The sequence below is a fragment of the Ochotona curzoniae genome, unplaced genomic scaffold, assembly GCF_017591425.1.
Source record: "Ochotona curzoniae isolate NIBS_2020 unplaced genomic scaffold, NIBS_Ocur_1.0 patch78, whole genome shotgun sequence".
Taxonomy (NCBI): Eukaryota; Metazoa; Chordata; class Mammalia; order Lagomorpha; family Ochotonidae; genus Ochotona; species Ochotona curzoniae.
In genome coordinates, this window is record NW_024467059.1 from 329,632 (window position 1) to 400,903 (window position 71,272).

The 71,272-nt window shown below is 46.3% G+C and overlaps 1 protein-coding gene across 2 annotated transcripts; it reads left to right on the forward strand.

Moving 5' to 3' along the window:
- Positions 1-6,922: 6,922 nt before the first annotated feature.
- LOC121168223 (protein FAM81A) lies at positions 6,923-57,093 on the forward strand. Of its 2 annotated transcripts, none has more exons than XM_040998125.1 (8): positions 6,923-7,005; positions 7,954-8,227; positions 30,491-30,609; positions 40,654-40,783; positions 42,104-42,210; positions 49,588-49,723; positions 51,228-51,423; positions 55,591-57,093. In XM_040998125.1, the coding sequence occupies exons 1-8, from the start codon at positions 6,986-6,988 to the stop codon at positions 55,713-55,715; spliced, it is 1,107 nt and encodes a 368-aa protein (XP_040854059.1). In that variant the 5' UTR covers positions 6,923-6,985; the 3' UTR covers positions 55,716-57,093. The 2 variants fall into 2 exon arrangements, with proteins under 2 accessions (XP_040854059.1, XP_040854060.1); XM_040998126.1 differs by having other exon boundaries at positions 49,588-49,727; positions 55,591-55,677.
- Positions 57,094-71,272: the final 14,179 nt, after the last annotated feature.

A 71,272-nucleotide genomic window follows, 5' to 3' on the forward strand; every position in this document is an offset into this window, starting at 1 on the left:
TGGCCAATACTTAATCTCATCAAACTATCTTTATACCAGTCTGATGGACATCAACAATATCTTTTGTGATTTTGCTCCTAGGACAAATTAGGTTTGCTTTATAATTTGCCTTCACAGACCAAAACAGGGTCAATGTTATATATAAAAAAAAACCTTTTGAAGTTCTTATGCTTCCTTCAATATCCTTTTGAGATTTTCTAACCAAAACAACCACTTGGAAATTTGTTCAGTGACTTAAAAGTTATATTAACAAATAAATGTTCAGTTCCCAGTGAAAACAGCTGGTGCTGGTGTGGCGTGGTGTCAGTATGCCAGCTGACTACAGCTACCTGCTGAGTATAGGTGACAGGTGGTAGGTCGATCTCTGGTGCTGTGGTCTGATGGCTAAGGGCACATCCCAGGTCACAGCCTTACCTGGGGGAGAGCAGCACGTGAAGTGTGTACACTAGGAGTTGGGGGTCATGGGGACCATCTTACAAGTCTGCCTTTCCGCAACAGGTACCATGTTGTGACCCTCATGTGGGTCTAGGTACATTGTCAGGGCAGTCAGAGATGGCCAGGCTTCGGAGGGCTGACTTGCCCAAGTCCAGTTCCCCTGAGAGGACTATTTCCAGTGTATTAGCTTGAAACATGCAAAGAGGCTGGCAGATGGAGTGCCTGTGTTTGTTGATTCCTTCATGACCTTCCTTTCTATATATCCACATAAGCAGGTAAACGACAGCCAAGCTGATGATATACCCAGGGCAAGAGGGATGGGCAAGGGCATCTGAATGGCTAGTGTTGGGGGCATGAGTGCCACCACCTCCATCTCTCTGCTTCTCCCAAAACTTGGGTTCTTGGAAATACATTTGTGTCTTCATAATCTGTTGTATCTAGATGAACCATGTGGACCATCCCCCCCTCATTCTGCGATCAGAATCTAATCTGGTTGATTAAATGCAACATTGGGAAATGACTTTAATTCATTCATTTAGCCTTGACATTCACTCATCCAGCAAACACGTTGATCAGCCAGTGCGCTCCAGGTGTTCGGGATACAGAATGAGCTTAAACCAATGCAGTGATGCCGTGCTCCATGTCACTTCTAGGAGCACTATTTTTGTCTTCTTACAGTTCAATTGGTTTTAACCTTTAAAAAAAAAGATTTGTTTATTTGAAAGGCAGAGCAGCAGAGAGGGAGGGACACAGAGAGCTCTTCCATCTGCTGGCTCACTTCCTACATGCTTGCTGCATTGGGGTTGGCCCTAGAACCTGAACTCTCTGGGGGTCTCCTTTAGGATTGGCTGGCGACCACATACTTGGGCAGTTCTCTGTTGCGTTCCCAGGCTCACTAGCTGGGAGCTGGATCAGAAGCAGAGCACCAGGGACTTGGAACCAGCATTCTAATCTAGGTTAGGGAACATCTCACATGCAAGCTCAACGTGCTGTGCCACAGCACGGGTCTCTCAATCCTTCATGAGTCCTTGTATTTCAGTGTTAGGGGTTTTACCTAAACTTGAGTTTTGAATGCATTTGGCAGTCCACACCATCTGCTCTCTGTACTACATGAATGGTTTTGTAGAATAAAGAAAAAAGATATGAGAGGCCCAAAAGTTGAACAATAATTAGGAACAGTAGCATGCTATACAGGCGATAAAAACAGCAGTGTCTCCCCTCACCTATTAACATGATGTTCCCAAAGTATGTGTTTTTATTGTTTTAAAAAAGGAAAAGTGAATGTGTCCTAGAGCAAAAGATCTTTAAAAAAATGGAAATAGTTACGGGCCCTGTGTGGTAGCCTAGTGGTTAAATCCTTGCCTTGCATGCACTGGGATCCTATATAAGTGCTGTTTCATATCCCAGATGCTCTACTTCTCATCCAGTTCCCTGCTTGTGATGTGGGAAAGCAGTCGAGGACGGCCCAAAGCCTTCAGATCTTGTACCCACATGGGAGACCCAGAAGAGGCTCCTGGCTCCCAGCTTTGGATTGGCTCACCTCCAGCCATTGTGGCCACTTGGGTAGTGAACCTTCTCTCTGTCTCTCCTTCTCTCTGCAAATCTGCCTTTCCAATCAAAATAAATACATCTTTTTTTTTTAAAAGAAAAATGGAAGTAGTTACAGCATTCAGCAAAATCTGAGTGTTGATTGCACTTTATCTTTTATGTCTTCAGATGGAACCTAACTTTAAAATGTGACTTCAATCACACAAAGCAATTTGCTTCAGCTTACAAAAAGCTGCTTTTTGAATGTTCCAAATTTCTCCGAACAAAATATGTGTGTGACAGAGTTTTCCTTGCATACGTATGATCTGGTCTCAGAGAGCCAAGGATGGCTTGAGTGCAGCTGTAAGCTCGGCTGTTGGGGCGGCCAGCTGCGTGCAAGCCTTGGGGTACCTGCCCGATGCTTTTCCCACGGGACTCAGACAGTAAGCACTAAAATATCTCCTTATATAAAGGACAGAGAATGCTGGTTGGCAGAAAGTTTTATAGAAAGGTTTATTTTTAAATATTTACATGGTTTTATTTGAGAGGTGCATACTGAGAGAGACAAATGACAGGATGTACATCCTCTGACTAAACCAAAAAAGCCAGTGGGGAGCTGGGACCTCTGTCTAGGTCTCCCTTGGGGGTGGCAGACACTCAACTTCTTGAGGCATCACCGCTGCCTCCGAGTGTCCTGGGGAGCAGGCAGCTGGGGTCAGGAGCTGGAAGTGGACATCCGGCGTGGGGATTCCAGTCTGGGACACAGCATCCCAGCCGTCTGTCATCTTCACTGTTAGGCTAAATATGCACCCCAGATAAAGATTTTGTTTTTAAAGTGGGCATATTTCCTATTAGGTGTGTATGTAGGAACATTAAGAAATAGAAAGGAAGCAGGTCTTCCCGAAGGGTAGCTTGCCTTCCCACCACATTGAATCTGGCCCTTCCCGCCCGGGAGCGAGTCTGTGACCCTCAGCCCGAGTTGGAGACAGCGAGAGAGCGGCCCCCAGCTAGGTTTCCAGACACACCTTCAGCTACTCTCCTACTTTTCACTCTATTTTTAACCACTGTAGAAGGAAATAAGATTTTTTTTTAGAACCATCAAATTACAACCACTTTATTCATAAGAGCTTTGGCTGCCTTTTTTTTTTTTTTTAAATTCTGACACCCAGCAGAATATATCAACACTGTATTTTAATAGTGAAACTTTGTTTTTATGTGACTGGCATTCAGTTTCCTGTTTGTCAGTTTATTAAATTCGTATTGTTTTGCATTAAAATCAGTAAGTAAAATACCCAGTGTCCCGCAAGGATTAGTTGTCTCCTGTTTTACTTAAAATATTCATATGTATATGTGAGTATATCTACTTCCTGTCTGCCTCTCCCTTCTTCGCTGAGTTTTCATTTAGATGCTATTTCCTTTAACTAGCATGAGAAACTGACAGTCCGGTTGGTATGTTGTATGTCTTGAGCAGCGTGATTTACTTTTTTAAAACACTTACTTCAGTTTTTCTTTCTCTGCATTGCCTGTCTGTTGCTTCTTAACTCACCCATTTTAAACTAATCAAGTAGAGGTGGTTTATTATAACAATGACTCATGGTACTATCGAAATCAAAATGGCCTGCAACACAGACCAGCTTAATGAAGCCGTAGGCCCGCTTGCCCATTAACAGCATTGGATGATCGGATTTGTAAATTTGTGGGCGTGACAGCCTCAGGGTGGTAAGCCAGCCACAATGGGAAAATTCGGAAACCATGCTTGAGAAGTTATTGAATCTGGTGACTTATTTATTAATCAGTCCTTATTCATTTGTGATATAGATGTACTTCAAAAAGTTCATGAACAGATAGAAGATAGATTTTATTTCGGGGAAAATATTTTTGAAACCCAGACATAGTTTCTTTGTAATATGCTCTTTCTGTCATTCTGTGGCAAGCCCCTCAGAGAGTGCCTCTGCTCTGGCCGAGAATCATGACCTGGGAAACCAAGGGGACTGACGGACGAGCAGGTCCACGTGCGTTCTGAAAGGGCACCGCCTCCGAGCAGGTGTCGGTGCGTGTGGTGAACTCACGCTGTGGGAGCTGTAGGAGGCTCCTGCCGGAGAGCATGCGCAGACCCGATACCCGGAGTACTTGCTGCTCAGTAACCATCTCACGCAGTCATTGGACTGTAGGCTTCCTTTTTTTTTTTTTTTATTATTTTTTCATTGGAAAGGCAGCTATACAGAGAGGAGAGACAGAGAGGAAGATCTTCCATCCGATGATTCACTCCCCAAGTGAGCGCAACGGGCCGACACTATGCCGATCCGAAGCCAGGAGCCTCTTCTGGGTCTCCCACGCGGGTGCAGGGTCCCAAAGCTTTGGGCTGTCCTCAACCGCCTTCCCAGGCCACAGGCAGGGAGCTGGAAGGGAAGCGGGGCTGCCGGGATAGAACCGGCGCCCATATGGGATCCCGGGCGTGCAAGGCGAGGACTTTAACCACTTGCGCCACCGCGCCGGGCCCTGTAGGCTTCCCTTTGAGAAAGTCAAGGCAGGTGGGCTTCTGTCGCTCAAGGAGAGCAGTAACAGATGCTGACTCACTCCCCTGATAGTCACAGCGGCCAGGTGTGGACCAGGACAAAGCCTCTAGCCAGGAGCTCCACTCCGGTCTCTTGTGTAGGTGACAGAGGCCCAAGCATTCGGGCCATCCTCCTCTGCTTTCCCAGGCGTGTCTGCAGGGAGCTGGATCATAAGTAGAACAGCTGGAACTCAAACCTATGCCCCACGTGGGTGCTTGTGTCTGCTTTCGAGGCTTAACCTGAAGCAGCAGAACCCACTGCACCACTGTAATCACCCCGGAATAAAGGTTCTTTAGAACGTCTCAACTTGAGCTGTCTGACAGCTTTACAACTGCTAAGATTCTAAATGATAGCGTGCCCCATCCTGGCTTCCTGTTATTGATCAGACATCAGACATCTCTTTGGTGCTGAAACACTTGTTGGTTTACCATGCTTGTGTGGCATGAACTTACTCCTCCCCCAACCCACAAAATGTAATCTCTTTGAAATTTGAAGCTCTTTGTCTAGGAAGGTGAAATGTTCATATGTTGCAACTCTAAAAATAAAGCACTGATAAGATGGTGCCAACACAACGGTAGCAGTGAGAAGCGGCCTGGGGCTTCAGTGGCTAGGTCAGGACTGATGGCTGAATCTGATCCAGGTTGCCAGGCGAGGGGTGTTTTAAATCAATCAACAGCAGTACTGAGAAACCCAAAGAAACCAAGTATTTTTAAAAGCCTGCAATATTTGTTAAAAGATTTATTTATTTTATTACAAAGTCAGATATATATAGAGGAGGAGAGACAGAGAGAAAGGTCTTCCATCCATGATTCACTCCCCAAGTGGCCATAATGGCCGGAACTACACTGATCTGAAGCCAGGAACCAGGAGCTTCCCCTGAGTCTTGCACATGGATGCAGGGTCACAAGAGTTTGGGCTGTCCTCCATTGCCTTCCCAGGCCACAAGCAAGGAGCTGCATGGGAAGTGGGGCCACTGGGATTAGAACCGGCACCCATATGGGATCCCAGCATATTCAAGATGAGGATCTTAGTCACTAGGCTACTGCGCTGGGCCCAAAATCCTGCAGTATTATTCAGATTTCTAACCAGTGGTGGCAATCGAATCCTTCTATGCAAAAATGTAACTGATTGAAAAGTGAGTGACTATATTTTATAATTCAGTTCTTTTAAAGAAGAATTTATTTTTTATTAGAAAGGCAGATTTACAGAGAGGAGAAACAGAAAGATCTTCATCCACTGGTTCACTCACCAAGTATCTACAACGTCCAGAGCTGAGCTTTTTTGAAGCCAGGCACCAGGAGCCTCTTACGGGTCTCCCACGTGGGTGCAGAGTCCCAAGGCTTTGGGCTGTCCTTTACTGCTTTCTCAGGCCACAAGCAGGGAGCTGGATGGGAAGTGGAGCTGCTGGGGTTAGAACTGGTGCTCATATGGGATCCTGGCACTTGCAAGGTGAGGGTTTTAGCCACTGAACCATCACATTGAGCTCATAATCAAGTTTTAATGAAAACCATGTTTCTGATTTCTCTTGTGTATACATGGGTTCTTCCCAGTCACAGCCCCACTGATCAAGTTTTTTTTTTTTAAATTTGTTACTGTTATTGAAGATGGATTTAGAAATACTTTCTAGCTTTGCTGTAGACTTTGCTAAATTTCCTGAGATCAGATTGACTCAGGTTGTTCCCTGCAGAAATGGGAGATGGAATAAGCCACATAAAGGAAGTATTTTATTTTTTTTCCCCGCCAGGATTTATTTGTTTATTTTAAAGGTAGAGTTACCAACAAAGAGTTTTCTACGCACTGGTTCTCCCCCAAATGGTCACAATATCTGGGGCTAGACCCAGATGTGAAATAATAAGCCAGGAGCGTTGATTCCTCATATTAGCCGCCCATGTGGGTACAGAGGCCCATGCACTTGGCCTATCTGCTGCTTTCCCAAGGCGCTTTAGCAGGGAGCTGGGTGGGAAGTGGAGCAGCAGGGAACTCGAATCGGCACACCTTTCAGACACTGGCATCGCAAGTAGCAGCTTAGCCCACTATGCCACAATGCCAGTACTTGTACTTCGTCTCTATAAAAAATGCTTTTCCAAGCTTGAGTGTACATTCAGGGAGGGAACTTCGGGGAATGCCGATGAGCAAGCTGTACTGATTTTCTGTATCAAGATTTAATAGTATTAACTTTAGAAGCACTTTGAATTTGTCGTGTCTCTATTTTTTAATTTATATTTGGAAACATTTGCTTTTTTATGTCATGTAGAAGACATAAGACATTTAATAATCTGATAGATCAGCATGTCCATAAAACTTATGAACCATTTTAGTAACTTAATAAGCTTTTGAGGTCAAGTTCTAGATACTAGCTGTTAAATAATTGAATGCGTGTTTTTTCAACAGATGTGAATTATTAAAAAGAAAATGGCCCAACGGAGCACTGTATTTCCTTCTCTTGTCACCGAGGAAAGGTATAATATATGGAAAATATGCATCTAAGGTATACTTTTCTTTTCCACCAATCCTGTGCGGGCTGCTAGAGGCGAGGGAGGGAGAGTGTGATGGTCATTTGAAAGGAACCCTTGTGGCGGTCGCATTGTCAAAAATGGCTTTGTTCAAGGGCAGGCAGTGTCATTGGGGCCCCCTCTCCCAGCTTCCAGTCTGTAGAACACCACAGCCCATTCAGTGACCTCAAGACGTAGAGATGTCAGGTGTGGCCACGTAGGACATTGACCATAACGGTGAAAGTCCAGCTTCTAGAGGCTTGAGGGTAGTGTATTGTTAACTGTTTGAAGTAACCAGCTGCAAACCAAGTTGCCCTCAGGCCAGAATTGGTTCTTGGAAGGCAGTGCTTTTCCTCCGTGATCTTGCAAACTCTCAAGAATCAGGCAAAAAAAATTAAAAAATAAGTAAATAAAATCAGACACCTGTCCCTACAAGTCTGGATTTCCTGGCTCTTTCTGAAACATAAGATGATGTGGCAAAATGGACTTGCGTTCTCATGTGGTCACTGAAGAGTGTCCTTTAGCGGGACAGTGCCCTTCCCAGTTCTCCAAAGTCGCCCATCAAACACCAGTCATTTCTGTCAGCTGCAGGGTCCTGTCCATGTAGGAGCTTGCAGCACTGCTTCTGGGCTGCGGGGAGGGGCATGCCATGGCATACTGCTAGAAAGCCTGATGTTGCTTACACTGGGGGAGACATTTGTGGGCCCTATTCTCGCTATAGAACCTGCCTCCAGAACTCTTAAGGGAATATTAAGAGAATGGACACAGTTATTTAAAAGCTACTGTCTGGTTCTTTTGGGTAGAAACCCTGAACCACACCCCCTTAGCTGATAGGGACAGCTCATTTGTATTTTCCTGTCTGGGGTGTCTTGCATTTGAAAAAAAAAGAACTACTCTTGTTCCCAGGGAACAGTCCCCAGCCCTCATGTGATCCCCTCCCGCAGGCGAGTTAGAACCATGCCCCGACACAGCCAGTCGCTGAGCGTGGCACCCTACTCATCCGTGAGCCTCGTGGAGCAGCTGGAAGACAGGATCCTGTGCCATGAGAAGACGACGGCCGCGCTCGTGGAGCACGCCTTCCGCATCAAAGACGACATCGTCAACAGCTTGCAAAAGATGCAGAACAAGGGGGGAGGCGACCGCCTGGCCAGGCTGTTCTTGGAGGAGCACATCAGGAACATCACCGCCATAGTGAAGCAGCTGAACCGGGATATCGAGGTAAGGGGAGTGTGAGGTGAGGCCGCTGTGCTGCTCTGCAGCCTGGCCGGAGCCGCCCCAGGTCTGACTGCCCCCTGCCAGACAGGAGCACGCTCAGCCCCAGCCTGCCTGTCTCATTTCTTCCTAACGAAGGCCAAGGCAACGATTTGCACAAAGATCCCAGTTAAGTTTATTTCAGTATTCGGTAGCAGTTACTTTTGATGTTATTTATGGCTCAATCTAAATTTGCGTTGCTGATGATTAAAATCATTTTGCTTTGTTTGGCTCTCGGCGGAGAACAAGAGAGAGCAAGGGGGAGAGGGAGCTACTCAAATAGTTTCCTCTAAAACCCTTCAGGTCTTTGAAGATAGCCGTTAGATCAATTACCAGGTCAGTCTTTGCTTCTTTGGATGAAATGTTTCTAGGTCATAATGATGGCGTGTAACACGGTTTGTCATTCAAGCAATTTAGAAACTGAATCGCTTCTCAGACTCCTCTGTTATTGCCCTATTTTCCCCTGAAATGGGTCTGATCTAAGGCTAATATTATCTATTTTTGGAATCTGTCACTTGGCTGTTCCTGGCTGAGCACTCCCAGGGAGCGCACGTTCTAGTTCAGAAAGCTTTCACTGCTCTGGGGCCCACGTTCTCCCACCCTGCCGTATTAATGTCTTCCATGTGTGGTTATTAGATATACAGATTAAAGATAGATATTATGGAAAACCTTCGTTTCTCATCGTGGGGCGTATGTCAAAATGCTTCTTGAAATTAAGTTGCCTTTTTTTTAATCCACTGTCAGATTTGAATTGTTTAGAAGATTGAATTGTTTAAAGGCAGAATAACAGAAAGAAGGAGGGAGAGAGGAAATCTGGCAAAGAAGGAGGGGAGGGGAAGGGAAAAGGAAAGAGAGAAAGGACATTGAGAGAGGGGGCTCTCATTTAGTGGTTCATGGTTCACTCTCCAAATGCTTGCAGCAGCCCAGGACTGGGTCAGGTTGAAGCCAGGAGCCAGCAGCTCCATCCAGGTCTGCAAAAGAGGCACCAGGGCTTCCGGTATTTGAGGCAGCACCTGCTGCTTTGCAGGTGCATTGGCAGGAAGCTAGGTCAGAAGAAGAGTAAAGAGGACTCGAACCTGGCACTCTGATATGGGATGCCAGCATCTCAAGTAACAACTTACCTCACTGTGCTGTAACACCCGCTGTTTGAATTCATTATTTTTTTAAATGTTATCTTTTAAAGATGTATTTATTTATTTGTAAGGAAAGAAAGAGACTGAGAGAAATGTTCCATAGTACTGTTTCATCCTGCTAAATGGCCACAATGACTGTGGCTGGGGCTTGGACTGGCCAGGTCCAAACCTGGCATCTGGACCTCCATCTGGATCTCCCACATGGATGGCAGGGACCCACTCTTCGGGCTGTCACCTCCTGTTTTCCCCGGGTGCGTGAGCAGGGAGTTGGATCAGAAACAGAGGAACAGGTACTTCGGTAACTCCAGCATGGGATGTCAGTATGATTGATCTGCCCACCACAGTATCAGCTCCTGGACAGAGTTATCGAGATATAATTTGAGTACTAGAAAAATCCACTCATTGTAAGTGTACAGTTAAATCACCTTTTAGTAATTTGTAGAATTGTGTACCATCATCAACAAAAGTTAGTTTGGGGATGTTACTCCCCCCTTCCTGTTCCCCAGTTGACTGTATGCAGGCAGTCCCTACTTGTACTCCTGCAAGGCAGTGGCTCATCTACTTTCTGTCTTGGTCACTTGTTCTGTTTTGTTCCTCTCATGTAGATGGAACTGCTCCATATGGGGTCTTTTGTACCTGGAATCTTTTACTTGTCATTCAGCCAGGTGCCAGCATGTATCAGAGATCTGTAGTTGATGGTTTTCCGTTCATTAATTGTTGAATGTTTGGATGTTTTTCAGTAGTTAGCTATTATCAGTAAAGCTGCTCTCAATGTTTGTGGACAAGCCTTTGATTTGGAAACACATTTTTTTTTAAAAGATTTATTTTTATTATTTTTTATTGGAAAGGCAGATATACAGAGAGGAGATACAGAGAGGAAGATCTTCTGTCCGATGATTCACTCCCCAAGTGAGTGCAACGGGCCGATACTATGCCGATCCGAAGCCAGGAACCTCTTCCGGGTCTCCCACGCGGGTGCAGGGTCCCAAAGCTTTGGGCCGTCCTCGACTGCTTTCCCAGGCCACAGGCAGGGAGCTGGAAGGGAAGCGGGGCTGCCGGGATTAGAACCGGCGCCCATATGGGATCCTGGGCGTGCAAGGCGAGGACCTTAACCACTTGCGCCACCACGCCGGGCCCAAGGGAAACACATTTTTATTTCTTTCAGGTAAATTAATAAGATTGGAATTGCTGGGTCATGTAGTAAACTTCTGTTTGAGTGGCTCTACCATTTTACAAGGCCATCAGCAATACGGAAGGCTTCCAGATTCCCCCACGCTTGCCATTACCTATCTTTTGGCTTATTGTCATTCTAGCTGATGTGTAGTGGCATCTGTATAATTATTGGTTGTTTGTATGTATTTTTTTTTTTGGTGAAATGTATATTCAAGTCTTTTGCCCATTTTTGTTACAAATTACATTTTTTCTTGGTGGTAAATTATTATTTTAATCGCTTTTAAGTAGGTAATTCAGTAACGTTAAGTACACTTACAATGTTGTACATTCATCACTATTGACTATGTCCAAAACTCATTGATCATCCTCAGTAGAAATTCTATTCCCATCAAATAATAACTCGCAGTCCCCCTCGTCATCTCTATTCTGTTTTCCTTCTCTCTGAGTTTGCACGTTCTAGCTCCCTGTTGTAAGCAGAATTATACAGCATTTGTTCCTTTGCATTGGACTTATTTCACTAGTGTGTTTTTAAAGTTCCTCCAGGTTGTAGTTTTTATCAGCACCCATTTTTCAATTGGGTTATTGCTGTTATTCATTTAGGTTATTTGTCTTACTAATGAGAGCTTTGCAAGCTTATTAGGAGGTTTAGATACGAGACCCTTATCACATACGTGATTAGTAAATATCTTTTTCCCAGTAAGTGGTTTCCATTTTCATTTTCCTCGTGCTGTCTTTTGAAGCACAAATGTTTTTCATTTCAGTGAAATTCAGCATCGACTTTTTTCTTTTACAGGTGATAGTTTTGGTCTTTTGTTTTGAGAATCGCTTATTAGCTCCAGTCACAGAGGTTTTCTTCAAAATGTTCAGTTTTTATGTTTAACTCCATGTTCTACCCTATGTTAGTTTTTTGTAGATGGTGTGGTATGGGAGGAGGTGGTCTAAGATTTTATTTTTCTCGTTTGATATCCAAGGAAAATATGCCCTTTCCCCATTTGTCCCTTTGTAGAAAATCAGTTGGCTGAATTGCAAGGATTTATTTTTGGATTCCACTGGTGTGCGTGGTTTCCCTTATGCCAGTGCCGTGGTGTTTTGCTTTCTGGTTTGATGGTGCATTTGACATCGGAGCATGTAAGCACTCCTACTTTGTTCTTCTCAATATTGGTTAGGTTCTTTTCTTGTATATAATGTAAAATCTAATAGTAAAATCAAAATAAAAATTTTTTCTTGGCGTAAAACTTAAGATTAGCTTGTAAGTTTATATCACAAAGTTTGTTGTGGTTTTGAAAGATTGCTCTTTATGCATACATGGCAGTGAGACTTGCATTTAAAAAATACTTAGTCTTTGAGTGTTTTAAAGAACCAACTTGGGTTTTATTAATTTTTAATATATTTCTGTTTCATTGATTTCAACTTTCTATTACTCCTTTTTTTTCTGCTTGCATTGTGCTTAATTTTTTCTTTTTCTAATTTCTTAAGATGGAAACCTAGGCAATTGATTTGAATCTTTCCCTTTTTATGTTAATGTTGTTGAATGCAATGCAGTGTACCCTTTGCACTGAACAAATTTGGTTTATTGTGCTTTTGTTTTCATTCATTCAGAACATTTTAAAATAGCCTCTGTGATTTCTGTTTTGGGCCCTGTGCTATTTAGAGACACATTGTTTATTTTCCAGATGTTTGCAGTGCCTTGTTTGAGTCCATGTGAAAACATACTTTGTGTATTTTTAACCTGTTCTGATGTTTTGAGATTGTGTTGTGGCTTCCTGTATTTTTACTGATTTTCTCTCTTGTTCTAACAGTTCAGACTTGTATTGACTGTTTTTCCTTTCAATACTGTCATTTTTTGCTTCATGTATTCGTCACTATTTTGGTTCATGTTTATAATTACATATAGTTTTCTGATGTATTGATCTTTTAACATAAAATGTTTTTGTCTCATAAGAATTCCTGTTTTAATGGCTATTTTGTTTGACATCAGTATAGTTACTCAAACCCCCTTATGATTACCATTTGCATAGCTCATGTCTTTTAAAAAATATTTATTTTGGGGCAGGTACCATGGTGTAATTTGCCTGTAGTGCCTGTATCTCATGTGGGTGCCAGTTCATATCCTGGCTGCTCTACTTCCAGTCCAGCTCTCTGCTCATGGCCTGAGAAAGCAGCAGAAGATGGATCAAGTCTTTGGATCTCTGCACCTATGTGGGAAACTTGGAGGAAACTCCTGGCTCTTTGGATCGGCTCAGATCTAGCAGGTGCAGCCATCTGGGGAGCAGACCAATGGATGGAGAATACCTTTGTCTCTCCTCTCTGTATAACTCTACCTTTCAAATAAAAATAAATAAACCTTAAGAAAAAATAGTTTGTTTATTTGAAAGAGTGACAGAGGGGGAGAAGGAGAGGCAGCGAGGGAGAGGTTTTCCACTTGCTTGTGCACTCCTCAAATGCTGAAAACAGCCAGAGCTGGGTCAGGCTGAAACCAGAAACCAGAAGTTTCTAATGAGCTTCCATGTGGGTACAGGGACACAGGGACTTGAGTCATCCTCTGCTGCTTTCCTAGGTGCATAACTGGGAGTTGGATCAGAAGTGGAGCAGCAGCTTGTACATGAGCTAACAACCATATGGAATGCTGGTGCTACAGGCGGTGGCTTTTCCCAGCATGCCGCAACACTTCCCCCTTCTTGGTAAATATTACCACCTTTGTGGCTTGTGGTTCTATCTAGTCTTATGGTTACCAACTTTAGCTATTCTTTGAGTTTTCTCACATGTTTACTAGCGGGAGCGTTCGCCTAGTGTTGCACCCCGATGGTAGTACCTTTATCTTCCAGGTTCTGACGTGATGAGTTTAAAGTCAAGGGCTATGTGCTTGTTCTTAAGGGGAGTACAGTGGATCTTTGCTGCAATGGAAAATGGTGGCATCCATTTCCACTTCTTGCTCACTAAATGTTTTCTTTCCTTTTTGATTTATCTTTCTTCCATAGCATAAAGACAGGGTAGGGCATTGATTGGAGTCCCTTATCAGTCATTACACTTTTTATTTATTGAAAAGGCATAGAGTGAGAGAGACAGAGATCTTCCATCTGCTGATTTACTCCCTAAGTGCCCATCACTGCCAGGGCTGGGCCAGGCTGGAGGTAGGAGCTGGGAACTGCATCTGGATCTCCCACATGGACGGCAGAGCCCACAGTACCCGTAGCATCGTTTACTGTCCTGCAAAGTGCACGTTAGCAGGAAGCTGGATGGGAAGCCGTGCTGGGAAGCAAACCCAGGCACACCGATGTGGGATATAGGCTTTCCAGCAGCAACTTAACCAGTGCCAAGAGCCTGATCTTTATCACCCTTTTAGCTAAAAAGGGTTAGGATTCATTACTCAGGCTAGAGCATGGAGGCTCCAGTCCTGGAATTTAAATATTATGCAGGGACTAGAAATGACCCAAGTACCTGCAGTGCTTGGTGCTAAGTGCCTGTAGTCACTGTGCCTGTGGGAGACTGTCAGCTTTGTGTCTTTCTTAGTCTGGGTCCCTGCCTGGATCCCTGTGGAATGCCTGTACCTCTCTTCCATGTCCCTCTAATAGATCCCATGCCCAACTAAGTTACCTAGAGTCAAGTTCAACTGTGTGCAGGACATCCAGTGGCAGTAGAGGGCGTAGAAGGCTTCCCAGAAGGCTGTGGATAATTGTTGTTGGGAAGGTGATATCTGAATTTGAATAGTCTTTTCTGGTTTTGTGTTTGGGTGCCTAAAGCAGTTTTACCCTGGAATGTGAATAACGCAGAAACCTCAAATTCAGAGCTACACAGAATGGAAGGAGACCCACTCAAACATTTCTGTTTTGAGAAGGGAGGGAGACTGGCTGGGAGGTGGATGGCTCAGCTATGCCCAGAGTGAGAGCAGAGACTGGATCAAAGTGATGGGCATCTGGGATTCCCAGTTTCCATGCTCTTAAGCAGTGACAAAAACACGTGTGATCAACGACATTACAAACACTTCCCTGTTTCCTGTTAGGACATGATGTCCCTGTCTCCACTGTTCACCTGCAGCATCTCCCTTTGGCTGCTCAGCTCAGCTTTGGCTGCTCTGGTGGGTTTCAGAGACTGAAGAAAGGAGCTAGACTTGTCTAATGTGACCATCCCCCTCAGGCCAAAGTGGTGCATAACTCTACCCTTTAACACTTGACTGTTTCCTGGGCTGGTGTCATGGGCTGAATTACCACCTTTGACGCTGCTGTCCTGGCTGCTCCACTTCTGCTCCTGCTTCCTGCTGATGTGCCTGGGAAAGCAGTGGAAATGGCCTCCATCCTTGGGCCCCTGCACCCACATGGGAGACCCAAATGAAGCTCCTGTTTCCTGGTTGGGGCCTGACTTGGCTGTGGTTATTCTGGCCATTTGGGCAGTCAATCAGCAGCTGGAAGATCTCTCTCTCTCTCTCTCTCTCTATGTATCAGTCTCTCTCTTTGTAGTTCTGCCTTTCAAATAAATAAATGAATCTTACAAGAAAGAAAATGGACAATTTTTTTGCCATTGTAAGAGTTGGCAGTTGTACAACTCAGGGGTTTTCTCTCTGGTAGTTAGTGGCTGAGTGCTACGAAGATCTAAATAATAATTTGAGGCTGCAACCCAGCCCTTGCTGCTGCCTATATAGCTCCTAAACCCTAGGAAGCCTCCAGACTGCTTCCTCTTTGCCTCTAGTTGAATGCCCTCGCCTGTGGTGTGTTCTGAACACCCAGCTGTCACCATGGCATTGACTGAATAGGACCAGCACTGTTTCTTGACAAGTTCACTTCCCCAGGTGGAGTGTGAGCTTTTTATAAAGCTGGGAAACTTTGTGATCTTTGCATAGTTCAGTACAGGGTCACAGTGTCTGGAGCACAAGGCAGTGGGTGCCAGTCTGTCCCACTGTGCTGCTTCACCACCTTACCTGTCAAAGCATGGAAGTTTATTTCTCACAGTCTCAGAGGTGGGAAGTCCAAGACTGGGGTGCCAGCCTTGGGGACCCAATATATGTGTATGTGTGTGTGTGTGTGGGGCGGGTCTTGGTGCTGCATCCTCAGGTGACAGGAGTCACAAGGGACCTACATTGTGCCCTCCCAGGAGGCAGTGACCCTGGCCTGGCTCACCCCTCTCCGAAGACCCTCCACCTTCATGCCATCACTACAGCAGTTTGGTTTCAGCAGGAGTTTTGCAGAGGGGTCCCCCTTGTTCAAAGCACAGCAAATGGTTGTGAAGCCAGTGTCTGCCTGTTTTAGAATAGAGCCATTGAATAGCACTGCTGTTGGCAAAGAGGGCTGGAAGAGACCCTGAGGCACGTGGACAGAGGACATCCTTTTGAGCAGGTCCAGTGAACAACGTGAGATCCTAGCACCTGCTAGGGGGCTACACCCAAGAGGCTAGACTCCCCCAAAGGCTCCTTTCCCTTTTCTGCTTGGTCTCTTGGGAGTTCTCAAACTTTAATTGTATACACCCGACTCTCGAGTGTGGCAGGGTGTGTGATTCAGCAGGTCTCTTCTCCCTCTGTGTTTTTAACCCCTTGGGAAGAACTTGTTCATGAAACTAGGTATTTCCAGCTTTGGTCCCCCTGGGTGTTCCTCTGCCTCATTATCCCTTTGATGAGCACACACTTGAACTAGGTTAGTAATTAGGGTTATTAGCAAATGTACCTAGGAGTCCAGTCATCAATCATTTAGGGTTTTGCTACTTATTTTTTCTCCATATACAGGCTTTTGAATTATTTACAACGCAGTGAGTTTTAAAGCAATTGCAATTTTGCTGTTTTTCCAACATCTGAAACCCATTTTATGTAATGATTATTCTTGCCTTAACTAGACAGTCCTCTTCTCCGTGTATTTTTGGAGCATGCACATTTTGCCAATGAAAAGATGATGTCTTGTAAAAGAAGGAAAGCAGTAAAAATCTAATTTTGGCAAAAAAAAATTTACTTTGGATGTTTGAGTGTCTACTTTTTTTATAGCTGGTAATAAGTATAGATCTTGTTAAAGTAACAGCAAAGAAGTCAAATTTAAGATTCTACCATGAAACTCTAATTATATGAATTTATGTATCACGAACAGAATACTTGTAGCCAACATCAGGGAAGTTAGGAAACTTCATGAGATACCAGAGTGGCTATATTGTAGCGAATGTGGCTTAAACATCAGAAATTTATTCTCCACACTTATAGAGACCCAGAAGTCTAAGTTCCAGGCCCTACTGTCTGGTCTGTGTGTGGCTAGCAGAGAGAAGCCAGCAAAAGCAAGGCCTGTGTCCTCCTTCAAAACAATTTTACATCAAAAGTTTGTGTGTGTGTGTGTGTAAAAGACAAAGCAAGAGCAAGAGAGAGAGAGAACGCGCCCCAGCCAGCCAGAAGGCTAGGCCAAAGTGGCCAGGAGCCAGGAATCCAATCCAGGTCTCCCATATAGACGGCAGGATCCAGTTCCTTGGGCCGGGAGCATTGCATTCCAGATTGGCAGTGACAGGAAGCTGGAATTGGGAGCCAGAGCTGGGACTCCACCCCAGTAACTTCAGGAATAACCAGGGGGTGTCTTTACCACCAGGCCAGCATCCACGCCCCCTCCTCTCCTTATGCACGCTGATTCCATTCTGAAGGCTCCTCCCTTAGGACCTAATCCCCTCTCCTCCGAAAGATCTCAGCTAGGCTTCACCCCAAGGAGTTAGGATTGCTGATGATGAATTTTAGGGGAACGCAAACCTGGATTCATAACAATAACATGTGACAATCTTTTTAAGTGCTAACAGGAAGTCTTTCGTTCTAACTCACATACAAATTGGGAGGGTAAGTAATTAGACAGGTGATGATTGCATATGTAAAGCAAAGGGGTGTGATGATATTTCCATTGTATTTCCATGAAGTGAAAGCTGCATTTTGGCTAGATTCTTCCTGAATTTCTCCTGTAAATTGACTGACTTTTCATTGTGTGTGTGTGTGTTTTTTTTACTATAGGTCTATACTTGTTTCTTTGTTCGCTCAGTAAAATTTTCTGGATATTGATTTTGTGAGAATCATTCCTGCAGATAATTTTGTATTAGAAACCTAAAGCTCATGCCTTTCTCAAGCTACAAAGCTCACTTTCAGTTCCTGATAAAGCTAGTCAAATTGTTTATATTTTATAAATAGTTATTTATTTGAAAGGCAGAATGACAGAGCAAGGGAGCAAGATTCTATCCACTGGTTCACTCCCAAAATGGCCCCAGTGGATGGTACTGGGCCAGACTGACGCCTGGGCCTGGGACTCTATCCAGATTGCTCACAAGGGTGACCAAAATGCAGATGCTTGGGTCATTGTCTGCTGTCTCCAGGGTGTGCATTAGCTGGACGCGTGCGTGAGTGAATGTGGAAGCTGGACTCGATCCCGGGCATTCTCACATCCTAAGTGGTGGATTACCTCACTGTGCCACAGCGTCTGCCCCTAAGTAAGGCAAAAGTGTGCCTCTGGACACAGTCATATATGGGAAAAAGTTACATGAATTGTCAAATCATTTACTTGTGTGATCCTCAAAAACTAGAACTCTTAATTTTTCCATCTTTAGCACCTACTGCAATGTCCAGCACTTAAGAGGAACTCCCTAAGTGTTCAAGCTCTAAAGTCATCGAGCCTTCCAGAACCCTGTAATTATTGCCCATAGTTTTAAGCGCTGATTCCAGTATCAGCAAAGATGACTTTTCTGTACTGGTACACAGTAGGTGCTTGATAAATGTTGTGTGGAAGAATCTGTTGTTTTAGTACATCGCCACCAATGGCTATTCCATTAGTCTTTTGCCTTGTGATGTGGAATATGTCATCAATTATTTATTCCTTAGAAACTTTCCACAAATTATCATTATCAATTTAGAAGAGGTAATGTAGTTAACTATGAATTATACATGTGTGGATTATCCATACTGACTTTGACTTAAAGATATCATCAGTATCTGGTGGGCGGCTCTCCGTGTTCCTCCAGTTTGATGGCTTGGGATGCAGTTTGCACCCCCCCATCCCCTTGGACATGAGGTTTTTGCAGAACCAGGGAGCAGTGTTTGCCCTGTGGCTGGCTAGAATCTGTAAACCTACTGCAGGTGTCCACATTCCTAGACCTCATAATGTCTCGCTGGTTTGGCGTGTTAGTGTTAACCTATGAATTATGGGAAATTATAGCACACCTTCATCTAATTGAGTGGACTGCACAGTCTTTTTAATTTAATAGTTTGAAAATGACTACTCAAGAGTTTCCCGAACGCAATGAAGGCAGTGTTGGGTTTTCTCATGCCAAAAAGGGGCATAGATAATGATGTACGTGTAGACTTGGACTGACAGACAGGTGCTCTGCTTCAGTGGGCAACCAGCACTGCCAATGAATGGGAAGTTCTGGTACCTGCACTTTGTGTGTGTTACCTGAAAGGGAATTTCAACCTGGCTGAGTGGTCTGCATCCTTTGGCGCAGGCGCAGAGAGAGTCTGATGATTTTCATTCACGTTTGTTTTAACTTACTCCCTTGACCTCAGAGGGAGAAGACTGTGAACTGATTGAAATTTTGAACTGTTGATAGTGGATTTTCAAGGTAAATTAACACACTGATGTTCTGTCCCATCTCCTGTACATTTTAGCTGCTCTGTCTTTGAGGGCTTGATAGCCTAGGGATACCAGCGAGCGATAGTCTGTGAGCTTGCAAAACTAGTTCCTTTAACATGGAGCTAACTAGATCAAACCCCTAGTTTGCCACTGAGAGGAACCAGGATCCTAGGAGTGAGCCAGGCACACAAGGCATCTGTTTCGGCCCTACTTCACATTCTAGTGGGGGTGGGTATAAATAGTAAACCCTAAGTAATCAACGGAATGGTAGCTCACTGTGTCACGTGCTCAGATAAGCGAATGTGGTGCAGTTACTAAGGTGACAAGAATCAAGACTGCAGTGGCAGAAGAATTCAGCCAAGCTACGGTAGATGAGACACATAGGGAGAACATTCCAGATGGAAGAAAATTCCAGGGCTGTAAGCAGAAAGTAGTTTGGTGTAGATGAGAAGGATCATCAGTGGACTGCTGAGTCAGCCCGGAGAGCCATGCTGAGAGGATTGGAGTTTGAACGTGGGACACTTCCAGACCTGTTTGTATTTCAGAAAGGATCACATCAACTCCTGCATGGAGAAGGAATTGTCAGGAAGTAAGAGTGGAAGCAGGGAGGCCACCTGGCAGCCAGGGAAGATTTGCTGGTGGCTTGGATGGGGCGAGGGGTGGGGACTATAGGTAGAGATGGGCATGGATTGCAGATTCACTTTGGGATAAAACTGACAATTAAAAAAAATCTTTTAAAAAAGTAGTTATTTAATTGAAAGATAGAGGGAGACAAAGAATGAGTGAAAAATCTTTCATCTGCTGGTTCACTCCCCACGTGGCCACGACAGCCAGGTCTGGAACAGGCTGAAGCCAATAACTCCATCCTGGTCTCCCTTGTGGGTAGCAGGGGCTGAAACACGTAGGTCATCTTTCCTGCCCCTTGAGGCCCGTTAGCAGGGAGCTGGAAGGAAAGCAGTGCAGCCAGGACTTGAATCAATGTAGCAGTATGGGATGCCAGTGTCATGAGCTGTTGCATTTTAATCACTGCACCAAATGCTTGTTTCTCCAGGGAGTATTGAGCTGGGTGGGGAAATGTAAAGTTAGGCAGGATCCCCACCTCTACTGGGCCCTCCGCTGCTGCAGTTGAGCCTTTGCCTAGGTGCTAGTTGATGTGCACTTCCATTTCCAAATCCTTCTATGTAGGAAGGGTTAGAAACAGAGAGGAACACCTTCTTTCTTGGTCTTTGCTCAGCAATGCTGGCCTGTCTAGGTGAGTTGGAGTCCCCAGGGTGCGGATTCCATGACGTAGTTCACCGAGGTTCAGGCTGTGGTCCCTAGTGTATGTTGTGTTTTGAAGAGAGGGTCTTTACAGATAGACTGGCCTGTGCTGTGGCGTGTTGGGTAAAGCCATCATTGCCTTGGATGTTAACATCCCAAATGAGTGCTGGTTTGTTTCCTGGCTGCTCTGTTTTTCATCTAACTTCCTGAAATGGCCTGGGAAAGCAGCAGAGGATGGCTTAAGTTCCTGAGCTCCTGCATCTACCTGGCAGACCCAGAAGAAATTATTTTTCTTCTTTGAGATTTGTTTATTTTTATTGGAAAGTCAGATCTACAGAGAGGAGGAGAGACAGAGAAGATCTTCTGTCCACTGATCCACTCCCCAAGTGGCCGCAATGGCCAGAACTGAGCCAATGCAAAGCAGGAGCTTCCTTCAGGTTTCCCACGTGGGTGCAGGGTCCCAAGGCTTTGGGCCATCCTTGACTACCTTCTCAGGCCACAAGCAGGGAGCTGGATGGGAAGCGGGGTTGCTGCTACAAAAACTGGTGTCCATATGGGATCCTGGCACATGCAAAGTGAGGACTTTAGCCACTAGGCTGTCACGCCAGGCCCCTGGAAGAAACTTTTAGCTTCTGGCTTTGGATTGTAGCCATTAGTCATTTAGGAAATGAATTAGCAGATGGCAGATCTCTCTCTCTTTGTTGCTCCCTCTTTCTGTCTCTCCCTCTCTCTTGCTTACTGTAACTCTGCCTTTCAAACAAATGAATGCTCCATTAAGAAAAGGTGAAGACTTGGAGCATCACACTTCTCAGTGCACGTGAAGTATGTTTGCAGTGTGAACTTGAGCTGCCCTGCAGCCTTTGCTGCTACAGTGGAGCCTCCTGAGGGTGTGTTGGTGCTCTGCACATAGTAGGTGCTCAAGAAATAGTCTTCTGAGTTGACAGTAATGTCATGATGTCCTTAAGAATGTAATCTCTCTTCTTTTAAAGCTTTATTTATTTTTATTTGAAAGGAATCTTTACAGAGTGGAGAGACACACAGAGAGGTTTCTCATCTGCTAGTTCATGCCCCAAATAGTCATGATGGCTGGAGCCGAGCTGATCCAAAGCCAGGAGCCAGGAGCGTCCTTTAGGTTTTCCACACAAATGCAGGATCCCAAGAACTGGGTCATCCTCTGTTGCTTTTTCAGGCTCTAAACAGGGAGCTGGATGAGAAGCAGAGCAGCTGGGATGTGAACCAGTGTCCATATGGGATGCTGGTGCTAGCGGGTAGAAGAATAGCTTGTTGAATCAGAGTGTTGGCCCAAAGAGATAATCTTACAAGTAAGCACATTATGTGACAGATTGTTCTGCAACAACACATTGGGAAGCAGTGCCAACCTTACAGAGGGGTTATTTGTTCAAAAGCTTCATTCTGGAATTCCTTCAATGGGAAGCTTCTGTTTTCACATGGCTTTTGAGTAATGTGAACACTATGTTAAGGCCAGATATAATTCTTTTCTGTATTCTGCAGAGCACTTCTAATACAGTGCATTATCCATCCGCGTAAGAATTGTGAAAGTTAAATGGAGTTATTTCTAGCACAGAATTAAAAAAATCGTGTTTTTTCTTGGTTATAAAAGTAATGAATGCCCATTGTTGGCAACACAAAAAAGAAAAGTAAGCCATAATCCCACTCTAGAGATAAGTAAAACAGTCATATCCTAGTGTTTTATGAGGCTCTTAATACATAGCCAGAGTCCTGCTGTGTGTTTATTTTATGCCCACTCTTTCTGCTTAATATTAAATTGTACACATTTTCCTTTGTTTTAAAAAGTCCTCCATGATTGTCTTAACGTTGGTGTAATAATACACCTTATAAAATACTTGGTCTGTGTCTCGTACTCTGAGGGGATCCTTGTGCAAAAATTTTTTTGGGTCTTCTTATTATTTTCCTTAAGATTAATTCCCAGAACTAGAGTTCCTTGGCCAAGGGTTATGAGCACTGGAAATATATTTTGTTGCATCTCTCTCCAGAATTGTAGTAGAATATGCTGGCTGCCTTTTGATTTTGACATATTCTTCTTATTATAAATAAAAAATATTTGGTTCTTGAATAAGTGAAATGCTATGTTTTTCTTTTCCTAAAAAAAAAAAAGCCTAGACCATTTTTTAAAGAGTGGTTTTAGATTCACTGTTGAGCTGAAAGTACAGAGAGTTCTCCTACACCCCCTCCCTCACACACAGCCTCCCCCTCTCGCAACATCTTGAGTCGAGTGGTTCATGATAATGGTATGATTTTTATTTCCTGTTTTTTTTTTTTTTTTTTTTGCTTACCAGCAAGGTCGAACCTTTAAAACATGTTACTTTATTATTTTTAGCACCTCTTTTGCAAGTTGCTTTCCACTTGCCTTGCTTAGTGATTGAAAAACAGCTCAGATAAAGAAGGGTTGGCTATAGCCATTGCTGTTTCTTGACTACCTAGTGAGGTCTTACTCCAGGAGTAGTCTGCAGGCTGTACACATTTACACGCCTGGGCTTATGTCCCAGCTTTGATTTTATGGGGACGGGGCTTGGGGATTTGTGTCACAGCCTAACTGCAGATAGCTTTAAAAATCTGTGATTGACACCGTGGCGTGGTATGGTATATCTCCTTCCTGCAGTTCTGGCATCACATATGAGTGCTGGTTAGTGTCCCAGCTGCTCCGCTTCCAATCCAGCTCCCTGCTTACGGCCTGAGAAATCAGCTGAGAATGTCTCATGTTCTTTGGGCCCCTGTATCCATGCGGGAGATCAGGAAGAAGCTCCTGATTCCTGGCTTCAACTCTAGTTGTCGCAGCCACTTGGGGAAAGATCTAGCAGATGGAAGGTCTCTCTGTCTCTCCTCTTAACTCTGCCTTTTAAATAAAAATAAAAATCTAAAAGCAAATTATTTAAAAATCAAGGTGACAGATTCGCTGGTCTGCTCATCCTGCAAATGGCTGTGACAGCCAGGGTTTGGCAAGGTGGAAGCCAGGAGCCTGGAACTCTGTCCCATCTCCCAGATGGATGGCAGAGACTTAAGCACTGAAGTGCTCATCCGATGTGTCCCAGGCGTATTTGCAGGGAGCCGGATCAAAAGCAGAGCAGTCGGAACTCGGACAACCACTCTAATGTAAGGTGCAGGGTTTTTAGGAGGCAGCTTAACCCACCGTGCCAGAGTACCTGCACCAGCTAGGAAATATTTATGCACATAAGCAGTGGTTGGAAACCACTGGTCCTTTGCCTGGTTATGTAAAGATTGGAGCCATTTCTTACAGGGAGTATAAATGTTTCTTTGTATTACATGTAGTGAATAGGTGTGACTTCCTATTTGGAGAGCTGGCTCGTTCACCAGCTTCTTTTCAGAGTGGGAGAGTGCTAGCGCCAGATTAGTCAGAGCTGAAGTTCCCTTGCGGGAGTCTGCTTAGATGACTAACATTTTGTCATTCACAGGTGATTGTAGCTGGTTAGCGTTCTTCTTCACAGAGCAGGTTCATTCAGAAAAAGCTAGAAATGACAGCAAGTAACAGAGAGATCTGGGGATTCCAGAATTCTTCAGGTGTAATAGAATTTTTAAAAAAATGTTTGTTTGAAAGGCAGAGTTAAAGAGGGAAAGGCAGAGGCAAAGACAGAGATGTTTGATCTGCTGGTTTATTCACTAAATGATTGTAGCAGCCAGGGCTGGGCTAGGCTGAAGCCAGGAGCCAGGAGTTTTCTCTGGGTTTCCCATGTGGGTGGCGAGCACACAAGCACTTGGGCCACCTTCCATTGCTAGCAGAGCAGTTGGGACACAGACTGCCACTCATGTGGATTGCCAGCACTCCAGGCGTTGGCTTTGTCCACAATGCCAAAAGTACCGGCCCCTGTAAGAGATTTTTCACTGTCACTGTTATGCTGCTTGTAACACCAACCAATTTTACAATGACAAAAACCAGAACACTAAAATCCCTAATTTTTGCTGCTTACAAGTTTGAAAATCCTAACAGCTACATGTAAGCATACTTTTTTCTGTAGGTATGTCATACTTACAAAAAAAAAAAAAAAAGCGAAGATAAAGGAGAAAGATAGTTAAAAGATAGTTAAGAAGAGTACCAAAGAATTTAGGCAAGTATAATTATGTTGTTTCTAATTGGGATTTCTGCTTATGTGCCAATGGGCCTACACAATGTCAGTGGTTGAGGAGCCGTCTGATTTCTAGAAATTAATTGTAACAGGCAGGTCTATTCCAGAATGAATCCTCAAGAAACTCCTAGACTAGTGCAGGAGGTAATGACTCTCTTCCCATTCCTAGTACCACCTGCCCGAAGGCCTAGATGGGATGGGGCTGGAGACACAGCCAGCAGAGTCCCATCCCCGGCCAGCTGTATGGTGAGGACATAGGCCCCCCTGCCCAAGGAGGGACTGTGGCAGGCAGCCTCACTGTCCTCACTGTGTCTGGGCTTGGTCCATGAAGAGGACAAAATGCGATGAGGGTGCCTCCTAGTGCCTGCACACTGGCCCTGCACCCTCACTAACTACAGCTCCAGCCCACACGTTTTCCACCATCAAGACTCAGGACTGGTCTGCAAGAGACTCCAGAGTGCGGAGGCAGACAAGGCTTATCACACATGAGGAAGGCCCAGGAGAAGTTGTACAGCCTCAGATCAGGCATCAGTGAAATACGAAACAAAATAAAACAAAGCCTAAATATGTTGGAAATCCAGTTACAGCATCAAAGACCTTTCTTGAACTTTAAGTTTTAAGTCTGAGAAGAATTAGAGGTGATTCTTTGTTTGTAAGGCAAAGCAGGCAAAGGGAAGGACATCAGAAAGAAAGTGCCTTGGTGCAGGGATCCACGGCCTCCAGCAAATAGATCACCAGAGCTCTGGAAGGAGAGGAGGTAGAGGAGAAATGTTAGTTACATAGAAGAAGGAATTGTACCTGAGTTGGAAAAGAATCTGAAACTGTGGAATGAAATCATAATGAAAGTCAAGACCCCTTAATAGCCTTTCATCATTATAACGAAATAGCCAAGGTTGGGTACGCATAGAGAATGGAGGGTTGCTTAGCTCATGCTTTGGAGTTTCAAGGGGATCACACTGTTGTCACCTTGGCTCTGGTAAAGGTCTTGTGGTGGACGTGGCACCTGTCAGGAGGGAGAGATCACATGATTAGACAGCAGGCTCTACAGTTCCATTCAAGCACACGCACCCGTTGACCTAAGCCCCTCTCCGTGGGCCCACAGTATCTCCCAATATTGCCCCTCCGGGAGCCAGTCTTACAGGACATGGCCCTTGAAGGAACAAACCACATCCAAAGATGGAGAAAAGAAAAATCTTCCAGGCTTGTAGACACTATTAGCTAAGGTACTTCTAGAGGAAGAAGCCCCAGACTTAGCCAGAGCTAAGGAGAGGAAAGGTCTTTTTTTTTTTTTTTTGCTAATTCTTTCTTCTACCCATTTCCCACTTGCCCATTCATGGCAGACTCAGAGGATCTTCCTTCCAAAGTATCTGTCCCAGGAAAATGCAAGAGAAAGAACTCTAGCTAAAATGCAATGCATCTGGACACAGCTCCGAGTTAGCAGTAACAACAAAATAAAACCAAAAAAACAAGGATGCAGAGATCCTTAGAGAAACGACAGTAGAATCTCATGGAAATGTATAATGATCAATGCCTGGAGCTACGTGACAAAAGTGTTAAGAAAGGAAAACTATTGAAATGCAGGAAATGTGCAAGCACGTTTTTATTAATAGTCCATCCGGAATTCTTGCTGTAGTTTCAGCAAATGCAATTGGGGGTTGGGGATGAGAGAAGGGCAAAAGGGGAAAACAGTCAAATTCTTCCAGATAAGTCGCCTGAGACTGAAGGGTGATGTGGGCAGGTATGAAGGGTGCTGAGCAAAAACAGAGCCGGAAGCAGTCAGGCACATGTGTGGAACTCATGGAATGACGACGAACTCTCCCGCCTCCTCTAGGATCTGAAGGGAAGAAAAAGGTCGAACTGGTTGGACTGAGCAAAAGGAGAGGGCGCAAAGATGACCAAGAGCAAAATCGACTGTCGACATAAAATAAGCTGCAAGGATAGCATAGAGGGACAGAGCCCTGTAGTGTTCTGGGAGAGAACTTGTCACTGGAGCCTGCTTCCCTGGGTTCAAGTCCCAGCTCTGTCATTTGTGAACTTAGAGCAAGACACTTAACTGTTGAGAGCTTGGGGATAACAGTACCTCCCTCAAAGGGTGTTACGAGGATTGACTGAGTCAAGGTGCCCAAAATGCGGGGAACAGGGCTGTGTCCAAATTAGACAGCAAGCAGGGCTGTGTCTTAGTATTTACTTATTTATTTTTAGTTAAGCATTTATTTCAAAAAATGAATCATGTTTGCAGTGTAGAGTAAGTCTACAGTATTGCCATGCAGAGTTAATCATAACGGGATAACACTGTCTGGAAACAAGCTGCCTTCCCTGTTTATATTTCCTTGTTTCTGGATATAATTGGTGACATGTACTGTTTAAGCATGCAACTTTTTTTTAAAAATAATTTTTTAAATTATATTTTTGACAATCTTTACATAGTTAATTAGGGTAAAAAGGTTCAAGGGCTATAGGAAAGTGGGTAAGACTATTATTTCCATATTGTTTCCTTCATGTTTAAAGGGGGGTATTAAGGGAGAAGGCCCACCCAATTTCCCACCCTCCCCAGGTCCCGGATGTAGGGTATGCTCCGAGGTTCTTGCTCAAGTGGTTTTGATATTGCCACAGTTATGAACTGCTGCCAATCTTGCCACTCCAAGCACTATGAGGTCTTTGAAAAATCCACTGGTTGACATGGTCCATCATAGAGTCTCTGTTTGCCCCGTATTTCGTTGCCAACATATAGCTGAGATGATTGATTGACCAGTTCTGTCTTCTCTCTTTTCTTGATTTGGGTTCTGAGTCCAGCATTTCGATTGGAGAGATCCCCAAAGAAACTTTGTTTGAGGTTTCTCAAACCAGATTCTTGTATGTACTAGCAAGCACAGGGCCTGGCACAGTCCATTGCCCTGATCAGCTGGTGGTTGCAATTGCTGGGTTGGTTCTGTTTCCAGCCCCAACTTCCACTGGAACCAATGAGTGTTGCAGTCCAGCCTGGTTCTGCCCAGCACATACTCGGCCCTCACATAAACCAGTGGGAGCTGCAGCCTAGTTGGAGCGACCCGCAATAACCCCCACCAGGCCCGCCCCCTACCCTGGTTTGCCAGTATGTGTAGCAGTAGTCCAGTCTGTCCCACACCCCATTCCACCCCAGCTGCTGTCCTAGTTTTATGCCCTCCTGTGGAAGTGGTAACCCAAGAGGGAGGAGCCCACTATTTCCCTCCCAGGCCTCTCCCACTCCCAGATTATGCTCTCTCCAGGTAGTTCTGTGGTTTGACTTGACAGAACTAGCCCCCAGTGCCAGCTTCTGCCAGCTCAAGCATGCAACTTTTTAAATAGTAAAATCTACAACAGATTCCTGGGCATAACAAAAATATCTTGAAAATATATGGCCATTTGAGGTATAAAATAACAAGAGTAATAGGATTGCAAAACTATTGAAGGTTTATAAATGGTCAAAAATAGTTATGCTTTTCTGAGTGTCTAATTATACGTTAGTGCAAACACAAAATGCTCTCAAAGCTAATGGCTGCACATCTCACAGATTCCTCAAGAGGTGCAGAGAGGGTCGTGTGACCTGAACCCCCATTCTCGGTTAATCCCTCCCAAGCTATCGCCCACGCCTCCTGACTTGCTCTCTGTAAAGTGTCCTCTGGCAGGTGTTTGGCTGAGTGCGTCCTCAGGCGGGTCCTTTTTGCTTTCTAAGTTCATCCAACGGTTGTGCTGTTTCAGCAAGGCTCCTAGTGTTGGCTGTGTATTGAGCATCACCTCCCTGGGGTGTTAGGAGAACGGGTTCACACTGCTCAGCCCTAACTAGCTTCCACTTCTCCCAGGCTACTCTCACAGGTGCTCACTCCAGTGTACTTGTCAATGGATATGCCAGGAGCTATGATGAATATGGTTGTCAGTAGCTTTTTCTGATTTTGTTTTTTCTTTTGAATCATCTAGTGGAAGAAACTGGGTTGTTTTCATGATAACTGGATCATTCCACACTAAATCAAGTCGAGCTGGACTGCTTTCATTTTTGCTGAGTAATTGACTAAATCCTGGGGACAAGTTTTCTCGGGGAAGGGGGGGGGCGGATTCCTTTGAACCACAATGCACTCCCTGGCGTTAACTTCATCACCACAATGCACTCCCTGGCGTTAACGTCATCTCTGTTTTGGTTGGAGTGCTTGATTTGGGATTGGAAGGCAGTAAAGGCAATGAAAACCCCATGAAAGCCCTTTCGCCTTATTATTGATAAAACAACAGCTGTATTGGTATCAGGTAAGGTACAACTTGACCTTAAAAGCACTTAACAGGATAAGCAATGTTATATAATAGAACTAGCACTATATACCATAAATTGGGTTGCAACAAATACATGGATCAGATACTAAATAGATCAAATAAAAGGTGTTAAAATGTCAAGAACTCTTGGTGGAACTCTTTATGCTTTGCAAATTCAAAATCCCCCCATCGCAGCTGGAAAGGTCTTACAGACTCAGGAAAATGTGATCTAGAGAAAGTAAGAGAAAAGTCTAATAGGCAGTATTTTCCCTTTTGTTCCTCAGACAAAAAATTCATATATTTGTGTGTCTAAGGAATTAAATTCACAGGCAGGTGTTTCTCATTGCAGTGAGGTGCCCACAGTGGCGTGCTTGGGTTCCATATCAGGCGTTGGCTTCTGACACCAGCTTCCTGCTGGTATAGATGCTGAGAGGCAGCGGGGCAGGCTGAAGTCATTGGGTCATTGCCACCCACATGGGGAACCTCACTACTGGCTCCTCCTTTTGGCATTTGGGGAATGAACCAGCAAATGGGGTCCCTCTCTCTCTCTGCCTCTCAGATGAATAAATTTTTTTTATAAAATCTATTTCATTTTATTGGAAAGTCAGATATACAGAGAGAAGGAGAGACAGAGAGGAAGATCTTCCATCTGATGATTCACTCCCCAAGTGGCCGCAGTAGACAGAGCTGAGCTGAGCCAAAGCCGGGAGCTTGGAGCTTCCTCAGGGTCTCCCATAGGGGTGCAGGGTCCCAAGACCTTGGGCCGTCCTCAACTGCTTTCCCAGGCCACAAGCAGGGAGCTGGATGGGAAATGGGGGTGCCGGGATTAGAACTGGAGCTTGGAGCCTGGAGCTTGCAAAATGAGGACTTTAGTTGCTAGACTACTGCATTGGGCCTTCATATAAATAAATTTTCAAAAAAATGGATCAATCATAAGCCTCAAATGTGAACATATTTAAAAAATTAAATTTCTGATAGGCTATGGTTTTTATCATAGGCAAATGCATTTGTAAGTAAATAATCTGATGCCAGAAAACGAAACTGCTTGAAAATAAAACATAATTTTAAGTAGTTCTTTGGATACCTAGATATTCTTAGCGTAAAAAGGAACTAAAAAATAAATATAAAAATAAGAAGACAGGCCTGGCGCGGTATACGTATATCATATCATGTATGTGTGCAGTCCCCATGTTCAAGTGTCTGCTGGTTCCAATTGCAGCTTCCTCCTAGTGCACTTTGAGAGTCTGCAGGAAGGGCTCTGGTGCTGGGGTCCCTGCCGCTCACATGGCAGATGTGAACGGAGTTGGGCGCTCCTGGCTTCAGTCTGGTCCAACCCCAGCTATTACAGCCATTTGGTGGTAAACCAGCACGTGGAAGGGCTGTCTCTCTGTCTTTCAAATACATTTAAAAGGGAGGAATGGAGTCTTCATTGTTAAGGAAGAAACAACAAAGAAAAATGAACTGTGTGTGTAGTTGGTAAATTAAGAGGCTTGGTTGGGGAGTGTTCTCCCTCCCTCCCTGTCTCTCTTGCTCCCCCTGTCTCCCCTTCTATCCTCCCCTCCCTGCTCTCTCCCTGTCTCTCAGCACCCTGAGTTTTTTGTACGTGGGTTTGTCAGATGACTTACAGTGGAGCCTCTGTGTGGAGGTATGTGTGAAGCGCTCTGTTCTGGCGTTTGTGGCTGCAGTGAATTCTGAGCTCCCCCCTCTTGGGTGTCTTGTGTTGCTCAGGTACTCCAGGAGCAGATCCGGGCCAGGGACAACATTAGCTACGGAACTAATTCTGCCTTAAAGACCTTGGAGATGCGGCAGCTCTCAGGTTTGGGAGATCTTCGAGGAAGAGTGGCAAGGTAGGTGTGTGTGGGGGCTGTGCTCGCCTGCAGCTGCAGTGACAGATTTGCCAATGAGCTTGGTTTGTTTCTCTCACACGTGACTTCTCAAAAGATCGCATCGTACCCCATGCATTGGCACAATCATTATGTGCTAGTTAGAAATAGGGTAAGATAAACCTGTAACACACAAAGGAGCAACAACAAAAAAAGTGTATCTTTTAAGCTCAAAATTTTAAATCCTTTTTTCAAAGATTTATTTATATTTATTAGAAACAGGTATACGGAGAAAGAGAGACAGAGAGGAAGATCTTCCATCCACTGATTCACTCCCCAAGTGGCTATAATGACTGGAGCTGAGCAAATCCGAAGCCAGGAGCCAGGAGCTTCTTCTGGGTCTCCCCTCGAGGGTGCAGGGTTCCAAGGCTTTTGGGCCACCCTCTACTGCTTTCCCAGGCCTCAAGCAGGGAGCTGGATGGAAGCAGAGCGACTGGGATTAGAACCGACCCCATATGGGATCCTGGTGCAAGGCGAAGACTTTAGTTACTAGGCTACCGGGCCAGACCTGCTTAAACTTTATTTAAAATAACAAGAACAATTTCTGGTTTGTTTGATTGTTTGTTTTGGAAATCAGAGTGGCAAAGGGGCTAAGCTAGACTGAAGCCAGGAGACTGGAACTCCATCTGGGTCTCTCTGTGGATGGCAGGACCTAAGCACTTGGGGTCATTTTTCCCCTGCTTTCCCAGGCTCATTAGCAGGGAGCTGGATCAGAAGCAGAGCATCCTGGGCTTCAACTGGTGCTCTGGTAGGAGATCCCAGCATTACAGGCAGCAGTTCAACCTGATGCAGCAGAGTGCTGCATGTTATGGGCTTATGGCCCCATCAGCTCCATTTTGGCAAAGGATATATTCATGAAGCGGAAAAAGAAATTTCTTGCCTTTTTTTTTTAAATGGTATCTATTCCTCGCTTTGTGCATATAAACTGGGCAGGAGAAGTCAACACTGCCATGATTTTTTTTTGTGTTTCTGTGCTTGGAGCAGGTGGTGGGAGAGCTCACTCAGCTGACCCCAGTCATTTGGTAGGGAGCATCATGTTTATTGAATCCAGGGATGCACCGTTGGAACTTAAATTACCCATGTGTTTCCATGTAAATCATCTTTATTATGCTTTCTAGGAGCACTGGTTTGAGATAGATAGGCAATTTAAAAAAATCTTTTACCCCAGATGATATACAAAATGCTTTTCTATCTCCCCAAGGCGTGTTGTGCAGGCAGGCATCACTGCTTAGCCCTGGGGGCTTGTGTGACATGGACAGTCTCAGGGCCAGCCCCCAACTGCTGGGTTATCCGCATGGCCGTGAGACCCCCGTGTCCTCATGCATGTTCCTGTGGAAGAGCACTGTGCAAAGACAGGGTTGAGGATTATTTCTGTGTGGATGCGACAGAGATGTTCCAAAGCATTTGTGGGCCTCTTCTGCCCTCTGCTGCTACTTTCAGCCAAGCACGTGAAGATGCTGCTGGAGAATAGGCTCTTGGGGAGGCCTTGTATTCTTTGGGGAGTGAATGTGTGAGCAAGAACTGGGACTCACGGCCCCCGAGCAGAGAGGAATAGCTTTACAGTGTGTCTGCACACACCCACGAAGGGCCGTGAGTGCTGAGGCTGTGTTTGGGTTTACTGGCTAAGGACTGGTCTTGTAGGACTGAATGGACCACTCTCCTGTGATTTCCTATCTTCATCAGATGAATTCTGGTGTCCAACCCATGACCCTCAGGGATGGATGCTTGCCTCCTGCCCACTGTCTTCCCTCACACTGTGTCTTTCAGCAGGGAGCAGCTGTGTGTCATTTCCTGACTTGACTGTGCTATTCCATCACATGCTGTTCTTAGATCCCACGTGCTTTTGCTCCTTGCTTTCCAACTTCCTGTCAAATCTTTTTTTTTTCCTTAAAAATTTTGATTTATTTGAAAGGCAGAGTCAAAAAGGGAGAATGAGCAAGAATCTTTCATCCATGGGTTCACTCCCCACATGGCCACAACACCAGAGTTGACCAGGCCAAAGTCAGGAGCCTATGCAATATCTACAAGAGCACTCAAGAATAGGGTGTGGGCTGGGCTGGACCACAAAATCCACTGTCTCATATGAACACTGAAACAGAGGGGACAAGTTATGCCAGGTAAGGGCCTAGCACCAGTTAGCACATGAGAGATCAGGTCTGGGAGTGGGCCTAGTGCGAGAACTAGGGTAACTTCCCTGTTGGGCCGTAGCTCCCACTGGTGGGCATGTGATTCAGGCCTGGGTGTTGGTCAGGCCAGGCAAGGCAGCTCTACCAGTTGGCACATGTGTGGGTTGGTTCTGGGTGGTGGCGAAATGGGCAGGGCCAGGCCAGCCTTTGCTCACTGGCACGTGCAGGAGCCAGACTGGAGTGAGAGTCATACTGGACTAGGCTATCAGACCTACTGGTTTGCATGAGCCAGAAATTGGGGCAGATCAGACAGGGCTAGGCTGTAGCATTCACCAGTGAGAGTTGTGGCCAGCGGTGGACCAGGCCAGGTCAGGCTGCAGCATCTGAGGGCAAAGGCAAAGATGGGGGATGGGTAGTGCCAGGCTGCGTCAGAGCAACTCCTGGCACATGCAAGATCTGTGGCTAGAAACAGGCCTGGTTGGGGAGCTAAGGGGATGTCCTGGCTGGATTGTAGTTCCCACTGGTGCAGGAGCTGGAATGGGGGCAGTGATCTGGCCAGGACATGACTGCAATATCCCTTGGCATGGGAGTGGATTCGGTTTAGAGTATGCCAGACTGGGTTAGGCTCCAGCACCCACTGGTTCTGGTGAGAGCCAGGGAGGATATAGGATAGGCTAGACTAGGTCTTGGCACATGCTAAACCATGTATGAGCTATGTCTGGGCGTGGACCAGGTATGGCTGGGCTGTAGCACCCAACAGTAAGAACTGGAATGGATGTGGGCCAGTTGGGCAAGGTTACTGTTCCTGCCAGGACAGGAGTTGACTAAGTCAGCCTGGGCCAAGGATCCACTGATGTGCGTGAAATCTGCCTCTGGAAGGAGACCTGATAGAGGAGCTTGGGGAACACCTTTGTCAGGATGCAGTCCCTGAAGGTGAGAGCAAAAAGCAAGGCTGGGAATAGTCCAGACCAGGCCAGGTTAGGGTACCCCTGGCATACGTGTGGCTCAGGTCTGGGGGCAGGCCAGCCTGGGCCAGTTTGTAACACCTACTGGCCTATCTGAGAACCAGGATGGATACAGGATGGGCCGGGTTGGGCTACAACAACAGCCAGTTTGAATTAGGGCCAGGACTGGAGGCTGGATGGGCTAGGCTGTATCACATGCCAGCATGAACTGGAACTGGGAGCAGTCCTGGCTGAGCCAGGCTGCAAAACCCACTGGTGGATGCTAGGTGAGGCACAGCTCTTACCAGCACATGTAAGTCCCAGGGTGAATCCGGTAGGGGGACTGTAGGGACTCCTCTACTGGACCATTGCTCCCACAGGTGAACATGTGAACTGGGACTGGGGACAGACCAGGCCAGGCAGGACTACAACACCTGTTGACCTACATGTGAGCTGGGTTCGTTGACCTACATGTTGACCTGCATGTGAGCTTAGTCCATTGGAGCCTTTAGAGGACATCTAGCACCACAGTAGAGAATGGAGGGCAGAATAAATTGGACAACTACCCCAGCCAAACACTGAGCCAGGCTGGGCTACGTGAGCATATGAACTGGTACATGCATGAGCCAGGCTGGCTGGCTGCACTTTGCTGCAGCATCAGCTGGCAAGTTCTGGGACTAGGGATAAGACTTGTCAGACTAGACCGTAGAACCAACTAGAAAGTACAAGATCCTAGGCCAGGAATGGGCCCAGTAGGGAAATTGTAGGCACCTCTCTGAAGGGCTGTAACTCTTCACTTGTAAACATGAAAACCAGGGCTGGAGGCAGGCCTGGCTAGATAGGTGGTGGCATCTGCTGGCATGAGTATGGGCTGGATAATGGGGTTGGTTGGGTTGAGCTAGGCTCCAATGCCCATTGATGTGTATGAGAGCTGAATGGGATGTGGGACAGACTGGACCCAGACAGACAGACGGTCTGCTGCACATACTGGCAAACACAGGAAACAGGGCTGGGAGTGGACCTAGTGGGAGTTACTGGGTGTCACTCCAACTGGGCTCAGTTTCTGCTAATGTATGGGTGGACTAAACGTATGTGGGCAGGATTGGGCTAGGCCACAGCATCCATTGGTTTGCATAAGAGATGGGGCTGGAGACAGAATTGACCCAGCAACTGCAACCACCAGTGTGTGTGTAGGCTAATGTGGGCAATGGGCTGAGCAAGCACATGCAAGAGTCAGGTCTGGGGTCACCTCAGATGAGATTTTTTGGGGGATCCCCTCAACTGAATCACTGGACTCAGAACTCTAAACCATGGGGAAAAATGCAGAATCTGTGGTGTGACTGTGGAGTGCATGTGTCAGATCAGACCTCCTCAGGGGCTGTGATGGAGGAGTGGATGGAATAGCCAGATGCACGTGGAAGATATGGCAGCCCGTTGGAGCCTGTAGAGGACATCTAGTACCACAGTAGAGGATAGAGGGCAGAACAAATTGGACAACTACCCCAACCAAGCATTGACAGCAAATATCTGGGCAAATGGAGACTCTATCAGCTAATGGACCTTGGAAGGATTTCCTCATTCTTCAATTGGCAAGACTGACAGCATTTCAGATCTATTGAAACCACTTGAGCAGAACCTTTGGAGCAAGCTCATATCAGGACCCTGGGATGACATCAGGTGGCTGTCCCCTATCCCCAGGTACTGATATGGTTAGGATGCTGGGTATGGCTTTCCCTTTCTCTTCCTCTTCCTCTTTCCCCCAGATACAGGAAGAAAGAAAAGGAAATTTAGAAACAGTGGTCTCATCCACTTTCTCCTAATCCTCAACCTTCCCACCCTAATCAGTAGTCCACATGAGCATGCATCCTTCTCAACTATGTAAACGTCATTGAAAATAAAGTTAAGAACAAAAATAAAATAAAACAAACAAACAAAACAGTCAGGAGCCTAGAACTCTACCTGGGTCTCCTGTGTGGATAGTAGAGTCCCAAGCACTTGGGACACATCTGCTTTCCCAGGTGCATTGGTAGGGAGCTATAAGTAGAGCAGCTGGTCTTGAATTGGTGCACATATGGGCTGTCAATGTTTCTGGGAGTGGCAGGGTAACCCACTGAGCCACGATGCTGGCCTCCTTGTTCATCTTTTGATCAGTTCAAATGCCACACCTCTGGGAGTTGTTCTGAACATCCCCATCCACCAAGCCTCTCTGCTCTGTGGTGTCTACCAAGATGGAACCAAAGACATAGAAGACAGTACCTGCCTCCGCCCAAGCCCGAGCATAGGCCGGAAGGTCCAGAGGGCTGGGCTGAGTAGGGTCCACAGCTCCTGAGAAGAGGTCCACATGGCACCCATCACCCACCTTCTGGCCACCAGAGACACTGCAGTCCTGGTAGCACTCCGCATGTCCTCGAAAAAGCATGCCCCAGGGAGTCAAACTTAACCACTGTGATGTCATCAAGTTCACCAGATCTGCCACAAAGAAGTAGGAGACAGCAACCCTCTTGTGTTCCTTGTGGATGTCCAGGCCGGAAACCAGCTGGGAAGAAAATCTGCGAGATTGACCTAGCCAAGGTCAACAACACACTGATAGGCCTCGAGGTGGGGAAAAGGCATGTGCTCACCTGGCTCCTGCTCGTGATGCGGTGAGTGTGACCAGCAAAATTGGGAACATTTCAACTGAGTCCAGCTGGCTAATTCTAAATATATCCCCCCCACCACCACAACAAAAAAGAAGAGAAAAAAAATCACTGTCACAGGACCAAAAAAAAAAAAAGCTATAGTTCTTATTTGTGGAATTTAGGTTTCAGACAAACCCCAGCTGGTTCAGAGCAGCTGGGGGCTGGGAGTTCAGCGGTACAGGCAGAGTGGGGCGCTCAGGAGAGCTTTAAGGATCTTTCCAGCCACTTTAGTTGCAGATGGCTTTAAGGGAGGGGCTGAGGGGACCGCCTGGCAGAGAGCGATGGTCAACCAGCCAACTCAGGGGCAACGGCAGCGACACGAGCTTCATGGTGTTGATTCTGGTTCAGACGGAGAAATGGTCTTAAAATACTTCTAGGAACCTTACATTGTTCCTTCTCTGCCACAATCCTCTGTGCTTTGTTTCCTGGCTATATTTGTCTTTCCCCTGGAACGCTAAGGAGGTTTTGACTGTTGTGAATTCCCATGGAATAAAAATCCTCCAGCGAAGTTCTTGCTTGCCTTCATTGATTATGCAATTGTATTGGAAGAATATGAACTTTCAAAGTGATACTCCTAAATGACTAAGATGTCATATGATTTTATATTTTGTTTAATATCTTTGTGGAGTCATTTGTGATATAATTAATAGGAAGCAGTTCCTCAGTCTTCCTCTTAGATGCAGCTTTGAAGGGCAAAGCCAGGTTCTCCACTGGGGAACACATTTATCACATGGAGTGTAGGATACACTAAACAAGACTTGATCAGGCAAATTTCCCATTACATCTTAAAGGAGAGTTCAAGGAGGGTATCTTCCTTGTTCCTTTTCGGAATTTGCCCAAGACTCAGTAGCTGCTCCTTCCTGTGTCTGTGTGCTGAGGCAGGTGCGCAGGTTTCCTGGTACGTGTGTATTGGAAATCGTACGAGGAGCCGTTCAAGGATGGCCCAGAAGGCCAGTGATGACGCCTGCCCTCCTTCGTCTCCATTTTCTTGTGTCCGTATGAACCACTTTAATGAAGTAGAATTCCCAAACTATGTAAGTCATCAAAGTGTACAATGCAGGTGTTTTTTAGTATATTCACAGTTTGTAAGCCATTGCTGCAGCATATTCTAAAGTTTACAAAAATATTGTCATTTCAGTTTGAAATAGGGGAGGGAAGAGGCAGACAGATGGACAGGAAGATATCTTCTGATCTGTGTTCACCCTTCAACTGCCTACAACAGTCAAGGTGCAACCAGGCCAAAGCCAGGAAGTGGGAGCTCCATTTAGGTCTCCCCCGTGGGTGACAGGGAGCCAATTGCATGAGCCATCACTTGCTGCGGCCCTGGAGACACATCACCATGAAGCTGGAATGGGAAACAGAGCTGGGTCTTAAATGCAGGCACTCTACTATGGGACGTGGGCACCCTTTACCACACACACACACACACACACACACACACCTTGGATATATTTTTTAAAGATTTATTTATTTTTATTGGAAAGTCAGATTTACAGAGAGAAGGAGAGACAGAGAGGAAGATCTGCCCACTGGTTCATTCTCCAAGTGTCCGCAATGACCAGAGCTGAGCTGATCTAGAGCCAGGAGCTTCTTTTGGGTCTCCCAAGGTGTACAGGGACTCAAGGCTTTGGACTGTCTTCTACTGTTTCGCCAGCCTGCGAGTAGGGAGCTGGATCAGAAGCGGAATAGCTCAGACATGAACTGGCGCCTGTATGGGATCCCAGCGTGTGCAAGGTGACAATTTAGCCACTGAACCGTTGTGCCAGCCCCCTATATATATTTTTTTTAATCTTTGTGACTTTATACCTGTTTTATTCATCTGGTATAATCTATATGTTTTCATTAGGGAATCAATATAAGAACATGTGTTCAGTCAACTATGGTTAACTGAAAGACCAAGAACTTTTGAAATGTGCACCATTTTAATACGTAGTGATTAGCTAGCTGATTGGCTGAATCTTACAAATTATTAGAGAGGCCACCAAACACTGGCACAGTGTCCAGCCTTTATTCATGACTGATAAACTAGAGATCAGTAGCACTTAATTTTTCCCTGCATTTTGGAGATATGCATTCTCATCTTTTTAATCAACATGCTGTTTTTGATAGTGAATTGCGAATAGTTTGTGCAGTTTGAGCGTAAGGGTATTTTCAGTATCTTTGTCATTAGGGAAGGGCTCATAAGCTTCTCTCAGACCTTGGTGCATATCTGCTCCTTAAGGAGTACATTCTTAATGCTTCCAGAAAAGTATAGATTGGAGATTGGTCAAAAGTGTAACTGGCACAGGCGTCCCCTTCCCATGTGTGGTTACAGCAAGTTCTTTAGCAAATTCCCAACTAATCTTTTGAGCCCTTTTGTCTCAATCAGTGGAATCATAAACAAGGGCAGGTGTCAGATGTAATCACCATCACTAAAAGGAAAATATACACATTAGCTGAATAACATTTTCATCACAGTGGCATGAGAATTTTTTTTTTTAAATTCTAGACAGTGTGGCATTTGTTTGGAGAGAGAAAGTTTTTACTATGTCCTACGTTTGTGTAATAGTATTTGACACACCCTAGACACTCTATAAATATTTATGAATGAGTGAGTTGTGGACCGGGGCTGCAGCTGCTGCCTCCCTCTGCATGCTACCTTGTAGACAGTGACTCTATCCCGGGTCCCTAGCTAGGGCCTCCTCATAACCCAGCCTCATTTCTAGTTCATTCCATAAAATTACAATGCACTCTTTGTACATAGCTATTAACTGAAAATTTTGCTTGTATAACTGTTTTATTTTTATTATGAAAGAATCACATATCTTCCTTGTAGACAACTTGCACAACTCAGTAAAGGATGAAAAATGAAATTGACAGTGATCCAGGGATGGCCAGAATGTTCTGTGTTCCCTTGTAAAATTGTACTGACTGTACGCATCAAGGTTCAGATACAGAGAGAACACTGAAGGAAAAAAAAAGTGTCTAATCATTCTGGAAGAATCCATGTATACAACCTCTTTAACCTTGCCACCAGTCGTCCATGGTTCTCCCATGTTTGTGAACATCAGCTACTTCCTTTGAATGTCTGTCAACAAAAGAAAAGGAAAGGAAAAGAAAAGAAAGAAAGAAGGGAAGGAAGAAAGTGCAAACAAACAAAATGAATGTCTGGCCATCTCTTATGCCAGGCAAAATTTGAAGTCTGCCATTTTTTCTTGGTCCCTTCCGTAGTGTATCTGTACTGCTAGGTGGATGTCTACATATCAGCGGTCTTTTGCAAGCAGGTACCAGCATATGGGGTGTGTCCACCTGAAGCCAGACCTGAGTTGTTCTCCCTTGGTCCTCCTGGTCATCAGGAACTCTTCCAGAAGGCATGGATTCCTGTAGAAGTCATAGGTCGGGGTTAGAGGGCAGGCTCAGTAGCAGGAGTAGAGGTCTCGGAAGCCCAGGCCCCTATGCCATACCTGTGCCAGGGAGCCTGCCCAAACCAGGGAGCCTGCCCATCCTTTTGCCATGAAGAGCGGTGATGCTCATCTACCCACCTTTATGACATGGTGTGTTCATAGTGGCCTGTCCCAATGTCCCCTGCACAGTCATTATGTACTGGAACCCAGCAGTCAACAGCTGCATTGCAAAGTTGGAAATGATTGTGTTGGAATAGGGCCTGACTCTTTCAAATTCCTAGGAGCCCATTCTTTCATTCTGCTATGGGCCATCATACACAGCTCATCTGCTGCGCACACTCTGAACACGACTGGATCTACTGAGCTGCAAGACCCACGGGCAGAGACACCTTTGCCACAGCCCAGGTTGGCTGCAGTGCCATCCACCTGCACCTCGGATCCCCACTCAAAGCATCCAGCCTTACCAGTGATTTGATAAAAAGGACTAAATATTTTTAACTATGGCAAAAGCTGCTTCTTAGATCCTGGGAAGCCTCTGACTTTGAAGGGTGCAGGGTGATGCAGAGCCATAGGGCTAAACCAGCCCAGTAGATGTGCTTTTCTGGAACTGGGCTCACCATGTGCACACCATTCTTGTAGACATTGTGGAACCTTGGATTCTCTGATGGTTCATCTAATCTTAATTAAGCATCATCCCTGTGTGTTAGCTTAGACACCACAATGAGGGCAGCTGTCGGAACCCATTCCTGCCTGTTAAAAAGAACAGTGGATAGCACAGTTTCCTTGCGGGGTGCTTTGCATTTCCTGGCAAGTCAGGGAACATCTGTGCATGTCGGTAAACTTTAATGAGAAAGGGCTCTGTTCTTTGCCTGGACAGATGTGATGCCAGCATAGCCCGACTCTCTGCTGAGCACAAGTCGACCTATGAGGGGCTCCAGCACTTGAACAAAGAGCAGCAGGCTGCCAAGCATATCCTGGAAACGAAAATCAAAGACGCGGAAGGGCAGGTAGGACACGTTGCGGGTAGATTTCAAGAACAGGTAACTTGCTGTTAGCTAAGATGGCGTGCTGTTGGTCATTTCTTGAGGGAGAAGGCAGCTGGGGGTTCTGCCACCCAGAAACCCTTCTTTCTTCTGTTGTACTACAGTGGCCCTTGCCGTGTCTGATAACCAAGACACCTAGAGTTTCCCACACAGTCCTACTTGTAAAGACTGTTTCTTTTCGAGAGCAATTTAGTGTGTTCCAGAAAGTCTGAATTATATGTCCCAAACTGCCTCTGGCGTGTGTAAGTGATCCAACCTTCTGTGATGTACCACTCACGCCAACTTTTGGTTCAGGATATGGTCACTGTGTTCACTGGGGCTCACCACAAGCCAATTAAAATACATACACAAGTCCATTCTAAGCGACATACTTTCCTTTGGAGCTGACACATGTCATGTCAGAATCATTTCCTATCATCACTGTTTCAGAAAAAGCAGACTTTCCACAGAGGGTTAGTTTTGTTTATTTTAAATTTTACTAAGCAGATAAGGGAGACAGGCAATTAGAAGAAAGAAGTGGGAATGACCACATTCTATACATTTTATTTGCTAGTGACCTACTTGATGCAGAGTTAAATCTGAAACCTTAATGGATTTTTTAAAAGCTTAATTGGAAAGTGAGATATACAGAGAAAGAAAAAAAAAAAACAGAAAGAGATCTTCCCTCTACCAATCTACTTCCCAAATGCCGAAAGTTAGCAAAGTACTGGATTTGGCTGAAGCCGGCAGCCTGCATCTCCATCTGGGTCTCCCGTGTGGGTCAGAGGGACCCAGCTACCCGAGCCGTCACTGCCTGCCAGGGACCACGTTATCAGGAAGCTGGGATTGGAAGCTGAGCCAGGGCTGCATCCGAGGCACTGTGAGATGGGGTGTAGGTGACCCATTGTGTTGAATGCTTCCCTCCCCATGCCCTTTGATGGATTTTGTAAGCAGTAAAGTTTTATTTTCTCTGTCTAGCAGCCACATTCTGGGAGACATGTCCAGGTTGGGAGGACCGTGTTTTCAGGCTTAGGTAGAAGTAATGGCTGAGCAGGAACTGGGCTTACCTCTCCAAGGACCATAAAGTCAAATGATCAGTGTAGGATGGCTATTTTGACAGTGCTGTTGGCCTTGGCCTTTGAGGGATGTGTGAGCAAGAGAATGGAGTTGACAAGATGAGATTTCCACTTGAGGAAATCAGATGGAATTGAATGCCACGGGTAGCATATAGCCATCTTAATGTTTTCTAAAATTACATTAGGAGAGATCAGATACAATGCTCAACAGCAGGGTCTCTTTTTCCAGATCTCTCAGCTTTTGAACAGAGTGGATTTGTCAATATCAGAGCAAAGCACCAAACTGAAAATGTCCCACAGAGATAGCAACCACCAGCTCCAGCTCCTGGATACTAAGTAAGTAAATCAGTAATTCATTAAATGAACCCACTGTTTCTAATTTGTTACAGTTTGTTCTAGTTGATGCTCTGTGAGTTGTTTTCCTGTTGGTTTTTGTTTATTGTAAAGTGCAACCAACAATGGGAGCAGGAAGGCAAGTGTATTACCACTTGTCCATCATATTTGCCGATTTCAGAGACTGCATGGTTATTGAGTGCTGGCTAGGGGGCCTGTGGAGAAAGTTATGGAACAAAAAATGGAGTGTTCCTGGAGTTGACAGTCTATGGCTTTGATGACCATTGATCAAGCCATGAAATAAAAAAAAAAGTACCTGTGAGGGCAGGAGCTGTGGTGTAGTGTGTTAAGCTACAGCCCGATACACTGGCATTCTCTGTGAACACTGCTCCATTTCGGATCCAGCTCCCTGCTAATATGCCTGGAAGAGAAACAGAGGATAAACAGAGAACCTGGGCCCCTGCCACCCATGTGGGAGACCTGGATGGAGTTCCAGGCCCTGGCTTTGGCTTGTCCAGCCCTGCCTGTTGTCGTCTGGGGAGAAGCCCAGGGAATGTAAGATCTCTCTATATATATCTCCTCTCTTTTTTTTTTAAGATTTATTTATTTATTGGAAAGTCAGATATGCAGCGAGGAGGAGAGACAGAGAGGAAGATGATTCACTCCCCAAGTGAGCGCAACGGCCGATGCTGTGCCAATCCGAAGCCAGGATCCAGGAACCTCTTCCAGGTCTCCCACATGGGTGCAGGGTCCCAAGGCTTTGGGCCGTCCTCGATTGCTTTCCCAGGCTACAAGCAGGGAACTGAATGGGAAGTGGAGTTGCCGGGTTTAGAACTGGCACCCATATGGGATCCTGGCACATGCAAGGTGAGGACTTTCACCACTATGCTATCGCTCTGGACCCTACCTTAAACAAAAAAGATTTATTTATTTTTATTTGAAAGGCATTTTTAAAGAGAGAGAAAAAGAGTCAGAGAGAGAGACCTTCCATCCATTGGTTCACTCCCCGAAATGGCCACAATGACTGGAGCTAGACTGATCCAAAACCAGGAGCCACGAGCTTCTTCTGGATTTCCCACAGAGGCCCAAGAACATTGGCCATCTTCAACTACTTTCCCAGGCATCTTCAACTACTTTCCCAGGCAGGGAGCTGGATCATAAATGGAGCACCTGGGATTCCAAATTGAATGCTAGCACTGCGGGTGTGGTTTAACCTACTATGCCAAAGTACTGGCCCTAGCACACTGACTTTTTAATTCCATTTGTTGTAAACTTTCTGAAGTCTCCTATATTGTTATTATTAATGGTGGTGAGTGCATTTTGATGGAAAAATACTTGGCTGTAGTCAGCTGAGTCACGGTCCCCTAACCATCTCCACATCCTGATCTCTGGAATCTGTTCATGTATCATTGTATATGGCAAGGGAGACCTTGTAGGTGTGATGGAATTAAAGATTTTGTGATGCATAAGTTATTCTAGGTTTTCCAAGTAAGCTTGATGTGATTATTAGAGTCTTTCTAGAGGGAGGCAACAGGGGGCACCGTCAAGAGTGAAGGCCGTGTGAGAGCACCAGCCTCCCATGAGAGCATTGGTCCGAGTCCTGGCTGCCCCACATCTGATGCGCCTGGACAAGCAGTGGACAGTGGCCCATTGCACCCAGGTGGGAGACCTGGAAGAAGTTCCAGCCTCCTGATTTTGTAAAGCTCCTGCTGTTTTGGCCATTTGAGGGGTGAATGAGTGGATAGAAGATCTCTATCTAAGAAGTTGCGTTCCTGGTTCCTGGCTTTAGCCTGGCCCAGTCTAGGCTGCTCCAGACATTTAGGGAGTGGACCAGTAGAGGGGAGATCTCTCTTTCTCTTTAAATCTGCCTTTAAAATACATAAAACAAATGTCAAAAAAGGACACAATCTAGTCCTTACACTGATGTAGAGCTAGATTTCACTTTATCCACGTGGTCTGGAATAAAAACTCACATGGTTAATTTATCTTAGGATCATGCTGCTCTGTGGTTGCCTGATGTGCACGGGAGAGCTGATTCAGTCCTCAGTCTTCCCATCCTCCCACCGAGAACGTTCAAAGAATACACAATTAAATCTCACCGAACACACCAGGAAAAAAGCTATATAAGCACCAGTCAAAAGAAGCAGCAAATAGCAGAATCAGATGTTAAAAGTCTGCTCTAAGTGTAAGAATTATCAGATACCGGAAGTGTGCACATGTGTGCACATGTGTACCAACACAGGCTTTCAAAGGATAACTGAAAGCAAAATATAATGGAAAGCAAGAGCCATGGATGTGTGTGTGTGTGTGTGAGAGGGAGAGACAGAGAGGTGTTAAACAACAGATCATATGCAGCTGAAGAGAGGATTAGTGAATTGGGAGAGAGACCTGAAGAAGTTAGCCCAGTTTACTACAGGAGACAGTCATAGGATGGGAAAGAAAGATGTGGGTTGCAGAAGTTTCGAGAGGCACATTAATGCTCCCTGTCCAGGACCAAAAGGCATCTGCACTCTGATTTCTGGAACATGTGCTGTGTGGACTTTGCAGAGATGATTACAGTTCTAGACCTTGAGATGGGGAGTGGAGGGATAGTCAGCTGGGGCCCGTCGGGTCATGCGTGCTTCTTACAGTGGAGTTGTTCCCAGCTGAGGTCGGAGGGATGACTGAGAGGAGGGATCAGGGAGACACCTCAGTGGCCGTATGGTGGACTTCGGGGAGTACATGAAAGAGAGCTTTTGTAAGACTGGAGGGGAGAACAATGGGGAGGGGAGGGAACGTGGGGAAGAGGAGGCACTCTAGTACCTGTTAAATGGTGTCCTAAAATAAATTTAGAAAGGGGGGGAGCCCAGCGCGGTGGCCTAGCAACTAAAGTCCTTGCTTTGAATGCACCAGGATCCCATATGGGCGCCGGTTCTAATCCCAGCAGCCCCACTTCCCATCCAGCTCCCTGCCTGTGGCCTGGGAAAGCAGTCGAGGACAACCCAAAGCCTTGGGACCCGCGTGTGGGAGACCCAGAAGAGCTCCTGGCTCCTGGCTTTGGGTCGGTTCAGCTCTGGCCATTGCTGTTGCTTGGAGAGTGAATCATCAGATTGAAGATCTTCCTCTCTGTCTCTCCTCCTCTCTGTATATCTGACTTTCCAATAAAAATAAAATAAATCTTGAAATAAAAAAGAAGAGAGATTGAAAGTATAAGAAGGACTAGAGCTGTACTTGCTGGCTTTGAAACCATGAGCCAAGCCTCGCAAGGATCTCGGCCCTGCCACGGCCTGCTGGTTTTCTAGGGTTGCTTACCAAATGGGTGGCTTAGGATAACAGAAATGTAGTCTCACATGTTTGGAGACCAGAGGTCTGGTGTTAATGCCCTGAAGGAGTTTTTGTCTGACAAGCTCTGGGGGAGGTCTTTCCTGGCTTCCTCCAGCTCCTGGTGGCCCCAGGCATCTATCTCCTCTTCTCCCTGTGGTCTTGTGGTCTTGCCTAAGGACTGCCGTCATTTTATTGAGAGTTTGCCCAAATCCTCCAGCAACATGACTTCTTCTTGAGATCCTAACTATGATGGCTGCAAAGATGCTTTCCCCAAACACAATCACATTCAGATGTTCTAGAAGTGAGGATGTGGATGTAGCGTTCAGCTTGCTGCAAGCAGCACAGAAATGCCCGTGGTCAGCAGGGTCGTTGGGCTGTGGGTTATGCTGCCAGCAAGTGGGAGCAGAGGTGGGAAGGTGGGTTATGCCCCCAGAGCCCCCAGTGAAGATGCAACTGAGCTGACGCTCTGATTCCGGCTTTGTAAGACCCTGATCACGGCTGAACCTCAATTTCTGACTTAAACAATTGTGAGATAATGAATGAATTATTATTATAATTGAGGCAATTTTTGATAATAAAAATAGAAAACAAATATGAGAGGTGAGAGTAAGAAAGCCTAACCCATGCTAATCAGAACTCAATAAGGAGCTAATAGAGGGAATGGGAGGGAAGCAATATGAGGAGATAATGATGCGTATGGGATTGATGAGAGACAACACCCCATGTATTCTAACAGAGTAAGCAATAAAATACATTTAGTGACATCAGAGTTAAACTGCAGAATATCAGACATCGAAGCTTTTCCAGTATAGACAGAAGATTGTTAATTTCTCAGTAGTATTAGGGCTGCCAAAAGAAGATAGTTTAAGGATTTAAAAAAAATTTTTTTTCATTTATTTGAAAGAGAGAGAGAGAGCTCTTCCATTCCCTGGTTCACTTTCCAAATGCTTACAGCAGCTGGAGCTGAGCCAGGCCAGGACCAGGAGCCTGGAACTCTCCAGCGTGAGTAACAGTGTCCAAACTAATTGAGCCATCCCGAGATCTTCCCAAAGTGTGTGGCTGTAACTTGATACGGGATGCCGGCGTCCCAGTGCTAGTGCTTTGCTGTACCACTGCCCCAGAGCTGTGTAACACCTTCAGAGGCTGAGGCAGAGTCATCATTGACCCAGGAGCAAAACGAAGACATTTACACAAGTAAGAACTGTCAGTTTACTAGAAAACCTTCACCACAGGTATTTTTAATAGATTTCAGGGAAGAGGGAAATAATGCAAGAGCAAGCTCTGAGCTCAGTAAAGAATACAGTGAACCTTGGACAGATCTAAACTATAGGAGAGTCTAAACTGTAGAGTACAAAGACATCGTAAAACCGAAATATGGGCCAAAAACAACAAGTAAATTAGGACGGAGGTTTGTGAAACTAACTAGTAGTCTTTGGAGGGCAAAAGGGTATTGAATCACTTTAGATAGATCAGTTAAGTGTGAATAGTATGATTTCTATTACCAAAAAAAAAAAAAGTGTGAAAGCAGCTAAAGTCCTTGTCTTGAATACGCTGGGATCCCATTCGGGCACCAGTTCTAATCCCAGCAGTCCCACTTCCCATCCAGCTCCCTGCTTGTGGCGGGAAAGCAGTCGAGGACGGACCAAGGCTTTGGGACCCTGCACCCACGTGGGAGACCTGGGGAAGTTCCTGGATCCTGGCTTCAGATTGTCGCAGCACCGGCCGGTACAGTCACTTGGGGAGTGAATCATCAGAGGGAAGATCTTCCTCTCTGTCTCTCCTCCTCTCTGTAGATCTGACTTTCCAATAAGAATAAATCTTAAAAAAAAATTGCACTGGGCAAAAATTCATATCAGTCTTGCACAAGTGTTGGCAAAGATTCAGGGAATGGGGGGTGTTTACACAACTGACGACAGGGTGAAGTGTGCAACCACCTTGGCAAATAGTCTGGTAGTTTTTGGTTCAGTCGTGTGTTCTCATATCCAATAGACTCTCCTTCATCTGTGAGCAAGACACGCTTGCATATGGCAGTATTTTCATAACAGTGTTGTTTCAAATAACAAGGATGCTAACCCCAGACAGATACAAATTGGCACCAACACAAGAATGGGTAAATGATGGTGTACTGATACAGTGACTCAGAATTGAAGGTGAATTAGCCAGTTATACACACCAGAATAGGTGACTTTCATGGACATCATGTTCAGTGATAAAAGCAGCCGGAGAAAACTCACTTTGGACTGCTGTTCCATTTATGTAACATTTAAAAACACACAACACTGAAAACTAGGTTGTTTTGGAACTCAAACCAAATGGGGTAAAATTAAAAGAAATAGTGCATTCCGGCTATTTCTTGGGAATGAGGTGGGGTGACTGGGGAGTAAACTTGGGGCTGCTAGGGGACTAGTAATATTCTATATGTTAATCTGGCTGGATCAGTTAGGGTACTGACTAGCTTCGGTGCTGCGGCTCCCACATAATGGTGCTAGGGTCAGGAGTCCTAAGTAGGTGACACAGCTCTGACTGATGGCTCACTGTTTTCTGGGTTATTCTAGACCTTGCCCTTGGGTCAGTGAGAGTGGTGAGGGCAGAAGCTTGTGTATAAATGTGTTGCCTTTGTCACATCCATGCATTTCTCATTGTCCTACTAATTGTGTGGCTGCACTTAGCAGCCAGGGAGGCAGGGAAATATGTCTGACTAGGTGACGGTGCACCTGCTTGATCTGAGGGCTTCTCAGCAAGACAGAAGAGAGGAGACAGCAAAAGGCAGTTCATAGCTCCATCATAAGGAATGTTTATGGTCTTACTATTAAAGTCACACCATCTGTGTTAGGTTGTTCATAACTTTTATACACATCATAATAAAACAATTTTTTAAAAAGATTCATCTATTTTTATTGCAAAGTCAGATATACGGAGAAGAGGAGACACAGAGAGGAAGCTCTTCCATCCCTTGATTCACTCCCCAAGCTACCATGGTTTTGAGCCAATCTGAAGCCAGGAGCCTGGAGCCTCTTCCTGGTCTCCCACATGGGTGCAGGTTCCCAAGGCTTTGGGCCGTCTCCAACCGCTTTCTCAGACCACACGTAGGGTGTTGGATGGGAAGTGGGGCTGCTGGGATACAAACCAGTACCCATATGGGATCCCAGTGTGTGCAAGGTGAGGACTTTAGCCGCTAGGCTACCCTGCTAGGCCCCACATTAAAACAATTTTAAGTAATTAAGGGAAGCAGAATTATGGAATAGTCATGTTAAACAACTTGTGAAATATTTAGAAGAGTTCTTAAAAATTTTTTTTTCCTTTTGATTTAAGTTAGGAACTATCCATAATGAGTCAAGAGAAATTTGTGGATCATTCTTTATCATTATTTGAGAGGCAGAGGCGCAGAGAAAGAGACAAAAAGAACTCCCACCTGCTGGTTCACTCCCCCAAATACCTGCCAAACTTGAGGCTGGGCCAGGCTAACGTTGGGAGCTCAGAACTCTATCCAGGTCGCCTATGTGGGTGACAAGGACCCAGCTGCTTCTGTCTCGTAGGACCCATATTGACAAAGTTGGCATTGGGACCGAGAGCCAGCAATCAAGAGCAGGCACTGAGAGCGGATGCGGGCATCATACCCACAAGGCTGCACTGCTGGGTCCAGTCTGTTGAGATAAAGGGAGCCAGGCTGCAGTGCCGGGAGATAAGAGGAAAAGGAGGAAGAGTTGAGGGAGGCGGGGGAGCCTGGAAGAGCAGATCCCTAGGTGGGAACACCGTGGACTCCGGGCACTGCAAAGATGAGCACCTGAGCAGCTGTCACCCTGTGTGATCTCAAGGACCATCGTGCCAGCTCCCCAAGGTGGGAGGTGTCATCGGTGTATCCGTCCAACTGTCCCTCCTTCCCAACCTCATGCCCAGTGCGGTTCAGGTGGAGTTGGTGTGTAATCAGGAACCCGATAATCATTGCACTTTATGGGCATTTTATCATGTGTCAGTGGAAAAGAAAAAACAGAGGAGGAATCTGATACCTAAAGAGTCTGATTGTTTCATGTCATTTAAAAAGTATTTTGTGTATAATTTGCTAATTTTCTCTTCCAGATTTAAAGGTACAGTTGAGGAACTCAGTAATCAGATTTTGTCTGCACGGAGTTGGTTGCAACAGGAACAAGAACGAATAGAAAAAGAGCTTTTGCAGAAAATTGACCAGCTTTCCTTGGTTGTGAAAGAAACCAGTGTAGGTATTGAGATTTAGTAATAGTTGAGTAATGTTATCCAGTTGAAGCCTCCACTGTTTGACCAATGCCTGGTGACTTACCAATGACCTATTTGGCATCACTTAAACCATTTGGTGGTTTCCTGTGTTAGAATCCTCTCTGACGTTTTATATTCTTTTTAAAGAGATAGAGCATTCTGGTTTGTTTTTGGTTTACAAAGGCCAAGTGGCAAATTCAGTGCTTTCTGTTAAGATGACTTTACATTGTATACCTGCCTATCTCAAAGCTGATAATAACCGGCTTGGTCCCAGTTTCCTCTGGCTTCATGCTGCAGTCTTGCTTCTCACCAGTGTTAACCAGATCTCTCCCCAAGACCCCTCCACTGCAGGATAACCATAGAGGGCGGTGTCACACGGCACCTGCAAGCCCAATCCACCACGTTCTGTCCACTCTGCCTTTTTCCTCCCCCCGCCCCACCCTGCCTGTCTCTCCCAGAGCCTCGGTGTGCAGAACTGCTCAACAGCCGCATAAAGAATGCCTTCCCTATACGGTATGCAAAGTGGCAAGCAGATTTTTACTGGTTTGGGTTAGTTAGCATGACCGTTTCCTTCCCCTTTCTCTTTTCCTGCACTGCTTCTTCCTGTGGGACTTTAACCTTTCTTTCTTTATTTATTTTGCATTTCTGACTGTTCTCTCCAGGTGCAAAGCTGCTGAATTGTAGAACTGGCGTTGATAGCTGTCAGGAGACTCCAAAGCTTGCCTGTTGACGCAGATCTCATGCAAACCAGCCATGGGAGAGAACATGTTTAATGTTCCCGCTGTTTTCTTTTAGTATTTTCCCATATTTTCATCATACTTACTGACTGATCGACTTTGATTCATGTTAATTCACTTGCAGGCTTTGGGGTCTCTGTGTCCACTCTATTTGTACATGTAGATGGGCTTAGTAGTTAATAGCAAGCCCTAGGATAGTGGTGGGTTTAAGAAGACAAGTTTCACATGGAGGAAGGCAGAGGGTAGGTAATGCAGAACTAATGTGATGTCTTTTCAGGCCTCAATGACCTGGGATGCTTTTTGTTTGACTTTTTTTTTTTTGCCAATCTAAAGAGGTACCCTCAACTTCCTCATTTAAGGTAGCTGCTAGAGCACCAGCCACTGGGTCTAAATTTTAGGACCTAAAGGCAAAATAGGAAGGAGAAAGCATATTTCTCATCTGTCTCTTGGCTTTTGTTTAAAGCTGCCACAAGTTCACCCTCACATCTCATTGGCAAGAATTTAGTCACTCGGCCACATCAGACTCTGGAGACGGTGGCAAAGTGTCCTTTATTCTGGGTGACTTCAGACTAAGCGGAGAGCTGGAGCTGTGTGAGAGAAGAAAGGAAGAGGGGGCGTGGGGATGGGCCATGGCAGCTGCCGTGTGATTGCGCTCCCTGTAGGTTGTGGCTCGGTGATGTCAGAGCTCAGACACACGCAACACGTGTTCTCTTTGAAGTAACCTGGTGCAATTCTCTTCCTGGATCCCAGGGAGCCAGCGAGAAGGACATGGAGAAGAAGCTCAGCCAGATGTCAGCCAGGCTAGACAGAATAGAAGAGAGCCAGAAGAAGACTCTGGATGGGCAGAGAACAAAGCAGGAAGAGGAGAAGGTGCATGGGCGAATCAACAAGCTGGAGATGCAGATGAGTGAGGACATGAAGGAAATGAAGGCGGAAGTTCATGCTGGTAGGCTCCAAACAAAACACTCATGTGGCATCTTTTCTATTTGGTTCCTGGACCTATTAATTGCTATCTCCCCACTACTTCCTACAAACCTGGCTAATGGTAGTAACAGGGAAATCTCCTTAGTTGGTTTTCGAAGTAGCTGTGCTCTAGTGAATCCACTTTCTTTTTTTTAAATTTAGGTACGTTGAAGAGCCACCTAGAGGGACGGGGAAACAAACTAAGATTTCTTAACTTGCATTTGCTGCACATTTTCCTTAGTGCCAATCTTTTTAAAATTTTTAATAATTTTTAAAATCATTTGAGGGACTGACATGGTGGCATACAGGCTAATCCTCTACCTGTGGTGCTGGCATCCCCCATGGGCGCTGTTTCTAGTCCTGGCTGTTCCACTTCAGATCCAGCTCCCTGTTTATGGCCTGGGAAAGCAGTATAGGATAGCCTAAGGCTTGGGCCCTTGAACCCACATGGGAGGCCTGGAAGAAGCTACTGGCTCCTGGCTTCGGATTGGCTGAGCTCCAACCATTGTGGCCATTTGGGGGAGTGAACCAGGATATGGAAGCTCTCTCTTTCTCTGTCTCTTCCTCTCATCCTCTCGACAACTCTTTCAAGTAAAACAATAAATATTTTAAAAGCATATTTGAAAGGTAAAGAGGCATACAGAGAGTGTCAGAAAGATATACTGAGAGGGTTCTGATCAGATACACACGGAGACTAGGACTGGGCTGGGTCTTCCAGCAATATCTTATGTACTTGAGCTATGGCCACCTTCCCCCGGGGCCCATGATAGCCTGGAGCTTGATCAAGAGCTGGGAACTGAACATGGGTACTGCCGAGTGCAACATGGGAATCTAAACCACTAGGCCAGACCCCTGCTGTGTGGCAGAGCAGGTCAGGGCCCATGCCACGCTGTTTCACGGGCACACGTAGTCTCTGAGGGGCTTTTAGAGGAGTTACATGATCCTGTTTGGGTGCCATCCTGGCAATGAATGATTTCCATCTACTTGGACTTCAGCAGGGTCATTCATTTACTCACTCAGAGGAGCATAGGAGAGCTGACCTCCAGTTCTGAATTGCCGGGGTGAAAGAAGGGATTGTATTTAGGCTCCAAGAGCAGGAACGCAGAGCTGACACCAAGAAGGGGAAGTTACCCACAGACAGATGGAGCTTGCTGCGGGGCCAGCGTGTCTGTCTGCCAATGGGTTCTGAACCACACTGGTGTGTGCGTGAGCTTGGGAGCTCTTTGGACCTGGAGTCGGCAAGTGCAGGCTGGCTGAGTGACATCAGGAAGACCAGCGTGTCATGTGAGAAGAGGGACTGCGTTATCTGCCAGCTCCTCCTTATCCTGGGACTCCATGAGTTTCCCTTTGTGGAGCTGTTCTATTTTGGCCACATGGAAAGAAAAGTAGCTATTTAAATCTCAAGAATAATTTTTTTGTTACTACTGAAAGTTGATTTTTTTTTTAAAAAAAAAGTAGGAACTGTAATTAAACTTAAGAATTGGGGAACTTACAAAAATGAATTTTCCTTCTGGTGTTTTGTGGGGTTATCAAATATGACATTTGACTACTTCAGTGATGCTTGTAACATTTCCTATGTAAATTTCTCATTAGTGATTCAACATACCACTGAAATGGTTAATATTTAATTTCTAATAAGACATGTAAATTTATTTTGTAAAATTAAAAGTGACTTTTATTGTGGCCGGTGCCACGGCATAGTAGATTAAGTTTCTGCGTCTGGTTCTGGCATCTCATATAGACGCCAGTTCATGTCCCAGTTGTTCTACCTCAATTCAGCTCCCTGGCTGTGGCCTGGAAAAGCAGCAGAGGATGGCCCAAGTTTGGGGGCTCCTGCACCCACGTGGGAAACATGGCCATTGTGGCCATTGGGGAGCAAACCCGCTGAGGGAGGATCTCTCTCTTCTCTAACTCTGCCTTCAAATGAAAATAAAACTCATTTTTACAAATGTGTCTTTTAATACAACGAAAATACATTTCCCAGTGAATTATCAATTACAAAAAGTTTAAAGTAAATGTTCGGAAATTTACTTTTCAAAGTAAAATTTTTCTTCTCTTTCCCAGAGGTCATTGTATATTTGTTTCTATACAAACAGGACATTTATGTACTTTTTCAAGGGAAAGCACATGCCATATGTGCTGACTTATGACCTGTTAATTTTTAATAATAATAATATGTGCTATCTTTTCACATTGGCAAAACATTTTTTTTCAGAGTTTGTTTGATTTGAAAGGGAGAGAGAGACAGAAACCTGTTATGTGCTGATTCACTCCTTGCGTGTCTGCAGTAGCCAGGGCAGAGGCCAGTCAAGAACAGAATTCCAGAACTCAGTGCAGGTCTCCCCTCTGAGTGGTTGGGACTCAAGCACCTGTCACCTGCTGCCTCCCAGGATGCTCCGGTATGGGAGCAGGGCAGGACTCCAAGCCAGATGTCCCGGTATGGGATGCGAGTGTCCCAAGTGGCTTCGTCAGTGCTGTGCTGCATGGCTGTCCCAAAAACATTATTTTTAATGAATCATTTTATACCATTTTTTTTTGAAGAATGGTTCCATAATGGAAATATTCTGAGAGGAAAAACTCTAAAATTTAGTAATGAAGATGAGACTATTTTTAGAAACCAGGAAACTTTTTTAAATTTAGAGAAGTGGTAGGAATGGTCCAAAAATTCATGATTTATTTTAGTTCATGAAATTTTAATAATTCGTGCAGTCATTGGCATTTTGGAAATATGGCTAAATAGCTTCCCATTCTCCCTATCATGGACCTTGGTAACATCCATTTTATTTTCTATCTCTATATATTCAACTTTTTTAAAAATTCCACAAATGAGATCGCGGAGTTTTTCTTTCCATGTCTGGCTTATTCCAGTTAGCACAGTGTGTTGTGGATTTATCCTGGCTGTGGTCAAGTGACAGGATCTTCTTCCATCAGGCTGAACATCTTGTGTGCTGCAGAATGGGTCTGTAGTTGGGCTTCTTGGTAGCTGTCTCTGTGTTGGTGACGTCATTCCTGCAGTGATGCCCATGGCCTGGCTCCATGCTTGGCCCCTGTGAATAATGTTCTAGTGAACGTGGCAGTGCAGATAACGGTTCTAGGACACGGGTGATTCCAACATCAGCTGGGTGTAGACCTTAGCAGCGGGCTGGCTGGATGACGGGGTAGTTCTGGTTTGGATGTCCTTAGGATCCTCCCTGCTGGTTTGCAGTGGGTCTTCCTTTCCACAGCTCTGCCTGAAGTGTGCTGGGGCTTCCTGTTCTTCACATCCCACCAGCCATCCTGACAGGTGGGGTCTGGGGTCAGAGCTCACGGCCCACGTGACTTGCCTTGCCTCTAGGATCAAAGATACAGAGCACTTTTCCGAGTGCTTCGGGCTGTAATCCCGAATCAGACAGCGTCTTTAGTTATCATGTTTCCCTATGTAATATTTCATTGTGTATTAAATGCCAAGTTTTAGTGACCCTGCCTTTTTTTTTAAAAAAAGATTTATTTATTGACTTATTTGAAAGGCAGATTTGGGTAGGGAAAGAAAGAGAGAGAGGAATCTTCCAGTTCCTGGCTCACTCCCTGAAGAGCCACACTGGCCAAGGCTGAAGCTAGAGTCTGGAACTCCATCTGGGTCTCCAGTGTGGCCGACGGGGCCCAGACACTTGGGCCATCTTCACCTGCTTTCCCAGGGGCATTAGCAAGAAGCTGGATTAGAAGTGGGGCATCCAGCTCTTGAACTGGCAGCTGTACGGGATGCTGGCACTGTAGATTGCAGCTTAACTTGCTATGCTGAAACACTGGTCAGACCTTGACCTTTTTGTAGATTAGTTTGGTTGTTTTGGACATAATCCAGGTTGCACACTTTGGGTAGAAGTGCCATAGAACAGATGACCCGTCCTTCTAGGGGGTCTTTATCAGCAGGTGCATGCTGTTGCCTTCCCCCGTTAGCTATGGTTAGTGTGGCATCTGCCAGGTTCCATCATTGCAATAGTTCCCCTCACTCCCTTGTCAGTAGAATCCTGTGGAATTACTGAACTCTGTCATTTCCCATCACACTTTTTAGCATCTGTTGATCATTTGTGCCAACATTGACTTGAAGCTATGGAATCTCCTATGGCATTTTTTTTTTTTAATTAACACTTGTGAAATTTGCCTCTCCCTAAAGGGTTTACAGCCATCTATGAAAGCATAGGATCCCTCAGGCAAGTTCTCGAGACCAAGATGAAGCTGGACAAGGACCAGCTCCAGAAGCAAATCCAGCAGATGCAGAAGCCGGAAGCTCCCGTGTGAAGGAGCAGGGACAAGGACCTGGGGGCGGGGCGGGGGGGGGGGATGTCTGCCAGCGGGGCTAGGAGCAAGAGACCTCTGTGGCCAGGCCGTTGCTACATTCAGCACTGTTCACCCAGGGCGTGCATGCGCCAAGAAACGTGTTTTCATGGGTCTAAATGTTTCCTTCCCCGCCAACCCCGGTCTTGAAACGAATCTCTCTTGAAACGTTAAATACATGGTCTGCCACTTTATCCCACCTCTCTAAATGCAGTGCCACCCTCTTCCCCCAGGTGAAAAACAAAAAGGCTTTTGTCTCCTTCGTTTTATGAATGAAAAGACTTCACCGTTTTTCTCTGATGCTCCACATTCTAGCCAAGACCAGTTGCTGTTGTTTTTTTTTTTAATGTCCTGATGATGCTTTTTTTTTTTAATTAAGAAACGAATAAGTGGTCACAGGTGTGTGTCACTCCTCACCCTAAATGAAGAGAACGTGCCAAGGGAGTCCAATTCAACTTGGAGTCCGTGTTTCGGTTTCACTCTTGTATGTGCGTGTCTTATATTGATTATCTTTCTGTATCTCTTTTTTGTCTTTTGTAAGGGGAAGAGATTTAACTCTTGGGGAAGAAACTCTATCATTTATATAATGAAAATAGTTTAAAATTGATAATTGCCATAATACTTGCAAATTCAACAGAAACTTAAGACGCTTAGATAAAGCAAGGCACAACATCGGACCACAGATCAGGTTTTAATATTTAAAACTATTTTTGAATTATCCACAGCCTATATAGTGATAGCCATACAATTAGTGATGAATTGCACAATTTCTTATTCATCAATCAGAATGTACGAATTTTTTGGCTTGAAGGTCTTTCTAAATGTTTCCCAAATTGGCACCAAGTGCTAGGTTTCTATCCACCTGTTAGAACTGTACCCTTGTGCCTTGGTTTTGTCATGTCAGTGCACTGCACCCTACAAGAGCTTTGCAGACAAAATAAGCAGCATGATAATGCATCAGAACTATGATGTAAAAATGGGATCCTATGTATTTTTTTAAATGTTCTTCAGATTTTATCACTGTTAAGACATGTTCGGTATTAATGGAATAGAAATTCCTACTTTTGTATGGGATTAAGACTCAAATTGATACTGCATTTATAACACTGTCAACAGATTTTCATCTTGCACCACTTTGTAGATAACGGGTGTTTTATTTTCAGTCTCTATATCTGCTTAGTCTTGAAAATTGGCGACAGAGCTGCGTGTTCATCTGTGTGTGTAATAACCCATAGCAAGGTGCACTGTGTTAAATTGAGAGGTTACCCTAGGACAAAGAATAGGAATATTTAAAAATTTCAAAAGACTTTTTAAAAAAATTTGCTTGTTTGCCAAGGACTCAGGAAAAAAAAAACATTTTCTATTTTTAGGATAAATCATAAATAGAATATAGAACTGGCAATTACTGTTTACCCATACAAAATATGCTGCTGAAGTGCACAATATTTTACCATCCATCGCTTGATAAATAAGAAAAATTTTGTTTTTTAAATTGGGACATGCAAGGTTATGTAAGGAATATGGCATCCAACATGTTTTCCTTATTTCATTCCAGAGCTTTTCATCTCCATATAGTGAGGCTACTTAGATTAAACAAACAGACAAACAGAAGCTGAGGCTGTTTGGCTGTCTGAAAGTGAATTGCTTTTTGTGGTAGCGTGAACCACGTGTCTTGTAGTTCTCCCCGTGTATGCACAGGCTCAGCGCAGTGGGCCACGCCCCTCCGGCGTCTTGCTCTGAGGTCTCCGAGGCGGAAGGATCAGCACACCCGGGCAGAGGCACACAGGCGACAGGGCCTGATGCAAAGCAGGGGATGCTTGGCTGTGGGCTGGGTTTCTCAGGTGCTTCTGACCTTACCAGGCCCCTGCCGTGAGCTACCGTGAGCTACCACCAGAGGGCTCCACTTGGCTACTTGTTGGATTTGCCTGGGGCAATTAGATGCTGAGCTGTGGTGGGACCTGTGGAATCAGGGTCTCGCAGAAGGTCGGGGGAGGCCCGCCCAGGTGACCCCATGAGCAGCTCAGATGGGGACCCGCCACGCTCCAGAAATCTCACCAAAGCTTAAATGAGAATCCGCTTCCCTGTTTTTTCCTTTCCCAGAAATTTGCAATAAAAAGAATAAAATTTCCAAACCAATGTGGTGTATGATTTTTAAGTGGAAACTTAATGAGATCAAAGGCAGTAGGAAAGGCTTCCCTTGGCCTCTGCGTAAACCCGCTGGCGGTTGTGATAGAAAGCGCTGGTGTCCCTGTGGGCGCTCTGGTGTCTGGGGTTTCCCTGGGAGCTGCCCCGCCGTTGATCTCGGGGGTGGCAGGGCTGTCTGCAATGTGCCAGCTGAACATGTCTAGCCATGTGTTGTGTGCCTGTTCCCCGTGGTTGTGAACTCCTGTCATTTTAAAAGTGACTTGTTCAGTCCTGTTCACTTCCCTGTTTTGCAGATAGGAAAACAGAATCCTAAAGGTTAAGCTGTTGATGACCTAGAGGTTAAGCAGTTTGCCCCTGTGTCTACAGCACATAAATTGGAGTTACGATTCAAACCGGGCAGCCTACAGTCCACAGTCTCGGGGTCCCCCTGAGCACTACACTATGACTCAACGCCCTTCCCCTCCTCATGTAACTGACCAGCTAGGCCAGCAGCCCAAGCCCTGTCTCCGCAGAACCCAGCTTATATTTCTGCTGTCTGCTTCCTTTTGCCTTATTTTTTTTTTAAGATTTGTTTTATTTATTTGAAAGGTAGTATGTCAGAGAGAAGTATCTTCCATCTGTTGGATCATCCCCAAATGTCTAGAGCAGGTGGGGCTAGGTCGGGCCAGAGCCAGGGACTCTGCTGGATCTGCCACTTGGGGGACAGAATCCCAAGCATTTGTGTCATCTGCTGCTGCTTTCCCAGGCGTATCAGCAGGGAGCTGCGAATGAAACAGAACAGCCAGGACTTACACTGGCCCTGTGGTCCTGGGATGCTGGCATCACATAAGTGGTTTAATTTGCTGTGCCACTATGCCAGTCCCTTCCTTTTTTTTTTTTTAATATTTTAATTCTTTGGGAGGCAGAGTTAGAGAGAGGAGGAGGAGAAAGAAACTGAGGGAGGAGAGAGAGCTTTCATCTGTTGGTTCGCTCTCCAACAGCCAGAGCTGGGTCAGGCTGAAACCAGGAGCTTCATCTGGGTCTCCCATGGGGGTGGAGGGGCCTAAACATTTGAGCCCTCTTCCTCTGCTTTCCCAGGCACATCAGCAGGGAGCGTGATCAGCAGTGGAGCAGCAGAGACTTGAGCCAGTGTCCCTAGGGGGCGCCTGTAGCACAGGTAGCAGCTTAATCCACTATGCCACAGTGCCGGCCCCTACTTTTTGTCTTGTAATATCCCAGGTCTCAGTACCTAAAGGGACAGTCTTCCTGGCTTCACCCGGGTCACATGACTTCCTTTGGTTATATCCTTGGAGGCGGAAGAGGTCCGTCGATGTCACGGGATTGTAGGGTCACATGACCACCTGCCCTCAGTGCTTGCGCTGCCCGAGGTTTGGGCCGTGGCTCGGTCCTCTGAGAGACGAGTTGTGTTGGGTAGGTAGAGAGCACGGCGGAAAAGCTGGCTCCACCCAAACTGTGACCATCCTCTAGGCGTGCAGGCTGAAAGCAAACAGGGAGAATGGGGCAGCACCCGCCACGCCCCGGAAACCCGGTGAGAACTGCGATGTTCCCGATCCTGCCCTCCTCGGTATGACTTTCGCGTGACTCCTGGCTTTTCTCAGCTGCAATTTATATTCTGAAAGATTTCTTTTGCTCATTTAAAAGACTGGATTAAAGCAGGAGAGATCTTTTATTCACGAGTTCACTCTTTAGATGGCTGCAATGGGCTGGGCTGAGCTAGGGACTCGGAATTCTGTCTGTCTGTCCCACTTGGGAGCAGGGACCTGTGTGTTTGAGCCACCTTCCACTGCTCTTCCAGGTGCTTTCGCAGGAGCTGCATTAAAGTCTAGCCAGTGTCTATATGGGATGCCCACATCGGTAACAGCAGCCTAACTTGTACTACGCGTCACCATCCCCCTGTCATCATCATTGAAAAGGGATGTGGAGGGGAGATACGGGTGATGTGCCCCAGGATGTGTGTAACAGCTATCTATATTCGAGTCCACAGCGGTCCACTGTCGGCTGGGGCCACATGGGAGAAGTGGCTCTAACATCCAAAGGAAGTGCTAGTCCAGCCTGAGCCACAGGAGGGCAGTAGAGCCTAGTTGGATAGAAACGAGACCAGACCGGGGACCATCCTGGAACACCAGGATGCCACGCTGGCTGGTTAGAACTGGTGCAGGCAGGGGCATCCCCAGGCCAGGGCCGGGAGGGGGCAGGGTCTCCTGGAAGGGCCTTCCCTGAGAGGTTAGGCAGGTGGGATCAGAGGTAGCGGAAACGACAGCTCCAGGTCAGAAGGGGGCAAGGCTGATGTGGTACCGGGGGGTGTACAACTCCAAGTGGAGAAATGACAGCCACAGCAGATAGTGCCATGGCCTACGTGGCCAGCTGGCCTCTGAGACAAACTGGGAGCTCCCGTGGAGGCCAAGTGCACTGATTCAAGAGTGTGCCTTGTGTGCCCCTGACCATCACCTCCAAAATGAGGAAGAAATGCAGCTGACTAGAGCCTCACGGGATGGTGGCATTAAAAAAAATAAGAAGAAAACTCACTCCTTTAAAACTGTCCTTCAGTTACTCTGATTTTATGTGACAAGAGATGCCTTCCACCTGCTGGTCCACTCTCTAAATGCCCACATATGCCAGGGCTGAGCCAGGCCTGCGCGAGGAGGCTGGGATTCAGCGTGGTCTCTCCTAGGTGGGTGGCACTGATGCCAGCCACGTGAGCCATCCTCTGCTGCCTCCCAGGGTGCACGTTAGCGGGAAGCCAGCACTGGACCCCAGGCATTCTGAAGTGGCATGCGTCAGTCCTAGGTGGCATCTCAATCACGGTGGCCACCTCCCACCCCTGAGCAGGCGCTGAACATGTATCCTAGTTGGCACTTCTCATTCTGTTTTCTTATGGTCCCACTGATCTCAGAAATTCCATTTTGTGTCCTACAGGAACCCTAGAGGTCAAGGACCTTTCCAGGCATCCAGATTCGCCTGTTAAAATTCTAGCTGGATCTCTACAGGGTCAGTTGCTGGAGTTACTCCCAGTTGTCCCTTCCTGCAGGCAGCTGTCCCCTCGTGGGGTCTGTGGGTCTGTGCTGGACTTGGTTCTCATGGAGAGAACAGCAGAAGTGATGATTCTTTGCTTCTGAAATGAGATTATAAAAAGACCGTGGCTTCCTTTTCGCTCTCTTTCTCATCACGTTCACGGGTGAAAGCCAGCGGCCCATGCTGTAAGCCACCTGCGGAGAAGCCACTGGTGTGGTTCAACTCGGAGACCCTCCACACGGTCGCTCCAAAGGAACTGACCCTGTCCATTCATCCCATGGGCATGAGCTTAGAAGTGGCTCCTCCTGCCCAAATGAAGTGTAAGCAGGGACTCTGGCAGACCTGTGTACACACGTGTTCTTGGCAGCATGATGCCCACTAGCTTGAAATCCATTAACGGATGAATGGGGGCAACATGCAGCACGCACATGTAATGAACTATGATCCAGCCTTGGAAAGGAAGGCAGTTCTGGTGCCTGCTGCCACTCAGATAGACCTTGAAGACATCATCGGGGTAAAATAGGCCAGCGATAAAGGGGCAAATACTGCGTGACTCTTTACCTGAGATGCCCAAAACAGATGTATAGAAACAATCACTTGGTTTCTAGGGGCTGGGGAGTAGCAGGTGGGGAGTGAGTGCCTCCTGGAAACAGGAAAGGTGTGAAAGCTGTGGAGGCTGGAGGTGCTGGTGGCCCAACTCAACACATGGGAGGCCATGAGCTGTACGCACTTAAAAATGGTGATAATGGAAGATTTGTCTGACCTCCACTCCCCACCCGTGACACACCCACGAGGGGTGAGAAAAGGAAATCCCTCCACCCGCACCCCAGTCCCGAGCTGAGCCTTCTGGTGAGGCTGCGGCTCCAGAAGCCTGACTGGTACCTCCTGACGGCCTCACCCTTGTTCCAATCTCTGACTCACAGATAGCAACAAATGCTTGTTTGCTTTAACTGAGTCTCCTGTAGAGTAATCCATGATATGAGACGATAGATATTAGGACTGGGAACCCCAGAAGATTATGTAGTAAAAGGTCATTTTGGGGTGTGCCCTAGGTTACACAAGCAGGAAATGGCTGTGAGGAAACACACTATACAGCGGCGTGTCACAGCTGGCATTTCCAAGGCTTCTAATCTGCTATGCACTGCTTTTCCACTGTATGCACAGAGAGAAGTTCATGACTAGTCAAGATCATCCAGTGAGGTCACGGAGGAACGAGGATTGGCATCCAGTCCAAAGCTGGGGCTGCCGTCTGGCTTTGGGATAAGAAAATGGATGCCCGAGACAGGAAGGGGTTGGCTGGTCTGCTGACCCACAGCTCTTTGAAGCAGAATGCTGTGTAGGCCCCCCACTTCTCCAAGGGCAGTCAGCGCAGCCTTGGCATTGCCTGGGAAATGGGTGGGAATGCAGATTCCCAGGCCCCACCTGCCCTCCTAAGCCCCAAGCTCTGAGCTTGGGCTCAGCCATCTGTTGTTAAAGGCAACACGTCTTGCAGCTGATTCCAAGGCAGGGCAGGATTAGAGCGTTGTCAATCTGTGTTGCACCATCTAACGCAGTAACGTTTAGTCATGTGAGACCTTGGTGTTTTTTTTTTTTTTCTCCAAACAGGTCAGAGGTCTTTATTTATTTTTGGCTTTTTTATTTTATTCTTATTTATTTGCAAAGCAGAGCAACACACACAAATATACAGAGAGGAGGAGAGACAGAGAGGAAGATTTCCCATCCGTTGTTTTACTCTCCAACTGGCCTCAACGGCCAGAGCTGCACTGATCTGAAGCCAGGAGCCTCTTCTGGGTCTCCCACGTGGGTGCAGGGGCCCAAGACTTTGGCCCTTCCTTTACTGCTTTCCCGGGCTACAAGCAGGGAGCTGGAAGGGAAGTGGGGCCATCGGGATTAGAACTGGCACCCATATGGGATCCCGGTGTGTGCAAGGCGAGGACTTTACCATGCCAGGCCCGCAGCCAGGAATTCTACTCAGGTCTCTACATGGATGGCAGGGAGCCAAGCACTTGAGCCATCGTGTGTTGCCTTCCAAGGTGTGCATTAGTAGGAAGCTGGATCAGAATTCTAGGCTCTCTGACTTGGGATGCAGGTAGCCCGGGGAGCAGCTTCACTCGCTGCACCACAATGCCTGCCCCTCTCTTACTTATTTTGGGATCCCTGGTTTGCCATAAACTCTTAGGGGTCTAGTTCCCAGTGGACTGGGTGGCCCTCCATCCATTCTCGCATGGTGTAGCTCTAGGGGTGGAGCAGCCTGGAGCTGCAGCGGAGCCAGGTACCTTTGTCTTTGGCCTGCTTCTGTTTCTGGGCATCTTCCTTCTCGTACTCTGAGAAGCAGTTCTGGCTGCCGGAGTACTCGCCGTGCTCTGCTTTTGCGTCGACTCACTTGGCATGGGCTCTCCCCTTCATGCATCCGCATCCGTGCCAATAGCATGCTGGCATCTCCTCCAGCCTTGTCACTGTGCATGCCGAGGGCATTCGTGTGTGAAGATGGCCTGGTCTCTTGATGGATCTGCAAGCAGGGAGAACGTTCTGTTTTCCAGAAGGCCCAGGGAACATGTGTTAGGTTCCTTTTCTCTTTCCCTTCATGTTCCTCGTTTTGGTAAAATACAGGAAGATGGTGGTTCCAGACCAAAGTACATGTGGTATTAGAATTGAGATATAAGCCAATCAGAGGAAATCCAGTTTTAGGGGCTGGTATTGAGGCATGATATATACAGCCATATGGGTACCAGTGTGGGTGCTGACTGCTCCACTTCTGATACAGCTCCCTGTTAATGTGCCTGGGAAAACAATGGAAGATGAGCCATGTGTTTGGGCTCCTTCCATCCATGTGGAAAACCCAGCTGAAGCTCTGGGGTGCCCAGCCCTGGCCATTGTTGCTCTCTGGAAAGTGAACCAGCAGATGGAAGATTTCCTCTCTCTCTCATTCTCTCTGTAACTGCAACCAATTTTCCAAACAAATCTTAAAAACAAACAAAAAGAAAAAGGAATTTTGCAAGTTGTGCTCCTAAATTGCAGTAACCACATTTCAGGTGCTCAGTGGCATGTGGGAAGCGACTTTAGTATTGTCCTGTGTGGTTGTGTAACATTTCTGTGCTGTCAGGCAGTTCTCCTGGGGAGCAGGCATTTGGCCTGGCGGCTGAGCTGCTGGTGAGGCGCCCTCACCCCATTGGGAGAGCCTGGGTTCACGTCCCAGTTCGGTTCTTCCATCTCACTTCTCGCTGTTGTGCTTCTGGGGAGGCACCAGGTGCTGGCTCAGGTCCCTGGCATCCACGTGCAAGAGCTGAGCTGTGCTCCCTGCTCTTGGCTTTGCCCATGGCTGAGCTGGCCGCTGCAGGCATTTGGGGGAGCCGGGTCAATGGAGAGAGCTCTGTCTGTCTCCGTCCTTTTGTCCCTCAACAGACAATAAATACAATCCTGTCGGGCTGTTAACTTCCTCCCGTTTGAATTCCAGGCCTGTCAACAACCTTGTGTCTTCATCCATGAGCCTCAAATGAGCTTTGAACTCACAACTTCCTTCCAGCTTGGTCCCTCTCATAGATGCCTTCCCAGGCCTGTACTGATAACATGCTGTCCCTAAGCGAGGTGTGTAAGCTCCAGAGATCTGCTGTACAGCCCTGTACCTATTGTCAACAATCATGTATTGTGCACTTCAAATTTGTTAAGAGTGTAGATTTCATGCTGTGTGTCCTTCCACAATAAAATGCAATTTTCAAAAAGTTTTTTTTTTTTTTAATTGTATCTGTCAGTTCTGGTCAGTAGATAAAAGTGCCTGGAAGATTGTGTGGAGAAGATTCCAGACTCTACAGGAAGAACCAGGGTGTGTTAACCCTGGGGAGGACAGCGGCCTGTGTGCTGAGTGGCTGCCAGGAGTGCCCCTGGGTGTGCTAGGTGAGCAGGAGGCCTGGCAAGGGGTTGCTGGCAGGGCCCTGGACTGGTCCTGAGGCTCCCTGGCAGGCCTTGTTAAAGGTGAGGCAGAAAAAGGCACTCACCCTGGGAAGTTTAGAGGCCCCCAAACTCTGTCATTAAAATTGTATACAATAAGTTTTTAAGGATTTATTTTTATTTTTATTGGAAAGGCAGATATACAGAGAGGAGGAAAGAGAGGAAGATCTTCCATCTGTTGATTCACTTCCCAAGTGACCGCAATGGCCGGAGCTGCGCTGAGCCTAAATCAGGAGCCAACTTTTTCTGGATCTCCCATGTAGGTGCAGGGTCCCAAGGCTTTGGGCTGTCCTTGACTGCTTTTTCAGGCCACAGGCAGGGAGCTGGATGGGAAGTGGGGCCGCCGGGATTAGAACCTGTGCCTATGTGGATGGGAGCCCAGTGTGTGTAAGGTGAGGACTTTTGCCGCTAGGTTACCACACTGGGCTCAATTGTATACAATAATTTAAGACAATTATTTATTTATCTGAAGGGGAGAAAGAAAGAGACCAAGGTCTCCGATCCATTGGTTCACTCCCCAGCTTCCCACAACAGTCAGAGCTGGACCAGGGCAGAGCCAGAAGGGACCCGTGTCCTTGAGCCATTATCAGTTGCTTTTGGGAGTGTACAGGAAAAGGAAGCTGGTGTTAGAAACAAAGCTGGATCTCAGATCAGGGACTCCAATATGGGTTACAGCCCCCTTTTAATCACTCTACTAAATGCTTGCCATTATTTGGTATAAAGATGAAAAGAAAAAGATTAGTACCAAGTATGCCTGAGGCAGGTGGGCCTTTTACGCAGCCATTACGGTGGTGCTGTGGATACCCATGTCCTGTATTGGAGGGCCTGGGTTCAAGTCTCTGCTCTGCTTCTGTTCCAGCTTCCTGCTGGTGCATACCCGGGAAGCAGCTGCTGAAGGGCCCTACCACCCCCGTGGAGTTCCTGGCTCCTAGCTTCAGCACAGCCCCAACTCTGGTGAGCATTTGATGGAGTGAACCAGTGGATGGAAGATCTCCAACTGTCCCTCTGCTTTTCAAATAGAAAAACATTTACAAAGTTCACAGCAAGCAATGTGGTACAGCAGATTGGTTCACTGCTTGGGATGAGTGCTGATCTGAGCCTGAGCTACCTGGCTTCCAACCGAGTTTCCTGCTAACAGATCCTTAAAGGCAGGGGTTCAGGCCCCTGCTACCCAGGTGGGGAGTGCAGATAAGCTTCTGCTTTTCACCTGTCCAGCTCTGGCTGTTGTGGACACTCAGGGGGGTGAGCCAGTGCATGGAAGAGACCTCTGTTTTTCTTTCTCTTTCCTTCGCTCACTTATTCCTTCAAGTTGATGGAAAAAAAACAACAACACATTTTTTTAGGAATGTGAAAAATTGCATGATGAATCAAATATCAAATCCCGAGGGACAGACCTGACTGTTGTGTTGGTCTTAACGCTATTTTTTTGGAAATGAGGTTCAAGAAATAATACATATGCCTCTACCAGGTCTTGATATGCAATCTTGTGTAAAAGCTGGAGAGCTTCTTTATCATAATTTTCTGGGGGAGAGTAATTTTAAATTTTGAAAACCTTATCCTAAAATATTCACGTTGATAACAGAGGTTTTAGCTGTCCGTTCCTTCTATTTCACGTGTGGGTGGCTGCTTTACTCCCCTGGTCCAGATGTGTCCTCACCCCGACCTGGACGACGTGCGGGGCTGAGTTCAGGGCAAGGCTTCTCAGATTGCTTTAGGTGATCTCGCCTCTGTTTCTAGCCCTAACTGCCACGTTGTGTTGCATTTTCAAACTCGTGACTCAGTTCTTTTTGGAATCAAGTTGGGCCACAAATACAGCAAAGATCCGACTCTCCCAGGATCTGTCAGGCATCCCGTGATTTGTGCGGGAGGAGAGGAAGGGGAGCGCATGTGCGGGGAGGCTGCCTGGGATCCCACTGGATCCCACTGGATCCCACTGGATCCCGCCTTTGCTGCCACCATCTGGAAGCAGCGGAAACGTGCAGGGAAACAGCTTCACTGGCTAAGGCAGGAAATGGATTCTTACACAGGTTACAAGTGGGCTTTTCAGGGGTGTAAACACCGTGGTGTGAGAAACAGGTTAGAAGTGCAGCATCAACACCCACCCGTGAACAACCGGACAGTATCCTGCCTGTATGGGGTTTTCATTCTGGCAAAGCGGGGGAAGGTAAGCATGTAAGCGAATAGCAGGTTTGGTGGTAAGAGCTCTGGGATGAGCTGGCAAGGGCCAGGACAGGAGGCAGAGTCAGAACTGACGAAGGCTGTGCCAAGCAGGTGTCTTCTGAGCCAAGACTGAATGGAGAGGATGGTGGGGTGGGGGGCAGAGCCAGACTGCTGGCTGGGAGAACTCTCCAGGCAAGGAACACGTGCAAAGGCCCTGGGGGCAGAGCAGGGCTTCATTTAATGGTCAGATCAGCCAAATGTGTGGAGCACACGAACTAAACTTTATGGGTGATGGTCAGAGGCGGGAAGGCGTCCGCATCATGTTCCTGGACCCTCTCCTCACCGTACCAATGCCTCCCATGTTATCATGGCATTTGTTCATTCATTTGAAAGGGAAGGGGAGAGAGAGATGGCCCATCTGCTTGTTCACCCTCTAAATTCTTGAAGCAGCAGGGACTGGGCCAGGCCAAAGCCAGAAACCTGGGATCAAAGTGGGTCTACTGCATGGTGGCAGAGACCTAACCACTTGAAGTTGTGTTCGCAGGAAACTGGAAGGTGGAAGTGGGACCCACGTCCACATCCGTGTGGAATGTAGGTCCCCAGGCAGTGTCCTAACGGCTACCCATGCACTGTGTTCTTTCTGTGTCCCTTCCCCCCTCTGCACCCTCAAGATTGATTTATTAATTTGAAACTTGGGGTTACAAGGAGAGAGAGAGATCTTCTAACCACTGGATCACTCCCCAAGTGGCTGCAACAGCCAGGATTGGATGAGTCCGAAGCCAGGAGCCAGGAGTTTCTTCCAGTTCTCCCATGTGGTTGCAGGGGCCCAAGCACTTGAATTGTCTTCCATCACTTCCCCAGTTTTGTTAGCAGGGAGCCGTATCAGCAGTGGAACAGCCAGGATTTGAAGCAGCGCCCATATGGAATGCCATGTCACAGGTTGTGGCTTACTCAGCATTGCCGCAGCGCAAGCCCCTTCAGTGTGGGCTTAAAGATGTTTTGTACTGATGCTGGCATTGTGACGAGGTGGTTGAGCCGCCTTCTGTGGCGCGCTGAGCGCTTATTCAGCTGCTTATCTGGGGAGGGATGCAGGCAGCCAGGGCCAGGCTCCTATCACTGTCCTGAAAGAAGTACACAGGAAGAATGAGGAAAACACATTCTTCTCCCATTTTTCTCCCAAGAGTGAGTTGTGGTGCTTGCCTTGACACATTGACATGCCAACTCTCGCTCTTTTTTTGTTTTGTTTTGTCATGGTTCCATACGCTCAGGAATTTCCCCTTCCACCCTCCCTAGCCTACCACTTCTTTCTACCCCCGTATTATTACAATAGTATAGTCCTTCAGCAACAGTCTCGAGTCCATCATTCTGCTACTTAATACTGTGAGACTGTGGGTATGGGCAATGGTAGAAAGTCCAGCATCCTATTGTCAACATATATTTAACAGTTTCACTGGGACTCTGCCCTTCCCAACCCCCACTGATCCCTCAGCCATCTCAGTAAGCTCTGCCTCTCACGGCGCCCGCATTGCTGTGCTTGCTAAGGTTGCCAGACGATACCCTCAGGTACCGTTTGAGTTATCCTTACTGAGCAGCTCTGTGCTTGGGGCTGGGGTTTCTGTGGCCCGTGAAGCGGGCTCATCTGCACGGAGTGTTCTGCGCTTTCCTCTTGAACCTGGAAAGCCACTGTTGTGACGGATATGCCAATCATACAAAGTGAGACTAGCATCACTGTCAGCAGTGGGCTCCCGCCCAGGTTCAATTACAGTCGCCTTATCAGATGTCCCGCCCATGTCTGCGGAGATGCTCCACCTTGCAGACGCTCTGACATTTCACCTTTCCTCTAATGAGCACGAGCCAGTGCTGCCGGTTGTCCCTTGTACCTGCTGTCCTGGGGAGCTACTCTGCTCCCGCTGGGAGCCAGCTAAGGGCCACGTGGTGCATTTGGTTGCTGTGTTTCATATGTTTTTTTTTTTTAATTTTTCATGATATGTTCTAGGCTCTAGAAAAATTCACCTGACACTGAGTTTCTAAAGGCTCAAACTTCTTTATCTTCTGGATAAGTACCCACGTTCTGAATTTGTTTGCATCTCTGTGTTAAGTCGTACGTAGCCTGTTCCTTTGTGTGTTTTTCTTCCCCCTGAAAGTGGAAGTGAAACCCACAGGCTCAGTTAAGTACTTTGGTCACCCCTCTCCCAACCAGGAGACGGAATCTCTGGAGCCATCCTTAGTGAAGATGCTAACCTTGGTGGTGAGGGGAAGGTGCTGGTGGTCTCATCATTGTGATATTTCACTTATTGCTTCCTTTCCGGCAAGCAGTTAGAAGGGATTTCTTGCACAGTGTGAATATCCACTCGGTGTTATTACTGTTATCCCTAACCCGAACCAGTGTCTCTATGCTCATTTTGTTCTTTCTTGCTCCATTTATCAGTGAACCGGCTATATAATTTTTTTTAGATGTTGACATAATCTATCTCCTTTTAAAAATATATTTATTTATTTTTATTGGAAAGTCAGATTTATAGAGAAGGAGAGACAGAGAGAAAGATTCTTTCATCTGCTGGTTCACTCCCCCAGTGGCTGCAACAGCCAGAGCTGAGCTGATCCAAAGCCAGGATTAAGAACCCTCTTCCAGGGGCCTGGCGCTGTGGCCTAGCAGTTAAAGTCCTCCCCTTGAACACCCCAGGATCCCATATGGGCACCAGTTCTAATCCCAACAGCTCCACTTCCCATCCAGCTCCTTGCTTGTGGCCTGGGAAAGCAGTCGAGGACAGTCCAAAGCTTTGGGATCCTGCACCCACATGGGAGACTCGGAAGAAGTTCCTGGTTACTGGCTTCAGATTGGCACAGCACGGCCAATGCGCTCACTTGGGGAGTGAATCATTGGACAGAAGATCTTCCTCTCTGTCTCTCCTCCTCTCTGTATCTCTGACTTTGTAATAAAAAGAAATAAATATTTTAAAAAATTATTAAAAAAAAGAACCCTCTTCCAGGTTTCCCATGTTGGTGCAGGGTCCCAAGGCTTTGGGCCGTCCTTTACTGCTTTTCCAGGCCACAAGCAGGAAGCTGGGCAGGAAGTGGAGCAGCTGGGATATGAACTGACACCCACATGGAATGCCTGTGCTTGCAAGGCAAAGATTTAGTCATTGAGATATGCTGGGCCTGACATATCTATCTCAAAAATTATGGGTTAGTAGTTTTATTTTTATTTATTTGAAAGGCAGTGATGGCACAGTGAGAGAGAGAGAGAGAGAGAGAGAGAGAGAGAGAGAGAGAGAGAGAGAGAGATCTCCCATCTACTGGTTCATTCTCCAAATGCCCACAGCAGCCACGGCTGAGCCAAGTTGAAACCAGGGGCCCAGAAATGCAGGTCTCACATGTAGGCGGCAAGGACTGGAGTGCTGGGACCATCACCTGCAGCCATCTGTGTTGTGCATTAGTGGGAGGCTGGAATTGGAAGCCGAGCAGGGAGTGAAACTCAGGCACTGCAATATTGGAATCAGTGTCTTGAGTAATGTCTTAACTGCTGTGCCAGATGCCCACCCCTGCTCTATGAAGAAGTGGGGACATTCTGTTATACCTTACGCTTATTTGTTTTAACATGGTTTATTGGAGCTGTTGCTGTGGCATATGAGGTAATACTACTGCCTTTGGTGCTGGCATCCCATTCAGGTGCCGGTTCGAATCCTGGCTGCGTCACTTCTGATCACGCTCCCTTCTGATGTGTCTGGAGAAGTAATGGACGGTGGTCCAAATGCTTTGGCCCCTGCACCCACATGGAAGATCTGGAAGAAGCTCCTGGCTTCAGCCTGGCCCAGCCCTGGCTGTTGCAGCCATCTGAGGAGTGAATTAGCAGACGGAAGACTTCTCTTGCTCCCTCTCTCCTCTTTCTCTCTTCCTCTCCCCATCCCCACCCATTGTAACTCTGACTTGCAAATAATATATATTTGAAACAGAGATCTTGCCTCTGCTGCTTCATTGCCTAAATACCTGCAGCAGGTGGGGCTAGCCCAGGCCAAAGCCAGGACCCAGAACACTGTCCAGGTCTCCCCCATGGGTGGCAGGGTCCCAGGCTCTTGAGTTATCTTTTGCTGCTTTCCCAGAAACGGTGGTGGAGACCTAACTACAGGGAGCTGCAGCTAAACCAGAGCAACTGGGACTCAACATGACCCTCTGGATTTGGGATGCTGGCATGATGTGTGGTGGCTTATTCTGCTATGCTAAAATGCCAACACCTGCCTACCTTTTTTATTTTAAAGCAT

Coding starts and splice junctions, on each gene's coding strand:
- LOC121168223 (XM_040998125.1), top strand. CDS start 6,986: ATGGAAAATATGCATCTAAG. Junction 8,228..30,490: donor AGCTGAACCGGGATATCGAG/GTAAGGGGAGTG, acceptor TGTGTTGCTCAG/GTACTCCAGGAGCAGATCCG. Junction 42,211..49,587: donor CTCCAGCTCCTGGATACTAA/GTAAGTAAATCA, acceptor TTTCTCTTCCAG/ATTTAAAGGTACAGTTGAGG.